This window comes from Caretta caretta, chromosome 5 (genome assembly GCF_965140235.1).
Source record: "Caretta caretta isolate rCarCar2 chromosome 5, rCarCar1.hap1, whole genome shotgun sequence".
Lineage (NCBI taxonomy): Eukaryota > Metazoa > Chordata > Testudines > Cheloniidae > Caretta > Caretta caretta.
In genome coordinates, this window is record NC_134210.1 from 89,046,733 (window position 1) to 89,110,780 (window position 64,048).

Below are 64,048 nucleotides of genomic sequence, written 5' to 3' on the forward strand. Positions count from 1 at the left end.
CTCTCAAACATAAAAGGCCAATTCCAGAAAGGCATGCTGGGGGAAAAAACTTCCCTTGGAGAAAGTAAGTAAGGGCTAGGAAATCATCAGAAAGGCTGCTTTGGTGTTGTGCCAATCACACATATTGTAAAAACATGTTTAAGTCAATGTTAAGCAGAGTGTTGTGTTCCAAGGGATGTCAAGGTTCCAACCTGGAACAGGCTGGCAGGGAACTGCTCATTGTGAGTCCCGTATGGCAGGCCAGTTGCACCTCCCTAAGAAGCAAACATTGTGGGCACTTAGGCAGGAAAAAAAGGTAATGAGATGCAGGTGCTATTGAGGACTGGGTTCCTCAAAATCACTGGGATACTTTTTTTCCTTTCTGGGGTACACTGGCCATCAAAGAAGTGCAGTCCAAAGAAGGTTCAAGGCAAAGCAATCTGTAGAAGAAAGAAGAGATCTAAACAGGGATGTTAAGGAAGCATCAGGAGGAGATAATGTAAATGACTATTTTACTCTCTTTGCTCTAGAGTTCTGGTCAGTTTCTCAAGCAAGTGATTCTGTGCATCTATATTCCCTTCTGCTCAAAATCCAACATAGCTGTTTTTTGTAAGTATTTTTCTGAAGCAGTTGGATGAATAATTTTCAGACTCTGGGCTGCTCACCACCTGCTTGCTTTCATTATTTCATGTCCATGTTCTGTGAGTGGTTTCCTTAGTCACAGTTCTTTAACACATACAGCATACTCCCCTTTCCTTCACCAGATGGCCAGCTGTACTAGCTAATACAGAGGTGGGCAAACTACTGCCCGCAGGCTACATCCAGCCCGTGGGATTGTCCTGCCTGGCCCCTGAGCTCCTGGCCCGGGAGGCTAGCCCCCGGCCCTTCCCCCGCTCTTCCCCCTCCCCCGCAGCCTCCGCTCACTGTGCCACCGGCGCCATGCTCTGGGCGGCAGGGCGGCGAGCTCCAGAGCCCGGTGCTCTGTGCTGCACGGCGCGGCTGCCTGTCCTGGTTAGGGGCAGGGAGCCCAGGGCTGGTCAGGGGACAGAGAGCAGGAGGGGTGGATGGGGTAGGGGTCCCTGGGGAGCCATCAGGGAACAGGGTGGGTCGGATGGGGCAGGAGTCCCGGCGGGGCTGTCAAGGGGCGAGAAGCAGGGGAGGTCAGATTGAGGGTGGGGGCCAGGCCATGCCTGGCTGTTTGTGGGGCACAGCCTCCCCTAACCGGCCCTCCGTACAATTTCAGAAACTCGATGCAGCCCTCAGGCTAAAAAGTTTGCCCACCCCTGAGCTAGTATGTAGGGTGGAGGGATGAAGCTATGGTTCTGCTTAACCTCTGCCCTTAGTCTTCATTCCAATGAGTTTCGCCCAGAGGAGCAGCATGGAAGTAGCCCCTGTGGCCCTCCTAATACAGGGGCCGTGATTGTGGGCAGCCTTTACATGTCCATAAAAGGGGGAAAGCTCATTACTCCCTCCCTTGTGGGGCCACACAATCCAGCCTGAAATTATTAATCTGCAAATCAGGTTAATACTGACAACTATTGTTATAGTCCACACAATACTTCACAATTAGTGGACATTTCATATGTATCCTAATCTCTGCATGTTAACTGCACTGCCAAAGCTCAGTTACTTAATGTCAGATAACTTGCTTGGTGGAATGGCACACTAAGAGTTGTATTTTAGGGTAACCAATAATAGCTGTAACAGAGATGCTCGCTAGTGTGAGTAAGATAGCAATTAAGTTTATGAAATGTGTAAAGTACCCAATACATTTTATCACAAAAGGCATGGAGAAAGATAACTTTTATTACTCTGTAGTTCTCTAACTGGTCCATCAATTATACTTTTTGAATATTGTTGAGGGATAAATCACCATGTACCAGGGAAAGCCTTCATGGCATTTTTATTGTGAATTTATTATCATGAATGATTAAACATGGAAAATTATTTTGGCTTTATCTCCTGCCTGTACTTTCTCAGGTTCCGTACCACTCTGCATTCAGTGAAATGCTGGGCCAGATCCTGGCCCCCTCCCTTTTCTGCTACTCTGGTAATGATGGACAGATGCCCTAACAGGGCAGCCAGGGATTCCTCTAATGTAGGGGAAATCCCCAGCTGGAATAACACCAGTGTAGTTGGCTCTATGCCTCATCTTGGATATAGCTGGGTTGGCTCTTGCGTCCCTGAAGGACTGTTCTCTGTGCCATAACTTAGAACAGCATCTACAAGCACTCCTGAGTTACATCAGGGGCTGAATCAGCCCCTAGTCTGGCCAACGATGAGAAGAGTGGAAAGTTGGTTTAGAGCCACACCAGGTTTTTTGCCAAGCACAGCTCAGTTGAATCAGTGGAGCTGGTCCACTGTGTATAGACTGGTTGTGAGGGAACAGTGTACTCCATAATAAACTGAAGTACTCCTGAACAGGGAAGTGCATGCATATAAGATGCAGTTATTTACCTTTCTTCCTCTACTTTGTGTAGAGGGGATATGTGTTACTCTGCTGGCAACCAACAGTGAATTTATCAAAAAGGTAATGCAACTCATGTGGGCTCTTAACAGAGTTTCCCCATAAAATACCAGGTCAAACTTCAGGACTAGACCCTCATTTTCCAAACTGTACAAGGGACAGGCCCAAATTACTTGAGGTACGATTGTCCTCTTTTCGATCATGAGCTCCAATGACTGAAAGCATAGAACTGTCACCCTGAAGGATAAGATTTTTAAGTGTAAGAAACAGAGCTTTGTAGTGACTGGTCCATCAGTCTGGAACTCACCCCAGGAAGAGCTCAACCCTTCCCCCTACCCCCTTAATTCCTTTGGATTGAACGGAGTTTCTGAAGTTGTGAACCAATCCAGACCAGACCACTAAGTAGTTTCAGGTTCTGATCAGGCTATAGGCTAATATTGGGACCAGTGCTTCCTTATCTTCCCCAATCAATTCACTCCTCCCTAACTGTAACCTCAACTGTTGTTTCGGTTCAGGTCCTATGTATGTGTAAAATTACCTGTCACTCACATGTATACAATGTATTCATCCTCAGAAGCACCTGTGCTGTTATGCCAAAGAAAATGAGCTATCGAATGTGTCCTATAGACTAAGTGTGGGAAAGGCTCTGCCCAGTCCTTGCACAAGTGTGCAAGGAGGAGGCGCTGCCTGGCAGTTAGTCACAAAAGGCATTCTCTGTGTTTCTCTAAGCAACAGCTGAGCTCCCGTTTAGTGCTGAAGTGCTGTATCTTCACCATCACGCTAGCCGGGCAAGTAGTGAGGCATGCATGCAGCACCTAGTGCATGCATAGCACTCTGGGAGCAGAGCGTGTGTAATTCATGGACATACAATGCCTCTTGCATCTCCATTACAGCAGTTCTCAGCCCTCTGCACCACTCAGCTCTACCTCCTACTGATGCCTCCTTTTGTATTGACACAATTTAATCCTATACAAACTAAAACTGTCCAGTGATGTCTTATTTTTCTTGTATATTTTAATTTAACTGTGAGTAAAATTATGTATTTTATTTATTTAGAGGCTGATCGCAGTTACACAGCCATAAAGCTGGAGTTCTCCACAAGGGGTAAGTTGATTTCCCACCGAGATCAGAATCTGGCTCACTTTTAAAAAGTCATTGTCAATCCAATACCGTAGGACTCCCAATTACCTGCACAGTATTGGGGACATGAATTTTACTTGAATAAACCGGAGCTTGGGTAATCAAGAGGGCAGCAGTCATTCAGCAGCCGGGTGGCCTGCCCCATGGCCAGGGGCTTCTCCTCCTCTCTGCAGTCCTGGCTAGGCATCTCTGCTGTGCTCCACTCACTCACTCCGTTGACAGTGAGGCTGCTTCTTGTGCTGCTGCAGGAGCCACACAGTAGCAGGGTGTCTTCTCCTCTGCCTGGGGCTTGTCCTTCTCCTCACAGCCCGGCTGAGATCTCTGCTAGACTATCCAAACCGCCACATTATCTGAATCCCTTACACATCCTCTGCACCTTATATCTCACACTGGGGGACAAGGCAGGGATTTGGCTAGCCCGGCGGTACGGATAGGAGAGTATCAGATAAATGGAAGTATATTCCACACCAAAATAAAAGTACAAATAATGTTTAGCTGGTAGGTGAGCAGAGAATGGGACAAATGTTAATTGTATACATAGGTCCCAGTTTAGGTTTTCATCTAACACGTGGGTTTTGACAGTCTTGCTAAGGGCAATAGCCTGCTTTTATTAAACGGGTTTGACAGTTGTCAAAACAGGATTTGAGATATCAGTGCTTCATGATGACTAAACCATGTGAAATGCAGAGCGACTTTGTCAGGTACAAAAGCAAATTGCTCTTTTTGAACTTCTTTATTGCTATGAACTTCAGAAGACAGTGACAAGAATTTGTAATTAATACCATGTCAGCCTATGCACCCTTTGGAAAGGGAGGAGTGTGAGCAACTAACACCCACCGATTCTGAACCAAAGATGTTTCTGGAAAAGAGAGGCTTTGCTGAAAAACACGATTCACAGTGACATGGCAACACATGGTACTCATACTGAGTACCCCAATTAAGGACTAAATTGCAATATTCATCCACAGTTGTGAAGGGGGTGGAGGGGCTCGGTATTAACACTTCTGACAAAGCTAGGTGCCTCAGAAGTGATGATGAGCCATAGCACCCCTCCTGGCTGCTGGCAGAACTATTTGCTATTGTAATTAAAGAGGTGTTGGAGAGGGAATCTCCCCTTCACTTGCCGGCACCGTGGAGATATTATGCATTTTAAAGGGTTAGAGCTCCAGCGGTGCAAGTCTTTCCCCTCCTCAGGAAGGCTTAGTGGTAGGAGAGGTATAATTGAGCCCTCACCATATTGCAAGCAAAATTTCATCTGGAATCTAATCCAAAGCCCATTGCAGTCAATAGAAAGAATCCCACTGATTTCAATGACACTTTAATCAGGGCGTCAGTGTCTTGAAAATTCTGCTGAAAAAACACTGAAAACCTTGTTTCTTTGCAATAAAAGAGTGGAAGAAGAGATAAATTGTAGGCAGAGATGTTTGGGGGGTCACAGTGTTGGCCCAGTTGTAATACCACCCGTGGCTGGTTTCCTAGTATCTCGGACAGCATGAGTAACAAGCCCTTGGAACTGAGGGACTCAACACACCAGGGAGTGGGGGCGAGGTGGAGGGAGCATATCTCAGTCATGTAGCAATAATTTCTCAGATTGATTAGAAAGCAGTTGAGTGACTTAAAACATAGAGACGGATGGAGCATTCATTTGTCAGAGCTTGGCAAAGGAAGAAGAGGATCGCACGTAAGGCAGGGAGGAAAAAAGAGAAGGTGGAATATTAGTAGACATGCATACATGAGCTTCAGTAAGAGGTAAATCAGTGTAATTTGAGATGAAATTGGTAAGGAGGAAGTAGTCTGGAGAATAATTTAATTCAGACCAAGAAAGAAAGGGTAGTCTCTGGCTGCATTGTAATTCTTTGGTCTAAGTTTAGTTGTGGGTTTAGTGTGTGGGTATTGGATGGTATTGGCATCCTGTGACATACAGGAGGGCGGACTAGGTGATCGGATGGTCCCTTCTGGCCTTAAACTCTAGACCGAAAGAAAAATATTACAGAAACAAAAAAGGAAGGTGTGCCTGATAGGGTAAAGAGAAGAGGATTGGGAATTGCATTTACAATCAACATACAGTGATGAACACCACACCAATGTGATCTCATCAGTCTGCCCTTCCTAACAGGAAGGTCACTGAATGTTAAACCATCCGTTGTTTCTGGGTGGCATTCCAGGTGAACCGAAAGTGGAATGCATTGCAGTTGTCTAGTATGAAGTAGCATGCACAGTTCACTGTTGCTAGGTCTACATCCCATAGATATAGGTAACTAAGGATGAAAGCTGACATGTCTGTCTACTGCTGCATCCTGGGCATCCATCAAAAAGGCTCAATTTCTTTCAATACCCCTTGCTCTCCTCTTTTCCATAGCTTTAATGACATATTGATAAGTTCTAATGCATCTTTCTGGACCAGGATTCCTCCATCTACCAATTCTTGCCTACTCCAGTATAAACATATAGCATTATTCCATGCTCTAGATGATATGCCGGTGTGTCAGATTAAAGCCCAAGGCCATATATGATATTTCCTGTGGAAGCACTAGAGTTGTCATAGGCTAAAAAGCTGGGGATCTAAAAGAAGAAATTAACACAAGGAGCCAGGCACCAGCCCATAAGTCAGGAATGGATGACAAGAATCATCTGAGAAACACAGGTTTACACTGAAAACAACATGACTGGAGTTTACTTTCCAAAGTCAGTCATATTCCCCTTTTTAAAAACCCTCTGGTTTGTATGTAAATCATATATCACAGGTCATATTACAAGTGCAAAAACTGTACTTGTGTAGTTTGGATGTTACCCCAGAAAAGTCTTTTCCCCTCATAGACCAGAAATGGAGTAATATGGAAGCATGGAGTTCCTATTTATGGAGGTTTGATAGCATCTCTGTTACCAGAGCATCCCATATTTTACCGAACCATGAAATAACAGTGGGGTGGAAAGGGGGGCTTTCTTCCTCTAAATTTCAACCAGAAAGCATCTGGAGGACACCAAAATATAGGATACTGAAGTTGTATATATCCCCGCAAAATACATTCCTCTCTAGCAGCCTCAGGAAAAGAAATAATGGGACTATTGTCAGTTTAGCTCCTGTAATCTCAAATCTGTTTCTTACATTAATCTGCATTTAACTTCTGGTTCCAGTTCATCACTTCTTTATCTGGTCCTGAGATTAAACCACTGTAAACTCTGGGGTTTTTTATAATTAACTGTTTCTACGCCTTCGAGTACCCTTTGGAAACCTTTCTTTATTCTTCCTCTCATGCATCACATGGAAGCAGGCAAATGACTCTTTATTTTTAAAATTCCCTTAGATTTTGTTTACAAAGGAATTTTAAAGAAAAATTCTCAATCCTTCAACAATGGTACTGTTGTCATTAGGGCTCCATAGGCCCAACCCTTCAGGAAGCTAAAGTTCATCCTAGAAAAAATAACCTGTGGAAGAGTGTGGTTTGGTACAGGACTTAAAATCCCAGAGGGTGGAGGGCAGGGGAAGAGGGAGTGTGAAACATTAAAACGATAAACCTCAAATCAGTGCATGTGATGTACTAAAATGAGAGGAATACCTACCTCTCCACAGCCACACTATAATGCTCCAAAATGCCTCCACTTTTTTTTTTTAAAGAAACCCCTCAAGAGAGACAGTGCAGGATTCTTTTGTGCTGTACCCCCTGTGCTTTATTGTAGATACTATAGAATTTTCCTAACGGTCCATATTACAAAAAAACAAAAAAATCACCATCACGACTACTAATTGGTGCCCTTGATGGCAGCATGAGCAGAGAAACTAAGGTTTAGGCATAGATCAGCGTTCATGTCGCACTTCCTGTCAGTACCTGGGAAGCTAATGATCCAGCCAGGGTACCAAATTTAGTGATGAATCCTGGTCACATGCCACCTGAGGCACGTTGCGCACACACTCAGAAGAAGATGAGCACAGAGGCCAATCCTCATCCATAGGGAAACTCTTCAAGTCTGGGTTGATGCATATTTATTGATCAGCATGGAGCAGTTTGCACTGCTAATGTTGTACTCCATGTAGGTTTCTCTCTCTTTTATGATCATTAGAGCCTGTCTGTACTGCTTCCTGAAAATAAAATCATGCCCCTGTTCACCTAAACAGTGCAGCTAAGAGGGGGTGTGGGAAACTTTCAGAAAAGTAAACATCTCGTCCCTATTTATACACATTATGAAGTCACTAGCAACTTTGCCACAAAGCAGATGGATTTTCTGTCTCTGTACAAGAAGGGCCACAGACTGGAGCATTAGTGAGAAGTCAGAGAGCAAGATTTGGTAGATCATGTGAAAAACTTTGCCCACCACCTGTGTGTACTAGGAGTCAGTGAAGTTTGTGATTTGAAAGAATTAAAAAGGTAAGAAGACCATGGTTTGTTATCTTAACTTTTACAAGGTGGGATCAGAGCTGCAAGTTGAACCTAGTGGGACCAATTTACCCAGGTTTGTGCAACCTGCACTCTACATTACATAGTGAAATGGCAGGCAGAAGTCTCTCTGTGGTCACACAGTAAGTGTCAAACAGCTGCTTTGAAGTCTAAGTGGGAGAATCTTTGCAGGCTTCTTCCTAAATTCCTCCAGTGTCATGTAGGGTGAATAGCCTTACTACCTGAGCTAGGAGCAATAAGCACCCTATTCTGCAAATCCTTAAGAAAAATGTTTTATTTTAAATAGACTATATTTACTTATCTTAAAGGGAATTAATAGCATAAACTTTACTAAGCCATAGTGCAAGCAGGTGCTGTTCAAACTTCCCAGGTATAATTTGCCACTACCAAATTCATCTCTCTCCTGGTTGGTAACAGGTCCCATCCTGAGCTTCTGCTGAGCATCCATAGGACTAACCAGCTGAGGAGGGTTTTTACCTTAGAGTAGATTAGTGAGATACTACAAATTCCCATCACACTGTAGCCACATTTCAACATTTCTATATCCTCAAGGTACATCTCCAATTACAAGGCCAATCATAATTTCTATGCTAACCATAATATAATTAATAAAATATTTCTCACTGTATAAAGCAAATGTTTTAATAAGCCTATTTTGCAACTCATTATCCAAAAATATTTAATGATTGCATCCCAATTATCTTCTGTATGAAATGGAGTCTGCAAGGAATTTTAAATAATGGCTTGTTCAATTGTCCTTCCACTCCCCCAAGCCCTCACATTAGAGTTGCTTTAAGCATAATTTTTATTATTAAGATATGTGTTGGAAAGTGCAAACAATTTTCTTGATTAGGCAGCTTTCAACTACATTAAGCTTCAATAGTTTAACATAACTTTTAATAACAAAGATGCTGCAACTCTAAATGGTTTGTTCTCTTAGCCTTCTCAGCCTTTAGCACAGGACTTTAAAAAACAATACTAAAGGAAGAATACTAAACAACACTTGCTCCACCTAGTGGTACTTTGCTCAAGAAAAAAAACAGCACTATATTAGTATTTTTGCATATGCTTCAGTGCATATGAAAAGAGGTCCTATATTATCATGAAAAACAGGAGTGCTTTCATTATGAGTATCTGCCCCATTTCTTCCTCTTCTCCCTCAACACATACGTATTTCAAAATAAAAGTGAGATAACATAAGCCCCCCCACAAAACAAAACCCACCTGTTTGCTTTGTATTGAGTATCATTGTGCTTATAAGCCAAACCCTTCACTTTTTAATTGTACAACATTTATTTTAATCACCTTTAACGTGCAGGTTAATGTCCTAACATACCTTGTTCCCTCAGTAAGATTCTTTACCTTTCTGATCCATCCAGCTCTAGTGGGACAGTGGTGTCTGTTTAGCTGGGCCTATCACCTGACAATAACCTTGCTTTTGGGAACACAGGAGAGAGGTTGTTCTTAAATTGGCTACAAGAGTTCAGGCTCTTCCGGCCCAGCTTTGTCTCCTGATACAGTATCTCAGTAAGCTGCTGCCAGCAGACGTGTAAATTATTTTTTGATGACACTAACAGAAGTGGTATTGATGGGTGATTAGGGTTTTATTAACCATAATAAAAAAAATTTAAAAAGAATTTTAATACTAACTATAAAATACACTATTCCTCAACCTCCAACTGCTCTGATTGTTTATAACATAGCCCTGTGTGTATATGTAAAATACTGGGTCATTGTAGGTACAACCATAAGCTCTAAATACTTTTTGAATGTTTTGTGTATCAACATCATCTAAAGAGATACAAGATCTGTATTAGCATATCAGTATTGCTCTCAGTTCATCCTCTCTTGCATTTCCCATCTTTGAAAGTCCTGATACACGTAGTCTAAGCACAGAGCTTGAAGGCTGGCACTCCCAAATTTTCATCTCTATTCAGATAGCAGGGCTAGTCACTTAAACTGCCTGCCTCTGTTTCCCCATCTGTAATACACAGATAATGCTTATTAACCATTGTGAGATTTAGTGTTTGTAAAGCACCTTGAAGATGCAAAGTGCTTCAATTTCGAGAACCTTATACTTAAAGTCAGACCAGCATGTTGGTATATGTCCGTTTTTCTGAACCAAAAGCTTTTCTTTTTTTAAAAAAAGGTGAAGAAAAGCAAGCTAATCCCATTCATTAACAGAAACAGTGTCTAACACTCTCGAGATCCCTCACTATGACATTAAGAAGTATTGTTCTGTTCTACTTGTTCATAAGCCACCTACGCCAAGAGGAAAAATTGCTTAGCTAAACAAACCAGATGTTCAGTATCGGTGGACATAGTAAGGCATAGTGATACACCCTTTTACCGACTTTACAGGTCAGTCTTCATATCTATGACCTTGCCTTTGTTTGCACAAAATATATTATATACAGAACTTTGTACAAATTGCAATGTACAGTAGATCAATGAGAGAATAAAAATTGCAAGGATGTGTTTCATTATATGCTTGAACAGCCAGCTCAGTTCAGATAGCAGAAGTGCCATTTAAAAAAAAAAAATCCAATTAAAAATAAATCCTTAAATATTGCCTTCCAATGTGCCCCTTCTAACAACTCTGGATAAGATATGCTGCTGCATCTAGTACTATGACATTTGTTAAAGTAAATGATTTTTAAGTGTAACCATCTTAAGTAACTGAACCTAGGTTAAGAAGGAAGCTCACAGAGCCTGACAATTTTACAGTTGGTTACCAAGGAGATGTCAGAATACATTCATGGATTCCTAGGAATTCCCGAGCCCTGTATCCACTACCAGCTCAAAAGTACCAACAATGAACCCAATCCTGATGTAAGCAGAGTCAGGATGAGCTCCACCTTGATATCTGGTGGTGAGGTGTGGCAAGTTGTGGAAAAGAACTTCAGGGGCCAATCTCATTTGCATAGGCATACCCACCCCGCCTAGAATGAGGCCATAGCTGCCCAAATGGTCACTTTGGCTGCTGTGGGATCCCCAGTGTCTCTGTTATTGGGGCAGGAAGAATAAATTATTACCCTGATTATGGGAATCAAGGACAGTGGAACTGTACTTGGCCTTTTGTTATGATGGAGGGACTCGCCGTCAACTAAGTAGCACTCGCTAGGCAAGGGACATGGGTTCCAAAACTCTGTGAATTGAGAGAGGTTGGGGACAGGTATTAATATTTGGTGGCATGGGCCCCCTGGTGAGGGCCTTCCATGCTAATTGCACTTCCTTCTCTCTCCACTGTGGAATATCAGAGCTAATTTTGATTCCATTAGGAGTCTAGTTACAGGCTGCTGAGCTGAATTCACTTTGGGCTAATGGTGCACCAGCACTGAGGCTCCCCTACTACAAGCTGAAATCACAAAAGAGCTAAACTTACCAAGAGCTGAAATCACTGAGTGTTGTGTTAAGTAGTGGGAGCCTGAAGATATATGGTGGAGCAGTTTGCAGGACAGCGAGCAGAGCGGCTTGTGGAGCGGAGCAGAGCAGAGCAGTTTGTCGGATGCCTAGAGCAGCTCACGGGGCGGCTGGCAAAGCGGAGCCCCATGGAGAGGTGGGGCCATCAGCTTTGTACCATGTAAGGTGCTCCTTAATACCGCCCCCCCATCTCCACCCAGGTTGGGAGGTAAAACTCTGCAGATAAACTTTCGAACTCTGGGGTTGCCCTGACCAGGGACAGAGACTTTTGGGTTTGGGGACTTTGGGTGATTTTGGGTTGCTGGACTCAAGAACCAAAGGGAAAGGACACGCCCCAAGTTGCTTCGGGTGGATTTTTTGCTCATGGTTTGTGTTATGAATCCTGTTGGTGGTGTTTCCCCAACATAATGCCACATTGTTTCTCTCTGTTATTAAAAGGCTTTTTGCTACACTCAGACTATGTGCTTGCGAGACGGAAAGTATTGTCTCTTGGAAGCACCCAGCGGGGGTGGTATATATTTGTCCCAGGTCACTGGGTGGGGGCTTGAGCCGGTTTTCCATTGTGTTATTGGAATGGAACCCCTAGATACTGAACCCGGCCCTTACTGCTGCCAACTCTGACAAGCAGAAGGGTTACACTTAGTTTAATTTTTAACTTCTATATCCAGTACAAGCTTATTTTTGAACTCACACCCTATTTATTTAGCAACTGAATTGCATAAAAAGCGTAGTACTACAGAAAGAGGAAGCAGCACAGACAGAAACTTATGACCCAATTTTAGGAGCCTGCATTTAGGTTGCTGAACCAATTTTGAAGCACCTAAACAAATGGCCTGATTTTCTTAAGTGCTGAACACTCACAACTGAGCTTAACTGGCGCTGCAAATGCTCAGCACCTTTGAGCAAGGATTAGGTAACTAAATTTACTTACCCAGCTTACTGGCCTAAATTAGAAATTTTAGCCTATATGACGCCAGTTTCCATTTTTAAAGACCAAAAAGCTATGGATTTGTGAAAGAAAAATCCAAAAATAAAGGAAGTTGAATGATTGCCTTAAATATAGAGCTGTCGATTAAGCGCAGTTAACGCACGTGATTAACTCAAAAAAATTAATTGCAATTAAAAAAATTAATTGCAAGTAATCACAATTTATTCACACTGTTAAATAATAGAATATGTATTAAATATTTTGGATGTTTTTCTACATTTGCATATATATTGTATTCTGTGTTGTAATTGAAATCAAAGTGTATATTTTTCATTACAAATATCTGCACTGTAAAAATTATGAAGAAATAGTATTTTTCAATTCACCTCAGACAAGTACTGTAGTGCAATCTTTTTGTCGTGAAAGTGCAACTTACAAATCTAGAATTTGTTACATAACTGCACTCAAAAACAAAAAAAATCAAGCTTCAGAGCCTACAAGTCCACTAAGTCCTACTTCTTGTTCAGCCAAACGCTAAGACAAACAAGTTTGTTTACATTTACACGAGATAATGCTGCCCTCTTCCTATTTACAATGTCACCAGAAAGTGAGAACAAGTATTTGCATGGCACTTTTGTAGCCGGCATTGCAAGGTATTTATGTGCCAGATATGCTAAACATTCGTATGCTCCTTCATGCTTTGGCCACCATTCCAGAGGTCATGTATCCATGCTGATGATGATCATTAAAAAAAAAAGTGTTAATTAAATTTGTGACTGAACTCCTTGGGGGAGAATTATATGTCCCCTGCTCTGTTCTACTCGCATTCTGCCATATGTGTCATGTTATAGCAGTCTTGGATGATGACCCAGTACATGTTGTTCATTTTAAGAACGCTTTCACCGCAGATATGACAAAACGCAAAGAAGATACCAATCTGAGATTTCTAAAGATACCTACAGCACTTGACCCAAAGTTTAAGAATCTGAAGTGCCTTCAAAAGTCTGAGAGGGATGAGGTGTGGTAAATGTTTTCAGAAGTCTTAAAAGAGCAACACTCCAATGCATAAACTAAAGAACCCAAACCATTAAAAAAGAAAATCCACCTTCTGCTGGTGGCATCTGACTCAGATAATGAAAATGAACATGAGTCCGTCTGCACTGCTTTGGATTGTTATAGAGCAGAACCTATCATCAGCATGGACATATGTCCCCTGAAATGGTGGTTGAAACATGAAGGGACATATGAATCTTTAGTGTATCGGGCACGTAATTTTTTTTTAAAATCACATGATTAATCACCATTAATTTTTAATCACTTGACAGCCCTACTTAAATGCCATATGATAAACAGCACAGCTACTTTATAGGAGAGAGAGAGAGATCTATCTATATAATCAAGATACTGAAAAGTTTAAACAACCATATTTCCTTATACTTTTTTTAGTTTAAAATATACTCCTCTTAGTTGTTCTACTTCAGTGAAACAACTGAGGAAAAATAACTACTTCTCATCCACAGTAAATTAAAGCTATGCATACTTGATTGTTTTAACAAGTAATGGGTTGTAGATTTATGATGTATGTTTAAACATAGTTTTTTCCCAAGCCAAATGGAGACAAGGATACTACATTTCCTCATTCACAATTACAGATTTCCTAATCTATAACTATTGTTTTCCCTATGTGCTTATACACACACACACACACATCCTAGACACATCTACTAGAATTCTTTGAGGGGGTCAATAAGCATGTGGACAAGGGGGATCCAGAGGATATAAGTGTACTTAGATTTTCAGAAAATCTTTGACAAGGTCCCTCACCAAAGGCTCTTAAGCATGGGATAAGAGGGATCCTCTCATTGTATCAGTAAGTGGGTAAAAGAAAGGAAACAAAGTGTAGAAATAAATGGTCAGCTTTCAGAATGGAGAGAGGTAAATAGTGGTGTCCCCCAGGTATCTGTACTGGGACCAGTACTGTTCAACATATTCACAAATGACTTGGAAAAGGGGGTAAACAGTGAGGTGGCAAAATGTGCAGATGATACAAAACTACTCAAGATAGTTAAGTCCCAGGCAAACTGTGAAGAGCTACAAAAGGATCTCATAAAACTGGGTGATCGGGCAACAAAATGGCAGATGAAATTCCGTGTTGATAAATGCAAAGTAATGCACATTGGAAAACAATCTCAACTGTACATATATAATAATGGGGTCTAAATTAGCTGTTACCACTCAAGAAAGATCTTGGAGTCATTGTGGATAGTTCTCTGAAAACATCAACTCAATGTGCACCAAGAGTCAAAAAAGCTAATAATGTTGGGAATCATTAGGAAAGGGATAGATAAGATATTTTCTATCATATTGCTTCTATACAATTCTATTGTTAGGCCATATCTTGAATACTGTGTGCAGATCTGGTTGCCCCATCTGAAAAAAAAATTGGAATTGGGGGAAAAAATATATTGAAATACAGAAAAGGGCAACAAAAATGATTAGGAGTATGGAACGACTTCCATATGAGGAGAAATTAACACTACTGGGACTTTTCAGCTTGGAAAGGAGATGACTAAGGGGGGATATGATAGACGTCTATAAAATCATGACTGGTATAGAGAAAGTAAATAAGGAAATGTTATTTACTCCTCATAACACAAGAACTAGGGGGTCACCAAGTGAAATTAATAGGCAGCAGGTTTAAAAAAACAAACAAAAGTAAGTATTTCTTCACACAAATGCACAGTCAACCTGTAAAACATTTTGCTAGAGGATGTTGTGGAGGGCAAGACTATAATAAGGTTAAAAAAAAACCTAGATAAATTCATGTAGGATAGGTCCATCAATAGCTACTAGCCAGGATGGGCAGGGATGCAAAACCATGTTGTTTGCCAGAAGCTGGGAATGGGCAAAAGGGGATGGATCACTTGATGATTACCTGTTCTGTTCATGCCCTCTGACGCACCAGGCGTTGGCTATGTCAGAAGACCAGATACTGGGGGTCACCCTCAGCTGAAAGGACTTCGTTAAGTCAGGGGCTCCAATGCCAGACCCCCTGTGAAAGTAAGTGGAGTGGGGATCCTCCTTGTGGCATTTTCCTTAATTAATTAATGTTGGGAGACTTCCCACCCTTCATTAAAAGTTTCTTTTCTACACTCAGACTCTGTGCTTGCGAGTGGCGAAAACCAGGAGTGGTGTGTAATTTTCCCAGGTTACAGGGTGGGGGCTTGAGCCAGTTCTGTGTTGTATTGTTGAAAAGGAACCCCTAGATATTGAACCCCGCCCTATCTGCTGCTGGTTCCACCAGGTCCTGTGTTGTTTAACAAATAAACTGAGCTGGAAAGGGGGATGAACAGTTAGGTAAAAAAAACTTTAAAAAAAAAAAAAAAAAAGAGGACACAGTTATTTAAAGTAGTCAGGACCAGAGCAGACTGTGAGGAACTTCAGAAAGAGATTTAAACAAGCTAGAGGGACAGGCATCATAACAGCAAACTATGCACATTTGCACAACACACGAATAATGCAACTGAAGGGGGGAAAAAAATCTGGTCTGATCCAGTACGAAAAATCCTAAATTTCCTATGCTGATTCTAGACTACCTTCAGTTTCCAACTGCTTTAAAGGCATAGGCCAATGTACAATGCATTACAGAACTACAACCTACAAGCAACTAAGCTTTCCATGGTTAAGATGTCTAAATGATATTCACATCAAATATGGCCAGTTTACAAGGTGGGGGGGAAGATGGTTTTCTGGCAGCAAATAAGGGATTTTTCTGAAGAGACACCAAGCCAAATTCTGTCCTCATTTACTATGCCCATCCCCTCGTCTTCATATTTTGCTCTTAGCTATGACTGTGTCACCCACCCCACTTTTATCAAGTGGGGTGGCAGTGTGCAGAGAGCAAAAATTTTGCCGGATAGTATTGATTTGGAAAATAGCCTCTGTTTGCTTTTAAGAAGAACAAAGTTAGGCAATTACAATCCAAAGAGTTCAAATATTTTATTCACAACATAATGTAAAACAAATATAAAATGTAACATTTTTATGCACACTTTTGACATGCTGCCAGACAGACAACACATTGAAACACAAGTTAGGCATCAAGTGACAGGTGAGGCACATTCCAAACCCTCAGTCAGTTCTTTGAGACATGCAAAATCCTCTCATATAAAATAACCCACAGAAGAAGAGATCAAGCAAAAAATACTGCAATTATGAATACCCCCCCAATTTTTCTGGATCCAAACATGAGATGCATTTGCAAGTTCCAGAAATGAAAGTATGGCATAGCATGGATAGTAATTAGGGTTAACAGAAACTAGTTCTACCCGCTGCTGCTCCCCACAACCCCATATATGGTCTACATGAAAAGTAAGTTTAGAAAAAGGTTAATGTTTATAATACTGACAAGAAAATAAAACTGCAGAGTTCCAGGTATTACATTTTAACATTGTTTTGAAGGTTACAGTAGAGCATCAATTTAGAGCAGATCTGTCTCACTTTAATAATCCAATGACCAATTTCATGTCTCCCAAAAAGTAGGCTATTGAATCAAAAGGAAAAAATTATCATAGATCAAAGCTATTGGAGTATCAACTGCAAACTATGCTTTCTCTTGAGACTGCAAATATTTATTCACAACAGATCAAGTTAGAACTGTCTGAAAATGGGAGGAGATACTGCAGTGATATCTGGATCATTTCTTAGAAATCAGGACAAGGACTCTACATGTTATAGAAGAAAAAGAAAAAAAAATAAGTGTGTGGGGGAAGGAGGGAAAATGACTTGTTGGAACATAGATGGGCAAATCCTTATCAGATGAAAGGCAGATCCTTTCACGGACATCTTGAATCTCTCACAAAATGGGTTGGTTGTATTGAGTTTCATATAAAATACAGATCTTGTAACATTTTGCCAATAGACCCCAGTTTTTAAACATTTTGAAAAAGGTGGATCCAATATGTTTGATTTAAAATGGTCTGGAGAACAAACGGTCAAATAAAGAACTGATATAAGTAAATGGAGTTGCACCCTCTGAGAGTCTATACCCACCCTAATCTATCAAAACTAACTATTTTTAGAATGGTACAGTACACAAATTTTCAGCATCTAGAATTCATTGAATCCGTTGTCTGTTACTAGAAATCTCTAAGTTTTGACAGTAAATGTTAGACACAAATATCTATTAAAAATAGAAATATTAGATAACTGTTGGACCCCAGTTATAAAATACATAATAAAATAGGCACTTTAACTTTGTAGTCTTTCCATAGATAACATAAAATGGATGTTTCAAAGTTTAAGAGTTTTTGTGCAAAAATTCTTAAATAGAATGCAGTTTTTTAAAAAATAAATAAATAAATAAATAAAATCCACAACAAAAACCCAGTCTTGCAGAAATAATTTCCCCCACAGAGAGAACAGTTATCAACAAAGGTCATCTTTAGTACGTCACAGAATAAATATTGCACACACATTGGAGTAGTCCTGCTGTAATTTGCCATTTTAAAAAAAAAGTTGTTCTTAGAAATTCACAATTTGAGGATTATGAAAAGCACTTCAAAGCACAAGGGAAAAAAACTGGTACATCCTGTAGTAATAAGGTGTGAACATACAAACAGCTCTAAGCACCAAAAGCACATGAAACAAATGCTTTCAGTCAGCTTGCACAGCTTTGTGTCTTTGAAGAGTCAATCAGCTATTGCTTTATATTAAACAAAATAAATCAAAAACATTATCTCATTTTAAAGACACAGATCTAGAAATGAAATCATTAGGTTTTTTAATAGCTGGCTTTACCTCCAGATCCTATTTTGGCAGTTTTAATGAGCACAGACTTTACAGAAAAAAATTACCAAGTCCAGACGGACTATAAAGTCAAATGTATGACAGTGTTGCTCAAGCACCTCTTTTTTCTTTTACATTAGACATGCTAAATCAGATGTATATATTTGATGCTACTTCCATTAACATGTGCACGCCTTTCTGTTTGCAACCCACTAAATAAAATTGGAACTTATGATGCAGGAAGTCTAGTCTGTTGCCCTGGGAAGTAAGCAGATATCACAGGTGGATTTCCTTGCTTGGGTAACATAGCTCTTGATAACACTGAAAAAATTTTAAAAAAAATTCAACCAGGTGTTGCACTCTTTGTAAGGTGGTTAAATGTATATACAAACAATTATTCATATTAAAATTGTTTTGAAAAGGTAGTTAAGTTCAGCATATAGTAAGCTTCCTCCCCTGCTATCCTCCCCCTCCCCTCAAAAAAAATCATTTGGTCTCTGATTCAACCACATACACAAGCAGATAATCAACTTTAAGTATGTGAGTAATCCCACTGAAGTCAACAGGGCTATTCACGTGCTTAAAAAGTTAGGTGCCTGCTTAAGTATTTTGCTGAATCAGGACCTCATACTACAAACTTTCAGATTTGGCCAATAATATACTTTAAACTGTTCTATTCTAATAACATAAATTTGCCGAAGAGTAGAAATGGGCCTGAACCAAAACTCCAAAATGCTGTTTCTATTCCTCTAGACTGAGGAAGTTCAGATCAGAACTTAGCAGTTCAGGTCCATCTCTAGAAGTAACTCCACCAGACATTCGTATTGTCTCCATTAAAATACTACTGTGTGTCAAACAGCGAAACCTGACCTACCTCAGTATTCCCCTACACATCGAACAGGAAACAACTGAGGTATCTTAAGATATCATGCTACATCAAATAGCGACTATATAAATGGTGACCACTGAAAAATAGGGTATTACTACTAAACATTTACATTATGGTAGCACCCAACAGCCCTGAACTGCTGGCTAATTGGGTCAAACAAACAAGTCATCTTTCAAACAGTTGCACTCAATCAGATCATTTACCTGTGTTTGCTACAGACAAAGGTTTTAGTCCTCTCAAAGGCAAGTTGCCATCTTTCTTCAAATATTTCATGTCTAAACCAAGTGGCTCACTGAAATATCAAAATGTGTTCAGGGGAAAAAGTTATTCAAAAGGGAGCAAGCTGCCTGTAATTAATATCCTTTTTAAATTATATGCTCTCTAATGCCACCCCTCCTCCTCCCCAGTTTTCTAGTTATTAGCCTTTATTCTTAAAATGTGCAGAAGTAATACACTACAATGTATTCCTGATAGCTGTATTTTTATTTATTTGGTTAGGAGAAGAGGCACAAAGTAAATGCACAGTTCAACCAACTTCAGTTGCAAAACAGTGGACTGTAAACAATAGGAGTTATACAGTTCATTACTTTCATTCTGCAGCTACTAAACATTGCATCTATTTGGATTCTGACTAGGAATCCTAAAAAGAATGATTTCTTAACCTAAAACAAACGGAGAGCTAACAGCACCCATCACCATTTACAGGCTATGGCTAGTAACACAAGGCTCACAGTCAGGATACCTTTGAAAATGACAAAATTCTGTTACTATGTACAAAGAGGTCATTGGCATTAATAATAAAATCAAATTATCTATCAATTTTAGATAAACAGTAAAGTTACTAAACAAAATTTATAAAAGAAGTAAATTGCTTGGGGATGGGGGGAAGCCGATTAAAAATCCAGAGCAGTTTTACCAAATACCTAACACACATTTAAATTTATTTCCATTGTCACAAGCTTGGATCATTCAGAATTTTTCCCTCACCCTCTAAAATACCATCTAACCACTCTTACCACACAAAAAACCACAACATATTTTTTCTGACAATTAAGACTTACGTTAGGGTGTGGTGGTAAAATGCACACCATCTTGATAGTCACAAAATGGGGAAATATTTGGAATTTACAGTACAGGTGGAAGTACTTTTTGCAGCAGAAAGGAGATAAATTTCCTGTGTCTGACTCTATGTCCAACAATCCTCATAGTGGAATATTATAGGCAATGAACTGAACTAATGAGCTAAAAATAAATGTAACGGATTCATGTAAAACTTGAGACATTTGTAACTGAGAAGGGGAAAAAATAAAAACTGAGGCACCCACACCATCCAGCACTTCACCACAAGATGAATCACTTGAAGCATTCAAAACCAGCCAACCAACACTGACGTAACCCTTCTGCCATTGAACTCAGTAGTAAAACTCCCACTGAGTTCAATGGGAACAGAATTAGGACAATGTCAAGTGCCTTTGAAAAATCCCACCCTGAATCTCTATTTTTGTAGAGCCTTGAAAATGTGCACACAGAGGATCAAGTTGGCTGCCTTATATGGCATGTACTCTTTCTGCAAAAGGTATCAGTGTTCCTCTATTTTAATGAGCTGTGATATGGTGCTGGAGTGAAAAGTGTTGCCATAAAACCTTCTATTATGCAAATTCTGATGAAGGAAGGAATTAATTTAAATATTTTCCCCCCTTTATACTGCAGGATAAGAGGAACAAAGAAAAAAATTACTTGGAAAAATTAGTGTAAAAGCTCTTCTCACATCCTCAAAGTGTCTCTCTCTCTCTCTCTCTTTGAAGCTTGGGTTTAGGTCAGAATAATGGCTATAATCTTTTGAAACCAAATGAAAAAAATCATTTACTGTGGAGATGAATATCAGCTCTATTCTTGCCTCACAAAAAGTACAATACTGGAGTTCAATAAATAATATACACTGCTAAAATATTCTGGCTGATGTTGCAGCCATTAGGTTCTTGCTTCCATTTTCTCTTCTCTTTCCAGAAAGCGTTTTTGTTTCGTTTTTCTTGGTAGAGTCTTCTATTTAGCTCCAAGGTCTTGCCACCATTAGAGGAGGTGGTGGAAACAGTGGACACTGAGCAGTTAGGTTCCACAGCCCACATCTCAGACAAGCAGCACAGTCCCCTATATCCTCCTCCTGTGGCTTAGCTGGGGATTTGGTTGGGCAACAGCAAGTGTGCTGGACTCTACCTTCACAGAACTATAAGGAGGCTTCACTTTACTTTGGAAATAGTGTGCTATCTGCCTCCAAGCCAGACAATTAACTTTCTTGAAAAGTGTTTCTAGAGGCAAAATACTTTCTAACCTTATCTTTACTTTCTTTGCTCTTGACAGTTATATTTCCATTCATGAAGTTGTGGTGGTGTGTGAATGGGAATCCTGACTCCAAGGACAACAAACAAGCTCAGGTCAGATTAGAACTGCCCACATACCAAATCATTCTGAAGAGAATTAGAAGTTATTTGGAGAAGTGCCCAAGTAAAATCTAATTAGCAGGCAACCTTTTGAATTTAAAAAAGGCACACAGTTCCATGAGGGGTTCTCAGTGGGAGTTCCTAAATGCCAGTGTGCTTGGCCTCCCAGTAGATATCAGAGAGAAAATCCACTGCCAGGATTGTTGGACCTGAAGAGGGGGGTTAAACAAAAACAAACAAAAAAGATGAGAGACTTCTCTGCAGAGTTTAATTCTTTTCCCAGATCTTCCCTGGCACTTTTGAACATTCTCCTGGCAAACAAATGGGATGTCTCATGGATTCCTTGAAGGAAAGAATCAAGCCGCAGCCAGTATAGTGCTGCCTGAAATTTCAGACTGATGTTACTTATAACACAGGAACAATTTGACATTGGCCAAATGTGTGATTTTTTCATAAAAGCCTTTTTCCTCACACACAAAGTTAAAAGTGAAAAAGGACTTGTGTAATCTCTCTGTCTTTAGAAGTTACCATAAAATGATGTAGTTTGTTATATCACTCAGCAAAAAAACAAAAGGAAAAAAAGAAAAAAAAACAAAAAACAAAAAACCCACAACTTACACATGGCCTGAGTTTGGGGGCACTAAAGGAGTGGAGGTTGGTGGACAAGGTCTTGTCTCATGTAATGGAGTGCTGGTGGAATTTTCTGATAAGTTGATGCAAACCTATACAATTTAGAGAGTGAAAAACAAAAACATTGGAGAAGACTTGTGTGTTTAATACGGCTCCCATCACCATAGACAGCACACATTTTTCCTCTCCCAAATATAACACAATCATCATTGTACCATTAAACCATATGCTGTGATTTTTGAAGTCCCTTATTTTTTAAAAGGTCACTTGGGTAACTGCTCAGGGACATCAGGCCTAGATCTCTGCTGTACTACACTTGTTTTACGCTTGCATGACTCCATTGTCTTCCATGAAAGTACATGCCTCAAACTGATGTAGTGCAGTGAAAAGTCATGTCCACTGGCTTCTGGAGTCAGATTCTGCTTCTACTGAAGCCAATGACAAAACACTCATTGAATCCAACAGGAGCACGAGAAGGCCCCTAGTTTGTGTTCTTCAAAGGAAACTGCATCGGTGAGGGAATGCCTGAGGTACCCATTTTGGAAGAGTATAATATCTGTATTATTGAATTTATTGCTGTAAATGCAACTAGAGGCTTGGGCAATGGGCTAATTTTAATACCTCTAAAAATAAATACATTATATGAATAATTAATCTCAAGGTAACCTAAGAGTTGGGGAGATAAAGCTTTACTACGACAAGTTGGAGATCACTGCATTTTTTGAATGTTGCCTCACAATTGTCAATAGATGCTTCAAATTAAACACACATTTACATATTTTTCTTATGCTACTTTTTTTTAAAAACAGTTAAAGCTAAATTTATTGTTTTCATACTCTCCACCTATAAAGCTAATTTTTTTAAAAAAAATTCTGTTTTTCATATCCTCCAACTATGTACTAAAAGAATTTTGGCTTCAAGTCTAACTCTCCAAATGGGAGGTAGATCAAATGATACATTTTACAACTTAAAAAATAGACTACTACATGTCAAATGTTGCACTTGTAAGGCCCAATATACTGCAGCTGGCTGAGGCCAGGAACAGATTCTTTATACTATTACAAGATCTGAGATCCCAGTTCTTCTGTGGGCTATAGACATTTCTAGCTCTGATGAATTGTGAGCTACCAGACAAGAATGGATTTTGTCAGGCTTGAGCCACAGACTAGTGATAGTTTTGCTTGGGGAGGGATAGGGAGAACATTTCTTGTACCAGATTCCTTTTGTTAATTAAAAAAAAAGGCCGACTGCTTAAAAGCTGCCTAGAGATTTGGAATATAAGTAATAGTCCCTAGCAGAAATGGATTAGTGGGTAGAGTGTCGGGAGGCAGTGAAAGTTACAAGATAAAAGCCATTTATTGTACAGTTTTAGAAAAATGAAAATAATTCTTTTTCAGATATATAAATTGGGCTCATAGTTAATTTTTCCAGAGGAACAAATAAGCAAAAATAGTTAAGAAAAATGCTTCTTTTCCGTTTCCTCCAAAACAGTTTATCCAACTCTTCTCATGTAGTCTGTGGGCATAATCTGTCAAAAATGGTTAGTAATGTTTTCCTAACACATTTGTCATTGTGTTGTATTTATGACATAAGTCAAAACTGTTGGGCAGAGGGGAATACTTAGATAAGAGTATTGGCCATTTCTAAGTGTTCTATTTTTCAATATTTACATTAAGCACAGCTTCAGCTCTCTAATGCAGTTAGTGTCAAAACATTCCATGTTAACATTAGTGTTCTGCTGTGCTTTATCCAGAGGCAAATCACAATGGAGAATTAAGCTGTTAAAAGCTAGGACACTTCAGCAGAATACGTTATAGTGCAAAGGAGGTGAAAAATAAAAGTATATATGCCTGCCTGTGGATTATATCTTGCAGCACTGGTGACCGCACATGGGATATTCATTCGCAGAGGAACAGAGCCTTCACAGTTATTAGAAAGGGAAGCAGTGCTAATTGGTGGAGGCATCACAGGGACAGAGAAAGGACTGTTATAAAGTAGAAGCTGAGGCTGTAAGGGAAACAAACAAAAATAAGTGGAAGAAAAGACTGTTTAAAAGTAAAATATGACAAAAGGAAACAAGCCTCCCAAATACGCGTAAGTTGTCTTGATATTTTTGTGATAGAACTCCTTCAAAAATCTGAAGTATAGTAGGGCAGAAAGGTCAGTTTTACCCCAAACAAAAAAGAACAAACCCAAACCCTTCATCCACATACTTTTTTTAATGTTTAAGTATGTGCTAGGCAAGAAACATATTATAGGTCCACAGTACACGCTTTGTTGCCAAGCTAAATAGAAAAAGGAACACTAAGCAAATAGAAAAAAAAAAAAGTGTGACAAATGCCCATCTTTTCCCCTTACCTAAAAAAAAAAGGTGCCCACCCTTTATTAAGGTTTTCAAGGTGGAAAAGCCCCTTCCACTGTGCATTTTTTCCCCAATGGAGAGAACCAAAAGTTTTAGAAAAAAAGAGTCCCCTTCATAGTAAAATGAAAGCATGGGCCTCTTCAGATATAATGTTACGAGAGGTCAACTGAGCTTGAAAGTAGTTCCAGGACAGGGTATTTTTGAGGCCAGATAAAGGAAATGTCAGTGACCTCTCTTTTTTTAATAAAGACAATCTTGTCATTTGTAAGTTTAGTCCCAGCCTTTCACCATAACACTTTTTTCCAAGTGCTCCTTAGGTCATACTTTCACTTCTTTCAGAAGATAAAGGTGTTCAGATAGCTTTCTCTTTTGTGGTTGGTTTTCAATTAAAAATGTTTGTTAGTTAAGGAGCTTGTGTCAATCTACAGAACTTCACATTTGCTTTTATGAAATCTGGCACGCCCCTTTCCATAACTGTGTTAAGAGATTCCCATCCTACTTTTATCCCAAAAAGTAAGGGCTTCGTCTGTGTCAGAATTAAAAAGCTTTTGAAATTGATTTAGTTTCATTAGTGCAACTTTTCACTAAGAGAAGCTGCTCTGTTCAGACTTTACACCTTTGGCGCTTACATAATTTATAAGGAAGGCAACGTATCCCCTCCAACCCAAGATAGCTACAGGGCCCTTATACAGCAGAGACCCCCAATCATGCAGTACTTTGGCTGATCAGGGAATGAGCAGAAAGAAGCCCCAATTGCGGATGGAGAACACTGAATTTATTGGGTGAAAAATGGGGTGGGGGGGAGAAGAGAGAAGGTGTCAGTAATTTAAGCAACAATGTTAGCTGGAGTGAGAATGAAGGAAGAAAATTTGAAATGGGAATAAGGGGACAAAAGAATACAGATCTCTCATTCAAAAAACTTTACATTTAGTGAAAGGTTTTGCATCACCCTCCCAATAAAGAAAAGCATCTTTTAGTTGGGGGGAGAGGGACAAACACAATGAGCATTAATCAGAACCAAATGGATTAAAAATCAACTTCCTGAGTTTTAGTAGGAGAACTTTCCATCATCAGTACCACATAGGATTGTGGTAGCTTTGTTTCAGTAGTGCCAAGCTTACTACTTTGCCTAACTATATTGCATAACCCTAGCTATGCATGGAATTTTAAAGCTTACTGTTCTCTGCTGTCCTTCTTTCATGCTGCCACTTTTGCAGGTTTGGGCTCTATTCCCTCAGCTGAGAAAACGTAACTAAACACTTTCCTTCAGTTGCTCTAATGATGAATTAATAGATTGTTTCATAATTCATATTTTCCACAATAGCTCAAAATTACAATATATAAAATTCACAACAGCTCTGATGTCATGGAGCCAGACAGTAGTTTTTCCTACTTTTTTCAAAACACTACTTGGGATGAATAAATAGGGTAAGCAGGTGATTCTACATTGCTATTGTGGATTATTAAACATGGTTATCAATGAATTTCCTCTTTCTGGTCTTATTTGCTAGTATTCAGATTATCCATCCAAAACATTTAAAACACAGGCATGCCATCTCTCCATTTTCTCATATCATACCATCAAATGCACAAGCATCATGTAATCTTCTAACTCTACTGCCTAAATCAGCATGGCATTAACACAGCACAGCTTCAGCTCTACTGCAAGTGGTTTTTCCACTATCTCCATGGTGTTTGCCCACTACATATGATCAACCACCTCTGAAAAAATTAGAGGCAATTTGTCAATCTCCAAAGCTCTTTATCCAATCAGTCTTGCAGTGCAACGGGAATTTTTGAGTAGTACGTAACATGGGATTTATAGGAGGTTCACCTCAAGATTAGTACCCTCCCAGGAAACTTCCATTAAATATATATCTTTGTATTCTATCATTACATCTTGTAACTTAGCAGGTGGTAAATGCCACTGGAACTTGGAAGTGTTTTGTCCATCTTTAAAAACACAAAACAAAACACACACACACAATCTGACCAATTTAAGATCAGGCATGTTCGGAGACCAAGCACTGATTGTAAAGCTGAGTGCATGTTTTAGTTATTTGCATTTTCCCTGTACTTATATGTTATGCTGAAAAATAAACAAACTTCTATTGGCTTATCTCAAATATGAAACAATATCTGGATGAAAGGTATGAAGAGTAAGAGCTTCAATTGTTCACAGATGCTTTTCGGGTATTACATGGTGAGGCATTTTCCGGTCTCCTTTTATATATGGGCCAAAAATCTTCAAGTTTGGGTGAGGCACACATATCTATATACAGGACACCTAAATATCATGATTTTCAGAGGTGCTGAACAATGGGAGTTTCCAGCGGACTTCAACTGAGAGTTCTGGATGCTCAGCAACTCTGAAAATTCAAGCCACTGACAAATGTCCATATGTGAATTTAGGGATCCAAGTTTGAAAATGTTAGTCATAAATTTTAACTGGACTTCAGCCTTTTCTTGTGTTCTAATACTGTCTAATCTTTATTCAGCTTCCTGATTTACCAGCTTTTCACAACTTTTAGTGAATCAGTCACAAACATTATCCTTTCCCAAATCACTCTATTCATATCAGTAATTTCTCTGCCCTTAGCCAAGAACTTTAACTCTGTCTCAGATTACTCTATGGATTCAGCTGGAACCTGTGTTTAGTTTTAAAAATGTAGGGAATATTATACTAACAATGGGTTAGCTTTTACAAAGTTTCAAAACCTATTGTAATATGCCCTTAGCTTTCTTTTCTCTTCAGCAGATACATCTATCCAAGTATTATAAACATCTCTACCTCCTCTTCTTCCCCAAAGAATTAGATAACAGCATTTTTGCTCCTCAGCTTTGAATTTTAGGAGACCCTTGAGAAGAAGCTCCACTGGCTGTTTAAATTTTTTCCTCTCCCTAAGAATATTCATACTTTTCCAGTTTAGTCTAGTCAGCCTTACCTCACCGGTTTTGTTTGTTTTGTTTTAGTTTATTTGTTTGTTTTTTTTAAGGATGCACTGTTCTTACAGGTTTTCTGAAACTATGAAGTTAGACAACTTGAGTAAAATTTTGAAAAAAAAGAGCTTACGCTCTGTTAGGAGCCAAAATTCCATTTTCAAAAGTGGGGTTTTGCTCTTAAGTTCCTTAAGCGCTCTTGAAAATTCTACCTTGTTTAAGGAACTGGTTTGCTTTCATGACATAGGTAAGAGCTGATGCCTACAGACTAACAAGTTATTTCTGTACAAGATTTAGGAAGCAAATCAAATCAGGTTTTTATAACAAACTAAAACTCCACACACTGAACAGTGTGATCCCCTGCCCCCCGCCCCCCCGCCCCCAAGACCCAAAAAGTCCTACACAGTCAAACATGACTTGTTAGACTATCATAGCATCATCTGGTGTCTCCCAACACCATCATGGAAATCTTTTGGAATTTTACTCGTCGCTAGGTTATTTTTATAGATAACTGCCAATTAAGAAAATATTTATATCACTTATTTTCAGAGGCATCATAGCGCACACACATCCTGCAAAGCATCTTAACCCATTTAGCACCATGTAGCCTAATTTTCAAGAAAGTAAATTCTTCTCAGCCAAAAAATGTTAAGTGGATAAAAGATAATTGAGCCATACAGCTGTATCTATCATCAAGAGAACAGATTGAAGAGTTTTACCCAAATCATTTTCCTGCAAATATTTTGACAGTAGTGATCTAGCTAGAGAGGTACACAGATTCATAAATTACAATTTAATTTCTTCAATTCAGACCCAGGGTGATTGTAATATTGAAATCCTTAGTAAAAAGAACCCATTATGACAACTCCTGCATAGGTTGTTCGACAAAAAATTAGCTCGCTTGGCTCCTGGCCAATGAAAACCCCAGACATTTTCTTGGGTTCTGCAGCAGTGCAGTCAGTTCACTATTCCTAAAGGGATAACATAATCCCACTCTGACAGCTGTAAAATACCAAATTAAGTATGGATCTCTGTATATGGCAATCTATAGGGACTCAGTAAATTCAGAGAATCCCTAGAGTTGGGTCCCTTCACCTCCCATCTGACTGTCAGCAAGCTGCGGATGGAGAAGAATTTTAAAATGTCAGCAGAGCAAAAGAATCTGTCTCTCACTACTCTGGAAATGGAGGGGTCATGCAGATTTTAAATCCCCACTTCCTCAGAACAAATCAACAAATGAAAAAGCCAAAAAGCACTGAGGAAAATGGGGGCAACGCCTTCAAGACAGATGACCGTTGGGGCAGCTCCTAAAGGGTTTTGTTATAAATTAGAGTGATAATATTTGAGGAAGTCTCCCCAGCCACAGATTTTATTTATTTATTTATTTTTAAACAGACTCAAAAACCCTAAACCAACCAATCAACCAAACTGTCCCTTTACTAGAATTGTAAGGTGAAAACACTCTTCTGAACAGTCTGACATTAGCTAGTGGTGGGCAAAGGATATGCAGGAGAAGTTTCAGACTCGCTTGGGTGTTTGAGAAACAGACAGAGTTGGAAATTAAAATAACTCGCTCTTAGTAAAAAAAAAAAAAAAAAAAAGTGGTTGCACACAGCTGGACCACGGCTGGACACAATTTCTTTCTACAATCTGGCTCTACTGTATTGCATTTATAACAGCCACAATATTACCTTTGCCATTTAAAAGAACATTTTATTCTTCACGAATTATGTTCACGCTGAACTCTAGAGGCAACGGTTTTTAAATGTACACATTATTTCTGAGGCAATTTAAAAGTTGGAGCCAAACTTATGTCAGCCATCTAACAAAGCACAGTGCCTCTACTATTTCAGCTGTGTACTACTCACTCATTAATGGATTTGTCAGTTGGCTGCAGAGACTGAGTAAGGGTAACCAGCCCTTAGAATTAACAAGCATATTGATTTTCTTTTTTACATTTGTAAGAAGCCATCTCCCGGATGGTCCTGAAAGAAGTGAAATGCTTGTTAACGTCCTCCTGGTCTAATTTTCCATAGTACACCACTCTATTTCATCACTGAGCCACTGGGATGCATTTTCACCTCTGTACCACCTGTCAATATCATTTTAAGATTTTTTTTCTTCTGCTTTGAATATCATCCACAGCTTCAGTTTAGTACCATCTGTTATACACCTCAAAATTCCTGAACAGCAGCTCTTTTCTTCAGACAAGTATCATTTGGATATATACACGAACACAGTAGGGGGATTTATACTTTGGAAAGCACTACACAACCTCAGACTTCATTTAACGTTTCTCCATTGACTATTTTACTTACAATTTTTAATCCTTTCTTGTTTGCATTATGAGCCAAAATGTACTGGATAGAGGCTACATATCTTTTCCTGCTGATTCTGAAGTGATAAAACATCACGAAGAAACTGCATGAAGATAACACGCTAAATTTTCTGCACTGCTGACAATTCCATTGTCCAGATGTATACCAGTAATGGACACCTTTCTGGAAAACTCCTCCTACGTCCAGCAGTATCTAAAGTTCAGCAGTCTCACAGACAGGATAATGTCTGTTTCCAATATGGCAGTACATCTGCTGAATGAAAAGGAGGCCAGCCACTTTATTATTTCCTCCTGTGTCTATTGAAGCGATATAAAAGCGTAACCATTGTATAGTTTTGATCACTTTGATAGGGGGTAACTGGTTCAGCCATATCCCTCAGGTTAAGTGTAGGAACTCGCTCTCACTCTACTAGAATCCTTCAAAATGGAAGAAATTTCACATGCGACCACTGCACATTTGGTTTTTCCTTCCCAGTCAGATCTCAACCAAAATTTCACATGCGACCACTGCACATTTGGTTTTTCCTTCCCAGTCAGATCTCAACCATCACCCATGCTCACCTGAACCCCAAGGGATAGATACTGAGCACAGCTGACAAAGGTAGGTATGTGGAAAGATAGGGAGCAGAGTGGGCATAAAGCTAATACAATGGGGGGGGGAGAGAGGGAAAATTAAAAAAAAGAGGCCAAGAAACAGCCCCCAGCATAGGTTAGCATAGTTTAAAAGCTGCTTTAAATGGCTGAAAATCAAAAGGAGCTCTATATACTCCACTCAACCCCAACAACTCCTCTTTGTGACTTAGAAGAAATCCTCAGCTGCTCCTCAGCCAGTTTACACTGGCTTTGTGCTGCTGAGACAATGCAAAACAAACAGCTACAGGCAAGGCCAAGAATCTTGCCCCAGGAGCGAGAGATGGGCATGTTTAGAACTGTGTGGCTTTGTTCAGTTTTCATTCAGATCTGACACTTACTGTAGTTTTGTGCGTATAAATAATCAAAAAGATTTCCCAACCACAGTTCAGTGTAGTACAGCACAAATACTTACCAGGCCATTCTGCAAGGCTGCTGAATTGGCGGCACTTCCAGCACATGGCATATCACTGGGACCTGATGCCCCATGCATAGATGCAATTTTATTCTCATTCAGTTGTTTATTTAGCCAGGAAATTACTACAAGGAAAAAAATGCATGAAATGAACATTCAGCTCTACATAAAATGTAACAGATTTCTGATTTGTCTCATACTCTAATATACTTGCCTGTATTTTTGTAACTGAGTACTAAAGATAGGACAATGAATTAATGCCTTAACTTTTAGGATGATGCAAGCAAAGCCAATTGAGCTAATTTCAATATACTGTAAATGGAATTGCACTACTTATACAGCATATGTATTTTCAGAAAGCCAACAGTAATCAAAATACATTGGTCACAACATCTATCATATTGTATATTAAACATGCACACAAGTTATTTACAATATTAAGTGCTGAAGTCAGGTTGACTGAAAGAAGTTGTCAGGGTTCCCTCCCCACTCTGAACTCTAGGGTACAGATGTGGGGACCCACATGAAAGACCCTCTAAGCTTATTAACTAAGCTTATTTCTACCAGCTTAGTTAAAAACTTCCCCAAGGCACAAATCCTTCTTTGTCCTTGGATGGGTACTGCTGCCACCACCAAGTGAGTTAGACAAAGATTCAGGAGAAGGACCACTTGGAGTTCCTGTTTCCCTAAAATATCCCCCCAAATCCCTTCACCCCCTTTCCTGGGGAGGCTTGAGAATAATATACCAACCAAATATGTAAACCAGAAAAAAAACAGAACTTTATAATAAAGAAAAAAAAAAGTAAAAGAAGCACCTCTATAAAATCAGGATGGAAGGTAATTTTACAGGGTAATCAGATTTAACACAGAGAGGATTAGGCAAAACTTTTTTTTTTTGGTAACTTTAAAAACACAGGGATAAATCTCCCTCTTAGCACAGGCAAAATTCACAAGCTAAAAACAAAAGATAATCTAACGTACCTTGCCTTGTTTACTTACTCTTCTTGCAATACTGAGACTCATTTTAGGAGAAAGTTTTCTGACCTGACGCTTCTCTGCTTCCCCAGAGAACACACAGACAAAGAGCACACACAAAGTCTTCCCTCCCGCCGCCCCCACCCCCCCCATTCCAGATTTGAAAGTATCTTCTTTCCCCATTGGAAAAGTGCCAACCAGGTTATTTGAGCTTCTTAACCCCTTACAGGTAAGGAGGAATTCTAGGCTACCCTTTGCTGTATGATTATGACAGAAGTCAATTAGATGAAGTTCTAGGGATTATCACCACATATAATGGGGACGCAACTGAACCCAGTCCTGCAGTGCTGAGCACTGAGTGTGAGGTGGCAAGCACCTTCAACTCCCATTGAAGTCAATGTTCTTTGTTTCCTGATACATAGGTCTTGGACGGGGTTGGAGTGGCAGAGTTGTTATTCAGCTATCATTAATGTGACTTTGACATATCTATATGATTTTTAATTGTAATACTCTCGGTTTCCCCTCCCACACAGTTATATACTGTACTACAGTATAGTCTTACAATAAAGATTTTGTACCAGATTCTGATCTCCGTTACTCTACTGACTTCAGTGGGGTTAATCCATTTTTATAGTACTTTAACAAATTAGAATTTGACTCATGCCTCAATATGCACACAGAGAAATTACATACCCACCTTTTCCAATTCAAAGATCAAACTTTGCCCTTAAAATTGGTTTCAGCTCATAACAGACTGGAGAAGTAGCAAAACTAAAATGCCCATGGAATATAAAATGTTTTGAATGAAAACCTGTGCCTTATTAGATAGTTTACATGATCATTCTAAAGGGTGCTTTTACTCTCCTTACCATTCTCATTAGTTTTCAGCAGCTGTTTGCTTTCTTCCAATTTCTGAACAGTGATGTCCAGCTGCTCTTGCAACTTCAAGACCTGGGAAGAGAATGAATTTATAGTAAATAATTCATTAATCTGAGCAATCTAGTCTTCAAAAGAAACATAAGAGAAAAAACTGTTGCCAAATGAAGAAGAATTAGACCAACACCAATAACAATGTTTCTATTCCTATATTTTCTCCCATAACAATCATGATGATACTAAGAACACACGCTGACATTTACAGGATGGGGGCGGGGAGTTAGGTTATCACTTTCTTTTTTTTTTTTTAATTTGCTTTCTGCCTTCCAGGTGATTGTGGTAAAGCTTGCATACTGTACGTAAACATTAAATATTGGCATTGCTCTGTACTTTTCCATGCAACATATATACACAGACATGGTATGATCTTTACCTCTTCCTCTTTTTGTTGAAGAACCCATTTCACATTATTAAGCTCCAATCTCTCCTTTTGAAGGGTTTGCTCTTTTTCTCCTAATATTTTTTCCTGTTGCAGTGTCACTGCATTTTTTAACTTCATCTTCTCCATTAGTTTCTTCATCTCTCCCTGGAGCTTTTTGATAATTTCATTAGCCTACCCACACCCCAAAAAAAAAAAAAAAAAAGTTTGGGTGAACAACAAACTTGCCCCATAGATTAAATTTAGCAAATGCTCCTAAGTGTCTTACTTTCAGAAGTTCCTCAGAAATAGACTTCACAGTGGTTTCAAATTTTCCAATTTGAAGCTGTTTCATCTCCAGAGATTCTTCCAACTTTTTCTGAAAGATAGTTTTGTATTCATGACAGGACAATGTCAACACAGCCAAATGCTGAGATGTTGTTTAGTGGGGTTGGTGACTGCAAGACTCCAGGGATTAGTAATGGGAGAGAGTGTGCATTTTATTTCTAGGTCACCAATTGACATTAGTCCTGTTCAGTGGCAACCTTTGACAGCCTACGAAGGAGATCTGGTTAACATAGGTGCCACTTCTGTGGGTGGTACAGGGCTGGAGCACCAACGGAAAAAAATAGTGGATGCTTAGCACGCACCGGCAGGTGCCACGGATCAGCTCCTCCCCAACCCGTCCAGCACCTCCCACCCACTGAGGATCAGCTGTTCAGCAGCGGGCAGGAGGTGCGAGGGGGAAAGAGAGGGGCAGGGGCAGGAAGTGGTGTGGGGGTGGGGCCTTGGAAGAAGGGTTGGAGTGGGGGGCGGGGCCTGGAGTGGAGGGCAGGGTCGAGCACCACCCAGAAAAATCAAAAAGTCGGTGCCTCTGCTGGTTAAAAAATAAAAAAAGTCAGCTGAAGACTGTCCTGATGGACAATTCTCCACTAGTCTTCTCTCAGAAAGCACCATCTCAATCGTCATCCTTGCTGGCAGACACAGAAAGAGACCAGAGGCTGCACTTGCAAGGAAGACCTGGTGAAGAAGGCTCACTTTAGAGTAGATCTTCCATCTCAATGTTAAATGTACGCGAGCAGGGCAGCATGGGGAAACGTACACTGCTGCTGCCCAGTCTGTAAATAGGACTTCAGTTTCCAAGGCTATCAATTATTTCATGAGCACTGAATTCATTAATGTATTTTCGTTTTAAAAAATAAAATTAGACAAACAAATTTGACTGTAGCCATATTGCATTGTTTCAAATTTAAAGGAAACTCTGTTTAAAAAGAAATTAATTGGTGGGAGCCGGGGGGGGGGGGGGGGGGGGGGCGGGGAGTATTATATCTCTCTCTATATAGGTACACACATACACAGTGGCCTGGTCTACACTAGAGCATTAGGTCAACATAAGGCAGCTTACATTGACCTGTTTATGTCTGTGTACACACTACAGCCTTGCTCCCACTGATGTAAATGCCCTACTACATCAACATAACAATTCCACCTCCAGAGAGGTATAGGATTTATACTGGTGTAGTTAGGGTGATGAAGTGTCCCTGTAGACACTGCGTTACTTACATCTATTGGCTATCATTCTTGTCAATTTCATGGCTCCCGCCCGGGAACACACCATCCACTCTGGTCATCCTGGCCCATGCCTCCCCACAGGGAGCACAGCTTCACTCAGTGGGGCGCTCCATGCCCAGAGTCTGGGTCGGTGAGAGCCCGGCTGCCCCCCACGTCCCTGGCTCCCCACTCTGGGAGCACACAGCCATGAAGCCTGACGCAGCTGCCCCACTCCCAATGGGGAGCCAAGAAGCCCAGTGGGAAGCAGGAGCCAAGTAGAGAGGGGAGCAGGGAGCCAGGCTACCAGTGGGGATCTGCATCCAGAGCAGAGAGCCCTGGCTCTTAGCCCCCACATTCACCGACTTAAGAGGGGCAAAGCGTTCCTACTGAGGATGTGTACCACTGACAGAAGAAGGGCGGTGTGGACATGAACCACTTCAGTAATTACTGCGGTAGCTGTAAGTTGACCTAACATAGGTCAGCTTACATTTATAGTGTAGACATGCCAACATACACACCCTGACAAAATAAGACTTTTTTGGTTTTAAGCCATAATCCTCACATTAACACTACATCATTTCAAAACTGGTTTACTTTCCAAAGGAATATTTAAACAAATCTTCAAGATATGGATGTTTTACACCTCTAGGGAACATCTTTCAAGCAATGAGTTTCTATTGCCAACCTTGTGTTCTTGTGCACTTTCACAGACATCTGTGCTTCTTATTACTACTTGCTCTTTATCCTTCACTTCTTGTTCCAGGACTGCAATGCGTGTTCTTAGCTGGTTTAGTAGTTTCTCGTTTTCATGGCACTCTGTGTCAAGAGTTGAATTTTCTCTTGCAAGGGACAGAACTTCTTGTTTTGCCCTCTGATACTCCTATCAAATGAAGGTTCAGAGGAAAAATAGAAGAAAAACAGTAAGTCTTTACATTAAAGTGTTATGGAAAAATTTTAGGATGAGCAGCCACGCAGTTCTCTGTGAGGACTGGAGAGCTGTAGACGAAAAACTAATGAAAAATTATAATGAGTTTGGTCAGCTCTATCCAAGGGATTAGCCTTTAGACAGACTCATCTTCATTATATTTCTATTCTTCTCTAGCCAAAATTTTCCTCATAGGCTATTAGCTTCTCTGCAAATCACTCTGGTCCAGTTGGGAACCTCATAAAAACCTCCTTACACTTTTATGATAACTTATAATCCAAGTGTAAATGTTTCTGAGGCAAGGACAGTGTTTTCTTGTATGTTTGTACAGCACTTGGCATGCTTTGGTGCTAGCCAATTAATACCAATAATTAAAAAAGTTATGCAGATGCATTAAGAATAAAGATGTAAGAATAATTTAACAATCCTCACCTAACTATATGATTTTGTCTTTGAAACTGAACACCTGAGTATCAGTGCTTGAAGCAAATTACAGTTACTATAGTACAGTTATTATATTTGTCAGTGGAATTTGTGATCATATTTTTCACAATAATAGAACTCAAAATGTCTCTAGTAGATTCTTAAGCAAACCTTTACAAAAGCCCCATTTGGCCTTGCCTCAAAAGCAATACTACCTAGCCCTTGCAACACCTCTGTGTGAACAAGTGACAAATAACTGTAGAATTCTATTCACAAGACAAGGAAAGAAACAAAATATCACACCGGCAACATACCAATATTGCTACTGTGCTAATGGAGACCATAGACATAGAGTAGAGGTCAGAGAAAATTGCACACAGTTGACAGCAGGAAAACACAAACAAAACTGCACTGTGACTACACTTTATTCTCAAAAAGCCCAATCATTTTTCCATTATTCTTCTTTTATTATGGAGTAACCTGTTCATTTTATTCAGTTATGCAAATAGGGCGGGGGGAAGTTTGTCTGTACTGATTTCAGAATAATTCTCATCTATCTTGTCATATGCCTTTGGTTAGGCAACCTCCTTCTACATGCAAATGTTTGTGAAAAGAAAAAAAAATCAAATCCTCTTACTAACTGCAAACAAGTGTGTGCATGTCTCCCTTTCTGGTCAATTAAATTTTAATTGAGGTGGAATAATTGTACATATGGCATGTATAATAACTAAAGAGACAACATCTTGTTCAATTCACTGTAATGGAAGCCTACCACCACTGCTAATGGTATATAACTATAGTACTACATTAAAAGAATTAGATTAAATAGCAGGTAAAAAGGGGTGCCTCAAACAGTGTCATGGAGCGTGAAAGTTGGTAGGTCAGAGGGTGAGGCTGAATATCTTTGTCAATGAAGGAGGAGGATTTCAGCAGAGAGGAAGGAGAATTGTTATGTTCTTTGAATTAATGGGGCCCCATCATCTTCTCCATAGTGATCCCTCTTATCTTAAAGGGTTCCAGAGCTTAACAACAGTGATGGGTTTCTGATTGTGCATATCTTTACCTCCAATACAGCATGGAGCACTCCAAAGCTTGGATCATGCAAGACTAAATCAGGTCTTATGAGGTTGGGTTTTTTTAAACCACCACCACGGTCAAAAAATGCAAATTTTTTGCAGGAAAGGGTCAGAGTGAAAACCAGAGAAACCCACCTCAGCCAATAGCCCAGGCTTGGGAAGTAAGGGGCAGGAAAAGAGACAGATAGACCAACCTTCCTCAGAATAGCCAATGGCCTTGTGGGGAGGGCACTCATTTGGGATGTGGGACACCCAGGTTGAAGTCCTTGCTCTGGCTGGCTCAGAATACAGTTTTTCATCCCATGTCACTTCAAAATCAGACAGAGCAGGGACTTGAACCCAGGTCTCCCACCCTAACCACTAGGCTACTGGCTATTCTAAAGTAGGTCTCTATATCTCTCACTTTTTTTCCCCCTTCTCTGCTTCCCCCCCACCCCAAAAAAAGGGGGGAAGGTCCCAACTTTGTCCTGATGTGCAAAAGGAAAAAATTCTGAAGTTGTGAAAATTTTCACAAAACAGGAAACATTTCCTGCTCAACTCTACTCATGAGCTCTAGGGACTGGAGGGCCACAGCCTCTCCAGTGACACACTATTCTATTTTGTGCTGCTGTTCAGCAACAACGCAGCTGGTCTCCAAGTTCTACTCTCACGGCTGAGTGTAGAGTGGAAGGGGCAACACCTATGCCATTGAAACAACATCATAACCTTAGAGTACCATTGATTACCCAGATATCTTGGGCACACATTATCAGAACTGTAATGACTTTTCATTATAATTAGAAGATGATGGTATGATCCAAAACTCTGTTATTGTAATAAAGAATAGCAGATTTAGACAATCGAGGTTGTACCATGTATGGTTTAGTGATCGAGCATGTTTTAATAAAGATTTGCAATTTAGACTTGAATAGACCATACCTATGCAAAAAATAATTATTGCTGAATAGAGTCAAAAATATTGGCCAGGCCTTAAAACAGAATCCCAATGGTAGCTGTTGAGAAGGTGGTCACACAAGCAGGTTTCTCTCTATTTCTTCCCCATCCATTTCAAATAGAAGTTTCTAGAAACAATGCCAGAGAAATGGGGAAATAAAAATAATAAAGATAAAACCCAATTTTCCTGCTCCTGCCTATAACTCAAGACACAGTGTCAATCTGAGTATCTTGCCTCTCAATATGGCTGACCAGGACACTGCCACATTAGAGGTAACACTGCATGCACACACTGGATTCAGTATTGTTTCAGAAATTTGCTAGGCACTTTACAGAACAAATCCAGTGACTGATCCCTGCACAAGAGCTTATAATCTAATTTTAAATAGTAGCAGTATAGATTCTATTTAGATTTTTAAAATGTTTTTGCCAAGGACTATGAGGCATGAAAGAAGTTGATTAGTTTCCCCCACCCCCTCATGTCTTGTTTTTTTGCGGGGCACCCAAATAATTTGCCAGGTTATATCTGAAAGTTTTGTTGAGAAGAACTAAAATTAAACTTTACGTCAGCTGGAGACCATCTCTTTTTACATCAGGGTACCAGAGATCATGCTCAGGGAAATTCCCATTTGCAAAGTTAGCAGTGACACCATCAGGGTCTGCAAAGTCCACAAAACATTAATGCCTGTTCATTCCCTTCCACCAAAAAACATTAACTAACTCTTATCTGCCATGCTCACATCTTACTATACATCAATATGAATGAACTACACAATTTCAGTTTATCAACAACGTAACCATATGTCACTGAAACAGGATTGTCCTACTTTCAGGACCTTTCCCAATGTTCTTGTCCTGTGTTACAAGAACACCATGTTTTCTCTAGCTTTTTTGTAAATGTCAGCAAAACAGCCAGCTGACAGGCCATTGACCAGCTCAGCTGGTGACAGAAAGCAGGTTGGGGTGCGCTTCAGGAACTATCTCCTCTCTCACATGACACTGATGCAGCCCTGCTCTACATGAAGCCTTTCAAGAACTAACCCTCAAACCAACCCTCACCTCATGCAAACTCAGATCCACAGAGTCCGAAGCCATGGGCATTACTTTATTAGGTGAGCCTACAAGCTCATTTCTGTAGGGTAGAAATCCTTACCCCTCTCTCAACAAAAGATTTTTGTCTTCCCTTTGGTACCCCACCGAGGGGTTTTTGTCACTGAAGTATATGCTCTGGCCCACGGTTATTACCAAGTTAACAGGCAACATCTTCAGATTTATTACTATTATTATTATTATTATTGTTGAATGAGCACCTCATTCTCACTACCTTTCTCGCTGGCTAGTGAATGCCTCTGAACTATCCATTTATATACACACATGGCAAGCATGACTCCTACAGCATAAGACCCTATCTCTCCCCCATGCCTCAATAAAGGTGTTAGAGAAATAGCTTATATGGCAATGCAGAAATCTTTGAACATTTTTATTTCTTAAATGGGTTTTATCATGCTAAAGTAATTATTTTCTAAAATCTATCAAGATGAAGATTACAAAAGACAAGTTGATTGATTTATAACCCAGTTCCAAAAGAGAAAGATTACTGTACTGTCTGATTTGCAAGAATGATACAAGTCATAAATTGTTCAAGCTTAAATTTTCATCCTGCTGATCGATAGATTAATGTTGAGGAACCAACTGTTGGGAAAGAGCCCCAGCAATCAGCTGTTTTTATAGGATGCGTGTGTCAAGTTTTCCATAAACTGGTGACATCCCTAGACTTTCCCCTGGATAAGACTGTCAGCTTCCTCAAGGTGGTCTCATGTATCTGGCTTTCTGATATTTTTCAGGGGTCAGACAAGCAGTCTCTAAACCACTGAATATTTTTTAAATTGCTAATGTAAATGGGACTTTTCACAAAACTGATGCTAAACTAAGGATGATGTGTTGTAGCAGAATCAGTCCCAGGATATATGAGACACAAGATGGGCAAGGTAGTATTTTTTCTGGGACCAGCTTCTGTTGGTAAGAGAGATAAGCTTTCCAGTTTACACAGAGCTCTTTTTCAGGTCACCTGAAGAAGGGAGGAAAGGGTTAGCCAGTACATAACTGAATTTTAAGAAGAAAGTTTTAAAACTGGCACTGATGTTGTGTTTCAAACATTAGATAATAATTTGTTTTCTGTATTAAGACATTTAACCAACTCCAAATTACAGATTTGATTTACTTTAATAAAATTCTTCTACTTTGGATTATTAACAGACAGCCACCTTCCTAGGGTCCTCTTTAGAATTTATAAGAGCTGATTATTTTGGTATTAAATTTGATGATCGAACCCAAATTTAATAGTACTACTAAAGGTTTTGATTTGACCTATTTTTAGTTGAATATTAGTAAGAATATATTAAATCAAATCAAGAGAACATATCACCAAAGTTAAGTATTTTAATATATAAAAAAACAAACAGTCACATTTCTTTCAATAAGCATTGTGGGTCCAGAACCTAAAAGCCTGAATCCTCTCTCCCTAATTAGCCTTTGGTTCCCACAAATACTTTATCTCCCTCCCTCCTTAATTAAGAGTGATCTCTTCCTTAAATTAAGTTGTATTTAATGTGTGGGGTTAGATGGAAGCAATAGCACAGAAAGAGGAGTAAATGTTTAGGCAAATGGGTTTGATACAGGTATAGGGATGGGGCATTCTGAGGGCAATAGCCAGTTACCATGGAGAGGTTTGGATAATTGCTATATGGTTATTCAGAAACAGCTATACAATGCTTATGCAAATAGATTTTCCTGAGCCAGAGTGCAAGGATTTGCATAATAGAAATAAACATACAATTATGGTCAATAATTATGCAGCAGCTACATGTTTGGGTTGGAGGAAACATTTCAGTACAGACTTTATTTAGAGTCAGAACTACTTCTGTAGCAATTTTACATGCTTTATTTATTCTCTCCACCTACTTTGGAGCAGGCTGTAACAATATATTAAGGTTTGGATATTCAAAGGGTCTAAAATCCCAGTCTAAGTGTATCAAAATAAGGGGCCAGATCCTTAGCTGATGTGAACTGACTAAAGCTGATCTATGCTGATTTATATCTGACACAAAAAGACTTTTAAGTTTACTGGAATTCATTAAGTGAATCAATTTTTAAAGGCAAAAATGTTACCAGTAACACAATTTTAATTCCCCAGTAAGTATACCATTTATTATACTAGTTTTACTATACCTCTTCAAGTCCTGCAAGTTTGGATTTCAGCTCCCTTATTGAAGATTCAGACCTGTATTTTCTCTCTGTGAGATCCTTATTAACAGTTTCCAATTCAGATACCCTGGTTTCTAAGTGATGTACTTTTCTGTTGCAAGTTGCTTCCATCTCTTTCTTTTGCTGTTCATGCTGAAGGTGGTATTGTGCTTGAATCTTAAGCAGGAAGAGAAGGATATTAGTGAAGTCATGTATATATACAGCATACAGACAAACATCTAATTTTACATACAGATATGTTAATTTAAAATTCAATTAAATACAGTTAAAAAAAACGCACACCAGGCTCACAAGAGATACAGACAATATTAAAACTCAACATTTACACATTTCCCCTTCACTGTAGAGTTCAGGGAGTCTCTTTTTTAGAAGAAGCTATTAGATGAGGGCCTATTTACTTCAACGGATTGCCAAAAAGTACTTTTGCATATCTATGCTATAGATATGCAGTATTCTGGTGCTACTCTACCTGAGACAAATGGCTATATTTCTACTTACCTGCAGCACTTTCTCCTTTTCTGCTGTGATTTCTTGGGAGTACCTATCAGTCAGTGAAGTGGTCTGTGATGCCCATTCATTTTGCAGTTTATCCAGTTCCTTACTTTTTTCTGCCAAAGCCTGAAAATATCACATGCTGATTTCTGTTTGTATAGCAGGTATATTTTTTAAAAAAAGTCAATTTGGTATAGATTTAGCACCACACTTTCAGGGTTTGGTTTGCTTTGCTTTATTAAAAATAAAGGCTGCTTCCTACCTGCTCTGTTACGGTTAGCCTTTTCGAAAGTCTCTCTTCTGATCTGTGTAGCTTATCTTCCAAGATACTGTTTTCCATCTATTAAAAAACACCGAACCCCCCACAAAACTATAATATAATCATTAAGCAGCCCACACTAAAATTACAGATTTTTACTTTATAATAAGAACCTTTACCAATATGTAAAATGACCATATTATTACTATCAGTGGTGACAGTATACAGTAAATTAGGAAGTCTCCTTCCAAACCACTAGCAAAATTAAATATTATATATATATATATATTACAATAAAAGTGTAATGAAAAATATATACGTTATAGGATTGGGGAAGACAGGAATGGAGGAAAGAAATTTGCTCACAATAGCGTAATAGATTTGATTTAAAAAGGAAGATCTCTAAAGCACTTAAATATTTTTTTATTTTCCATGCAAATTTGCTGGTCTTATGTATTTATTTCTCTGTTTCTTCTAGAAAGAAAAGAATTATGCCTAACTTCAAACCCACTTGTTCATCATAGTTTGAAAGTCAGACTTAGCTGTTATTGGAGTCACACTCCATTTAAGAGATTTTAAAATAGCAGATGGGTGGGGGAAAACATCCTTATGAAGCAAAGAGCATATATACCACCTGTAAGGGACCTACTTGCACCAACCTAGATTTGAAGAGGAGGGAATTCTTTCCCATAGCACAAACTTCCCTTTTGCTACAAATTATCCTCATAGGGAGTTGAGGGAGATTCATTAGTTTAAGATCCAGAAAGAAATCTGGAACTAATTAGAGGTTTAACACATTCAGCATCTCTAGTTTTTCCCTCTCGTAGTATAGTTTTCAAACCAATGCAGTCTAATTATACTAGGCAGGCCTATTGAATGGAAACTTTCTAATGTTACTGCTTATTAATTTTCAAGCATATTTATACAAGAAGATAAAAACTTGCATCTATATACATCTAAGACATTGGGCCCAATTTTCCATCTAATTTAAACTGGTAAAAAAAACAAAGACAACTCTCTTGAAGTCACCTGAGTTACACCTAATAAGATGAGAATCAGGCTAACTGTTTATACATATGGTATATGCACAGCACCAGCTTAGCAATAAGAGCTAGCCATGTACTAATCATACGCTTTAAATATCCTTCTAATTTGGCGCTTGACCTTGGAATTGGATTTGCATGTGTGGACCATTACCCCCACTGGGAAACCCATTCAGGTCAATGGGGCTCTACATGGAAGGATGGACCTTCATGGATCATACCAAGGTTCAAGACTTATCTTGTTCTATCTGATCTACAAGGGCTTTAATTGATAGTACTTGTGTTAATTCTTAATAAAAGAAAGACTTAAAGCTAACCTTTAAATTTTTAATGCAGATGGCAAGATATTTCTTGATGTCACTGTCACTTCCTGCCAAAAGCTTTAGAGACAAGTGAGTGAGATGTTTGAATGGATTGGTTTCCACTACATTTAAACATGCAGGCATGCAGTCCAATGCTGGAGAAGATGTTACAAGTTGAATTAAAAACCTATAAACACACCAAGAAAAGGCAAGTATTAAAACCAACAGTCTCTTGAATCAAGAAGGTTACAGCCATTTAAACCTCACAGACTCCCTGGGCTTCTCCCACCATTATTTTATAGATACACTGAGACATCTGCGAATTCAATCAAGAGCCACCTCTTGACCAGCTCTCAACAGGGTGGCCACCAGAGTGGACAATCCACATCAATTCAGAAAATTGTTTGAACAACAAGGTTGACTGTCTAGAGACAGGCAGCTAAATTATGTTCAAATCTGGTCTTGAGAAAGCCATTTTTAAACTATGTTTTCAAATGAGTTTTAGACCCAGCTTTCTCCATTACAGACAGGCCCTAGATGTGCTGCACTAGTCAAGGAGCAAGAAGTACAAAATTGTTCTATCTGCATGAGAAACAGACTAAAGGAAAAAAGTGTTTGGTTTTTTTCTAAATTGAGTTAGCTAACATGATTTGATGCAACACTTAACATCTAGCATACACAGTTTAACACAATAATAGTGCTGGGTGCCATGTTGTAGCCCCTCAGGATTTGTCTTCACTAGGAAAAAAGGTCTGTTGCATGGTTACTAACACATGGTAACAAGGTAAAATTATAGTAAAAACAAGACAATTGTAGTTTTTACATATGCTAGCAGGTCAAGGTGAACCCTAGGTTCTCCCTTTGTGTTTACCTCAACCTGCTAACACACATGAAGACTAAAAACCTTTACGCCTCATCTACACCACACGGTTAACTCGAGGAAGCTAATGTATTTGAAAAGGCTAGGATAGATACTCCCCAAACATCTTTTCCAAGATACAATGCACAAGGGCACCATGAAAGATGGCACTCAGGATATGTCTGCACTGCAACTGGGAAATGTGATTATAGCATTAAAGTTAGCTCAAGTACCAAAAGCAGCAGCAGCCCAGGCAGTGGCTACTTGAGTACTCACCTATGGACATGGGCAGGCAGGACTCGCTAATGCGCCTGCCTGTGCTGCCACACCTTCACTGCTATTGTTGTTGAACTAGCTTTGATGCTACAATCACACCTCCTGATTGCAGTGGAGACATACCCACAGATGCTTATGCATGAAGCCGAGAACAGGTGATCAAGGATGTCAGGTAACACAAATTGAGACAAGCTCAGATAATAAGTAAGAGAGGGCAGAGTTATGTAGAACTTTGAAGATGGTAACAAGATGCTTTAATCTGATGCAGTAGTGAATGGGGAAAAAGTGGAAGGGTTGAAAGTGGGCAGTAATGTGATCAAAACAAGAGGCAATGAAAATGGCCTTTGCTGCAATATCTTGCAGGGAGCAGAAAGAGAAAATGTGGATTTCAGGGATACCAGAGAGGAAGTTGTTGCAGTAGGCAAAGTGACATACAGTGAGGGCCTGAATGGGAGATTTGTTTGACAGGATGGAAAGAGAAATCTTGGAAAAGCTGAGGAAGAAGTGGCAAGATTTAGATATGGCCTGGATGTGTGAGGCGATGTAGGAATCAAGTCAACATCCACATTGCAGGCCTGAATGATGGGGAGAATAGTGGTGTTGACAAGGAAAGAGAATTTTAGTTTTTAAATTACCAGTAGGACTGCAAAGTGGTCTTCCTCTACCATTTTTTCTTAGCAGAGTTAAGGAACTTTGCAAATACTAAACCACATGAACAGCTCCCCTAGCTACCCCCATCTCTGGCACTTGTAAAGGCATTACTCATCATCACTACGATATCCAAGCACCCATACAACCAACTGTGAGAGTTGCACTGAAATGCTCCCTCAGGTAAGGATTTGCATTTATTGAAAGCTCCTTTCTAATCCAAATTCTATCAAAATAATGAAACTGCCCTTACCGAGGCACTTGTTTGCCTTGTTCCAAAATGCATTGTTCTAACAAATCAATGAATTTCTGGGGAAAAGCTGAAAAATCTATAAGCAGTCCTTGTTGGCTCTTTAAACTGCGAAGGAAACAAAAGGATGGCAATGGTAAAGGATAACAGTCAAGGGAAAATAATCTTTATTCTTAAACATTATCAGCCTATAAAACAAATTAGCTTTTCTAAATGGGATCTGGGTGGTAGTGCTGTATTACTCAAACATCAATGTTTTTGTCATTAGCAGTTTCCCTTAGTTGGGCAGTTTTTCCTCTGTACTCTCTTATTAGGAGGTTTCAATTTCTTCCCTCCTATTAAAGTAGGATCTGGGTAGTAAATGAGACAGCCATATCTTTGAGAACACACACAAAGATAGTTACTACAAAACAGTTTAAGAGAAAAGAATCTTATTTCTTTTTTAATACCAACTCCCACCTATGTAAAAAAGCCACCAGACACGGACTTTAGTAAAGACAGCAATACTATATGCACCATAACTTCAGACACTATATGAACACAACCCAAAAGTTCACAAAATTAATTTTCAACAGCATAAACTAGAACTTTCAAAGAACCGAATTCATTCTGTTAGGCAGCATAACTAACACGGACAACTTTTTACTATGTTAACAGAAGTTTTACATTATTTATTAATACAATACTTTAAAGAAGGATCATCATCTCATTTCCTATACTTATACTCCTCTATGATACAAAGAAATCTTTCAGAACAGAATCTGCTTCCAAACTCAAGTGCTGACACCTACACCAGTAATTAAATTATATTAAAATGACAACACAATGCAGGGGGTATGTAAACTTCAAAGATTTTGTAGTAACAGTAAATGAAGTAAGAAACACAGAACACTGTACATATTTGTTCTTAAAACAACATTCACAGTTAATGATAGCAAGTTCCATTGTTTCTCAGAGAAAAGCAGCAAGATAGCAATTACCTCTGAAAATCTTCCTCTCCTATAGCAAGAGAATACAAGAATAATGGATCTGCATCATCTGTAATACGTACTGTAAGTTCCTGTCAAAGTTGGGGTAGAATTGTATTAACATTATTTGTTGAACATTAACAGTGTGCCTCTTGGCACCATAAAGTATACAGGAGACATGACACGTAAAAAGTTTACATTTACAAAAAAGACAAATGAACTACAATTAAGATACAAAGTACAAGGTGACTAAAGTGGTATTTTTAATCACACCTTTGGTTCAGACTTTTTTTATTTTGGTAAATAATAGCAGATCATTAGTGGTGACTCACATTGACAAGTGTAGTCAAGTTTATCTACAATGTGTATTTTAAATCATCAGAATAATATTTTGTATGATCCCTAAACTCATCACAGTACGCTTAAACAAGATTATATGGTTATACAGAGATTTACAAAAAAGCAACTCATAGAATCTCACAGCAACTCATAGAAACTTAAGCAATGCAAAAAGCCTGTGTCACTGCATCAAGGCAGTTTACATTCTATTTTAGCACACAAAAGATAGCAGACATACAAGAAAATCTTTTGATTCAGAACATACCTTCTTACGGATAGGACTGGATGATGTACAAGTTTCAACAGTTAGCCTTACATCAGCCCTCCTACAATATAAACAGAGAATCTCACACTCAACAAGAGACATTTCATGAAAAGGTCTACATTAACATCTGAACTCATGCTTTCTACAAATGTATTGTAACATGGTGTTAAAAAAACAAAACAAAAAGAAAAACGGTACTACAGTTCCATTCCTGCTAGGAATAAAATTATGTATGGCTGGACAACTTGATTAACGTTTGACTGAAGTTGCAAATGCCTAACCAGTCAATAGGTTCAGTAATCAAAACACCTACTCAATATTTAATGAAGACTGACGTCTCTCAGTGCACAAAGTTAAGCACATGCAATGAGTCTTCTCAGAATTGTTGCCCTATTTTCTACCATTGTTACCAGCACAACTTAATCCTCTGTTTTGTTTCTACCTACAGACACTCTTTCAGATCTAATACTTTTAGATTTCAGCATATTAGATTTCCGCAATATTAACTAACTGTTTCTTGTTTTCATTTTGGGTGTTTTAATACTGGCTAGTGTTGTAGTCATGACTCCATGGACTGAAGAGATTCTTCAACCATTACAACTTTTTCCTTAAGTTCAGAAATAAATGGAACAAAGTTTCAACTTTTTATCAATACTTTCTTCTAATGACTTAGTAGCCTATAAAACTACTTGGCATGAACTCTCAGAAGTTACATTTTTTATTTATTTTTTTTAAAATCTTCCTTAGCAATGAGTATTCACACTCTCAGAGGAATGGGGAGCCTCTACAGGAAAGGGTCTGCGCATTATCCAGCCACCAGAAACAGCAGTGGCAGATCTCTAGCAGACAAGACCTTAAATTCCCCAGGCCTTTCCATACTGTGGTTAGTTCACCTTGAGAGACACGATGAACACTAAACCATGAATAAAAACTACAGTACTAGCTACATCCTCTATTTTCAATGCTGAGAGCCAAATTTTCAGAAGAGCTCAGGACCTACTCAGGGGTCAGCTCCCATTTATGTACCTAAATACGTGCTAGAGTTTCAAAACAACTCAGCGTCAAATGTGGTGATAATTTCTGAAAATCTGGCCAGTTATTTTGATTCCTAAATGGGAGCTGAGCTCTTCTGAAAAATGCAATTTTAGCAATCAGTCTGCCCTAAATTAAAGCTAATTAAAAGCTAAAGTAAAATATTTTCCCTGTCTCAACTGTGTTATATCACTCCCATAAAATGTTATCAAGAATGCAATAGCATACTGGCAATTAGGAGCCAGGAGTACAAGATTTGAAAGGCTCCAGACTGGCGACATCAGTGGGGCCACCATGACAGATCATATTAATCCAAGTCAGACAGCGCTACAGGAGCGAATACAGTGAGTATAAAGGGATGCAGGCAAGATTGAACAGTTTAATTATTTTTAATAAAGTTTAAAAAAAATGGTACTGTTGTGACAGGAAATTTTATATAATTGGAGAATAAACATTTAATTATATCCTACATGAAATTATAGTATGGTAATTAGCATCTTGTGGTCCCCTGCCTTGCTACAACCGCACCATAAATTCCTCAAAGTGGCATATACTGATGGTTAAATTTCAGAACTAACAGTCTCAGCTTTGGACTTAAGAAGTCAGAATGTTCCAGTTATCCTGTGGAAGCAAAGCCTCAAGAATTCCTCCATTTCTTTAGACAAGGTGGTTCTACCGTTAGACAATATCATAGATTTCTCAGAAAGTTTTGTAAGCATGCTAAGTTGTATAAACATGTTGTATTTTACAGAATGTTTTGTACTCATGCCACACTTTATTGTGGAAACTTATTAGCAAGTAAACTGTACGTAATCTGTTTGTGTATGCAGAATCTGTCAGAAGTATTGTCAAAAATAAGCAGTGTGCTAGAAGCAGCTTGTTATCTTCTAGGGATAATTGTTACAGAGGTCTGTGTGAACTTCAAAATATGTAGAAAACTAGATAAGAAAAGGGATGAAAGGTTTGTGGTAATACAGTAAAATCACTCTCTGTTGTAAACAAGTGAGGCAGAACTATGAGCAAAATTGAGCTAATAGTTTTGGAACAGTGAAGATATAAACTGCATGCCTGTTCTCCAGATTGGGTAAAGTATTAACCCTTTCTGTATAGTGCTGATCTATCTATCTGATTGAGAGTCATCAGAATTGAACCCATCAACACTGCTAAGGATCCTGTGGAATTTAGAATCGCTGAAGGACCAAATACATGAAGCCTAGACATGCAAGAGGAAATGGGAGGTGATGCATTTACAAGGTGGTGTTTTGCACTTGTGATGGAGAAATTTCACCTTTGTCTCAGGAAATATGGCAGATTACTAATTCCCCTGAAGTCTACATGAGGCCTAAAGGGTATGTTTATGCTTAAAACACGGCAATGGCGTGGCTCCCATCAGTGTAGATAATCCACCTCCTCGAGAAGCAATAGCTAGGTTGACGGAAGAAATCTTCCATCGACCTAGCACCGTCTATGCCAGGGGTTAGGTTGGTATAGCTGTGTATTCCATGGCTGTAGATTTTTTCACCCCCTTGAGAATCGTACCTATATCAATGTAAATTCCTAGTGTAGATCTGGTCTCAGAGACATGAGGAGTCCACAACACATTTAGAATACTTGTAGCTCCTTGTGAGCACAAAAGGAGTCATATACCAGTAAGTATAAGTGTATTAAACCAAGTTACGAGAAGAGGAGAGGATAGTCATGCTGGAGGGAAGGTACAGTACTTGAGCAACAGAGTAAAAGCCCATCAGAACTTTTCAGAGGTTTTCAAAGTCCATCACATCATTTGCACACTAGATAAATACAAAATACCTGTGGGGCAATGCACATCTGATTTTCTCAAACTCCCTTATCTCAGAAATTACTTCTGATTTTCCCAAATTTAGCTAAAAAAAAGTACACACATATGCCAGGTACAGATTTGAAATTGAAAGACCATTTCATAGAGGGGGACCTATTTTAGACATAAACAGAAGGCGGTCTACAATCTTAAATGTGAATAGTCTCTTTCAATTAGTCCCTATAATGCCATGGTATATACATTGGAGCTCCCCCTACTGCCCTTGTCCATGAGTATTCTGTGTTAGGCTATGCTAGAAGCACTCTTGCGATCAGTCATATGCTCCTCGCTCAGCCCAAGTCCTTGAGGCAGGGCTACAGTGATGAAATGGTGATAAGTGTCATGGAAGTGCTGCTCTCAGATAAGCAGGTTATAGGGCTACAATGGAATCCCTTTTGGCAAGAGCAATTTTCAAGTCTTGCATACATGTAAGCCACTGCTACAGTAAAATACAATGGAGCTCTCTTACCCTTAAAGATGCCTCCTGTCATAAATATAAAGGGAATGGTAAACACCTTTAAATCCCTCCTGCCAGAGGAAAAACCCTTTCACCTCTAAAGGGTTAAGAAGCTAGGATAACCTCGCTGGCACCTGACCAAAATGACCAATGAGGAGACAAGATACTTTCAAAAGCTGGAGGGAGGGAGAAACAAAGAGTCTGTCTGTGTGATGCTTTTGCCGGGGACAGAACAGGAATGGAGTCTTAGAACTTAGTAAGTAGTCTAGCTAGATATGCGTTAGATTATGATTTCTTTAAATGGCTGAGAAATTAAGCGGTGCTGAATAGAATGGATATTCCTGTCTGTGTGTCTTTTTGTAACTTAAGGTTTTGCCTAGAGGAATTCTCTATGTTTTGAATCTAATTACCCTGTAAGGTATTTACCATCCTGATTTTACAGAGATGATTCTTTTTTACCGTTTCTTCTATTAAAATTCTTCTTGTAAGAACTGAATGCTTTTTTCATTGTTCTTAAGATCAAAGGGTTTGGGTCTGTGGTCACCTATGCAAATTGGTGAGGATTTTTATGAAACCTTCCCCAGGAAGCGGGGTGCAAGGGTTGGGAGGATTTTGGGGGGAAAAAGATGTTTCCAAACGGGCTCTTTCCTAATAAAATAAACCCGCTCAAACGTTTGGTGGTGGCAGTGGAAGTCCAAGGGCAAAAGGTAAAATAGTTTGTACCCTGGGGAAGTTTTAACCTAAGCTGGTAAAAGTAAGCTTTGGAGGTTTTCATGCAGGTCCCCACATCTGTACCCTAGAGTTCAGAGTGGGAAAGGAACCTTGACACCTCCCACCCCTGTTTCAGGGTTGAGACATGTTGGTAGGGCAGTATGGGGAAGTTTGTATTGCTGCTGCCCAGTATTTGTTTTGTTAATTAAATAAAAGAATTTAGTGTCCAAAATTTAGTTAATTTCGAACTAAATCCACTAAAATTAAAGAAAAAATGGTATCCCATGACAAAAACATTTGAAGTGACAATTAGCACAGCTGACTTGGGGGAATTTGAATATGTGCTTCTTTACTTATACAGTATTTAGAAGTCAAAAGTTATAATTACTGTGTCCTATAGTGTTTGAGGGGTCATCATTCAGATGGTTAGTACATCTCGAGTTAGCAGATGCTGGGTTTGTTAACCTACAGCTTGAGCATCGACACATATCTGTAACCCCAGATTAAGAACTGTTGAACCCTGAGTCCCAACCTGGGATTCTAGAGTTGTAGCCAGACAGCCAGCCCCCCCCCCCCCCCCCCTCAGACCAGCATTGCTGGAAACACAGGAGGAAGCAGGAACAGGGCACTTAACATATATTCCAGCACAGCCTTTGAAGCACAGGTGTGCTGCTACAATGTGCCTCTGGGAACAGATACGACGATTAAGCTCACAGCAGGCAGAGGCCCTGTGACAGACATGGCTCTTAGCCCCTACTAAGTAGCGTGATGCACACACACCAACATCCTAGGTGGGAAAATATTTACCCTGATAAAAGAAATGTCCAGTAGTCGAAACTTATTGTTTCTCTCCCTTGCAAGTGTAAACTACTCTTGCAAAAGCTGGCGTCACCCCGACAGACCAGCCTCAATTTGGCATAAGAAAGGAGAAAGAGAATAAAGGAGTACAGAGGTATAAGTAGGGGACCTACAGCACCATGATTTTTGAGTGCTTTTCACTATCTATCTGCTGGTCAGATAAGTGACAGCCTCCCAAGGCTTCTGCAACTAAGAGGGTCCCTACGCCTTGTCCCTTATTCGTCTTTCCGCGGAATTGAGTGACCGATCCTGGCTTGGCACCGCTGGAATCGAGAGATGCAAGGAGGGTAAGAAGCACCCACACCTGATCTCCTATCTTTAGTGTACACATATTTTGAAATAGAGCTCTATACTTTGTTTTCTTTCTTTGGGATTGTGGCTTCAGTTTTGTAACTTGTTTGTGTGTGTGTGTAACATCTCTACATTTAAATAAGTAGGCACTAGCAATTTTGTAACCACATGATTAGAATCTAGCTTAATAAATTTTGGTAACCATTTATGCATAAGCCTGACTTGTTTTCTCTGGTTTACTGTAAAGCAGCCATCACAATTAAAGAACCTCAGCCGTTTTGGCTCTAAAGCCTGGCCATTAGGTGAGAGTACTAAGAGCCTAGCGTTGAGTTGTGCCGCCTCCACGGGGCAAACTCTTGGGGCACCTGTCAGTCAATCCTGGCTGCCCGCTGCGAAGGAGCTCTGAGCTCTAGCAGTTAAAGTCACGGGTGTGGAGAGGCTCTTAGTGCTGCCATTGGGGCACCTGTCAGTCAGTATTGACTGCCCGCTGCGAAGGAGCTCTGAGCTCTAGCAGTTAAAGTCACGGGTGGTTAGGACCTTGGGGCATCCGTCAGCCTAGCCCGGGCTGCCCGCCGCGAAGGGACAGTGCGTCCTAGCGGTTAAAGTCACGGATGGTATAAACGGGCATAGCTGGCACCTCACCAAACATCCTTGGCCGTCGGCTAACAAGAGTCTACACTACATTATGTGAGACTGAGTCCAACCACCCGTATCCCAAACTTCCTATTGCCCTCCCAAAATGTGGCCACTCTAGTCCTTCGTTCGTGGTGCAGCGTGGGAAAATTTTACTGTCCACAAACTAGAGTGTCCTGAGAACAGTCAGCCCATGGGATCATGGAATACTTTTGGTGCACTCCCAGAGCAAAAGCCCAGTGCAGATGAATCTACACTGCAAAGCAATAGAGCTGTGTATGATATTTTCTTACAGTGCTAGCCGACTGAAAGCTATAACATCCAAGGATATGTCTACACTGCAATAAAACACCCACGGCTGGTTCATGTCAGCTGACTCAGGATTGCAGGGCTCCAGCTATGGGGCTATGAAATTGCAGTGTAGATGGGGGCTATGAAATTGCAGTGTACCCCAAGGGAGCCCGAACACGTACACTGCAATTTTATAGCCCCCCCCCCAGCCTGAACCCCGTTACCTTGCGTCAGCTACACGGGCCAGCCATGGTTTTATTGCAGTGTAGACATACCCAAGTGTACCACCTTCCCTAGTAATCTTTCTAGGCTCTTACTGCCCTGCTAGCGCTCCTCATGAGACTGTTTCTCTCATGTATAGGGCTCCAAACATTTATCATACACCTTCTGAGTCCAGGATGATAGCAAAGATGATGTTTCAGTGGGGTCCTGAACTTCCCACCAGAGCACTTTTCCTGAATTCATGGGAGGGGAGCAGAGACTGTGCTAAACTTGCCATCCAAGTGCTTGATCTGAGTCATGCACTGCAGGCAAGAGCAGTGCAAACTTTCTCACCCAGCAATAGTATGATGCACTTCAATCCAGTCCTGAAACATTCCTACAAGATGCATCATGACACAGCTACAGCAACAATCTGGTTGCAGCATTACCTTACCACATCATTCTGTCTAAATCAGTGATATTATTAAAGAAATCCTGAAGTTTGTAAGACAATACTGCAGTTGGTTAATACAAAACAACGTAGGATAGTCAGGAAAACAACTATCAGAGGAGACAAGAGGAATGTCATGCCTAGAGTAAGATTTTTACATTTCTCATTTTCTCCTTCCAACTCTTCTAGGCTGCTCTTTGGCAGTCTGCAAGTCATGCTGATTAATGTGGTGGGTTTGTAATACGTGCAAATGGAGACTAGGAAGAATCTAAGATAATTGACACTTGTGCCTTAAGATGTGATTTCAGTCCAGGTCCACCCCACCATGTAGGAACATTTACTCAGTTCTCCCATGCTAGGTCAGCACATGGAATAACTAAATCCTGAGAGACCCAGAGTTGGTAACTCAGAAGGTGACACTCCTCCATCTGACTTAATACTGAACCAGCACCCAACATGGTCCTAGGGGGCATTGGGTCCTGCAGACGCCATCCTTTAGATGAAATTTAAAGAACTTGGCCATATGTGGAAAATAAGGTTCCATAACACCTTTGAGGGGATCTTGCAAAGAAACCTTCAAGAGCTCAGTATAGAAAGCAAAAAGCTCCATTGCTATCTAGTTTGCAGCAAGAAGCACATTTGATGGGAAAATATCTGAAACAGAACAATATATACTGGGCTTAAGGCAATACTGATGGTCCCAGTGCAGAAGAAATTGAGGAGCAAAGTGTAAATGATGGAAGTCCTATTATTAAGTCATTAGCAGATTTACCTGATAATAAGGAATGGAAATGTGAGGAAAGCGATGGAGAATCATGCAGTTTTCCTAGCAGCATAAAGGAGACTCATGATAAAGAAGAATGTGGAAAGGAGAGCAGAGACAAAGAAAAATCTGGTTTACATGACGAAAACCAACAGAGAAGAATCAGCCTTGCACGATGTCAAAAACAGTGAAAAAAAATTCCATGCCACAAATCAGTACATCAGATCCTGCTTTATGGCTGGTGATCCTAAGCTCTGCTGATATTGTTTGCACAATTTTGAACTAACTTCAAATTTCTGACCTCAACTGTGCTTTGGCACCATAGGCGCCAATTTCTGCTGGCGCCAGTGGGTGCTTGACCCCCTCTGCCCTGGCCCAACTCCACCCCTGCCCTGTCTGCCCCCATTCCAACTCCTTCCCCAAATCTCCGCCCTGGCCCTGCCTCCTCCCCTGAGCACACCGCATTCCCGCTCCTTCCCCCTCCCTCCCGAAGCTTGTTACGCCATGAAACAGCTATTTTGCGGCGGCAAGCACTGGGAGGAGAAGCAGGGACACGGCGCGTTCAGGGGAGGAGGCGGAGGTAAGCTGAGGCACAGGGGCAGGGAGGGGAGCTTGGCTCTGCACCCACGGATTTTTCCCCGTGGGTGCTCCAGCCCTGGAGCACCCACAGAGTCTGTGCCTATGTTTGGCACGATACCCTGTTCCAAGTAAATGTTGTAACCAAGGCATTACAAACTCAGTCGATGGACATCGTGACTGCTACTGCTTTTGATGAGATGCTGCCTTGATTTCATTGTGGCTTGTAGAGACAACAGATCTGAAGATCCATCGCTGCTGCCAAAGAAATGGCAGAAAACTTAGAAGTTGAGCCTGTCTTCAAGGAAACTCATATTCACTGGAAGAGGAGATAGTTTGTTTACAAGGGCAGGGATGAAGTGATGGGAAGCTTGGAAGACAAATTAAAGACGGAGATTTTTTGCCTGCTCATTGACCCTGCTTGAGTGTCCATTGAAGAAAGGTTCAGACAAAGGGAGGGGGAGAAGTTTGTGTTTCCTAAAGCCCCCCCAGTCAGTAGTTAGATGAAAATGTTAACTTTTATTTAAAAAAAAAAAAAGTTTCTAGTCCTCCTGGTTGTGGGGAAGACTTGAAAATGGGACTCCCCCACAGGCTCAAAAAACACAAAAAGCAAGATAAAAAGAATGCAAAAGTTACCATTTAAGAACAAAATCATTTTTAACCCAAACTCATGAGTCCTGAATGTGTACAGTTGACAGCTCTGAACTATTCCATGTGTTTGTTACAAGGCTTTAAGGCGTCAATATCTTGTGCAAATATATTTATAAAGCTAGGGGGTTATTAGAAGAGGAAGGCAGGAGAGTTTTTTAATACTACAAATAAAGTGTTCTGAGTTTGTCAGCTTGGGTGAGGCTGGGGCTAGTGACCCCAATTAGCAATATTGCCTGTCCCAATATTTCTGAGGACAAAATGCGAGAGGCTTGGGGCAGGTTTCCAACGAAGGTCCATGAGCCTGTACTCCTAAACCCCTTGGGTGCTTTGGAAAGCCTTCTCTGGGCTGTGACTGAGCGCACACAAATCCCTTTGCCAGCGCTCACACCCTGCTCTGCGCACCACAAAGCGGGAAAACAAGTTCGGGGGGGCCGAGCGAGGCGGGCCCAGGCTGCCGCTGCGGCCCACTGCACGGAGACAGCACGGGCGAGCGTGGGCAGCTCATTGCCCCGGCTCGCCCGGGAGCCGCCCGTTCCCGCACTTCCTCCACACCCCTTCTTTGCACCTGGCTTCCCTTTGCAGGCTCTGCCGAGCCCCCCTCGCGCCCAGGCGGCGGCGGCAAACAACGACCCTAGGGCCCCGCTCTGCCAGGGGGGCAGCCGGACTCGCCCCCGGAGCGGCACTCACCTCTCCTCGCAGCCCGCGCAGCTGATCACCGCGGACACCCCCTTACAGAAGAGCCGCTCTGCCATGCTGCCGGGAGCCCGCGCGTCCCCGCGCCCCTACCTAGCCCTAGCGCCGGGCGCATTAGCGGCCTGCCCGCACCTGCGGCAGCGCGGGGATTTCCCCCAGCCGCCGCGCCCTGCTGTGCTCGCTTCCCCCTCCCGCCCGCCGGGCGCCTCCCCGGGGCTTTGGCGCCGGCTTCCCGCCGCTGGGGAGAGCGCGCCGGGCGGAGCCACGGAAGGGGGGACGCACCCCCGCTGCTCAACCCCTGGGCGCTGGGGCTGCCTAAGGCCGCGGGAGCCCTTGCGGTGCCCGGTGCGTTGTTAATCCCTGTATCCGCCTGAGCCGCAAGCGGAGCTCGGGAAGAAACACGCAGCCACAGAGCCGCTCCAGCATTGCCAACGGGGCTGGGGTCCTCCCAGCTCATGAGTCAGCCCCCGCAACATCATGGGCTTGGCTTAAAAGCTGTGAGAGTCTTTTAAAAATAACGGGGGGGGCTGGTGGCTCTTTGTCTTTTGCTTCTTGAACCTGCAGGATAACCTAGGGCGAGAACGTCCAGCCGGTCTCTGCAGGCGGGAGGGTTAGGAACGATCGAAGATGAAAAGTGAGGGTCTCACCGAATTTGGGGGGTGTCACTTCCTAGCAGTGGCCATATTAACAACATTTGCTTAATAGCAACATGCCCGGAAATGATCCCCGCCCATTGACTGGAATGTGAATGGGATTCGGATAGTAGCAACAGGCGTGCTGCTCAGAAACAACTTTTTTGAAAGAACGGCTCCGGCTGCAGGCAGGTTGGCAGGGGTGGAGGGAAGGAGGTGCTGGGATATGCCGCGCCCAAACGTCAGGGCAGGGAGACCACAGGGAGAAGTACCATCCATCTCCACAGGCCTCCAGCTCCCCTTGGAAACCCCTGCATCAGGCCCTGAGCCCGCTGTTGTCCTGGTTCCATGCTCCCTTCCCAGCCCACAGCACCGGGACTCTGGCAGAGGCTCCCCCATGGGGTGGTGATGTGGGTGCTCTAGTCACATGACACTTGTGGGGCACATGCGTCCCTGGCCACAGGCAGGTTTGTAGTCCCCAGTCACTAAAGGCACATCCCAGCACTTTCTTCCCTGATTGAAGCCCCACTGTCATAAATATAAAGGGAAGGGTAAACCCCTTTGAAATCCCTCCTGGCCAGGGGAAAGCTCCTCTCACCTGTAAAGGGTTAAGAAGCTAAAGGTAACCTCGCTGGCACCTGACCAAAATGACCAATGAGGAGACAAGATACTTTCAAAAGCTGGGACGAGGGAGAGGAACAAAGGGTCTGTGTCTGTCTGTATGCTGCTCTTTGCTAGGGACAGACCAGGAATGGAGTCTTAGAACTTTTAGTAAGTAATCTAGCTAGGTATGTGTTAGATTATGATTTCTTTAAATGGCTGAGAAAAGCATTGTGCTGAATAGAATAACTATTTCTGTCTGTGTATCTTTTTTGTAACTTAAGCTTTTGCCTAGAGGGGTTCTCTATGTTTTTGAATCTAATTACCCTGTAAGATATCTACCATCCTGATTTTACAGGGGGGATTTCTTTATTTCTATTTACTTCTATTTTTTATTAAAAGTCTTCTTGTAAAAAACTGACTGCTTTTTCATTGTTCTTAGATCCAAGGGTTTGGGTCTGTGGTCACCTATGCAAATTGGTGAGGCTTTTTATCCAACATTTCCCAGGAAAGGGGGGGTGCAAGTGTTGGGAGGATTGTTCATTGTTCTTAAGATCCAAGGGTCTGGGTCTGTAGTCACCTAGGCAAATTGGTGACGCTTTTTACCAAACCTTGTCCAGGAAGTGGGGTGCAAGGTTTTGGGAAGTATTTTGGGGGGGCAGACGCGTCCAAACAGCTCTTCCCCAGTAACCAGTAATTGTTTGGTGGTGGTAGCGGCCATTCCAAGGATAACGGGTGTAATATTTTGTACCTTGGGGAAGTTTTGACCTAAGCTGGTAAAGATAAGCTTAGGGGGTTTTTCATGCAGGTCCCCACATCTGTACCCTAGAGTTCAGAGTGGGGGAGGAACCTTGACACCCACAAACCTGCCTTTCACTTATTTTATGCTCTGTTGTTGTAGCTGTGTTGGTCCAAGGATATAAAACGCTTGTCTCTCTTTCACCAACAGAAACAGGTCACTACTACCTCATCCTACTACTACTTTGTCTTTCACTTACTGGCAACTCTTGGATAAGAGCAATGTTTTTCTGGGAGCCAAGAGGTTGTTAATAAGCAGAATCCTCTGTACTTGACTCCAAGAGCTGGGGCTTTAAGGAAAAATGCCAAGTAGTATGAGTAAGGCCCTGGGGCCAGCTGCTGCAACTGCGGAAGTCATGGAGGGCCCGGAAAGTCACAGAACCCGTGACTTCTGTGAAAGACTTACAGGCTTAATTATGAGCTAGCAACAGTGAATGCTGCCCTCAATTACACTGGGATAAATCTAGAGTAACTCCAAGGTAAAAACAGAATCCTGTCTAATTTTGGCCCCAATTGCGCCACGAGTATAGAGAATGACTGACTGAATCTCCAGACCCTTTGCATCTCCGAGCATGAGCACTGCACCAAATACATAAAGAACAAGTGTAGTCACTTTGCTTGCACCAAAAAATCCAGACCCTTTTTTAAACTGAAAAAAGAAAAGGAGTACTTGTGGCGCCTTAGAGACTAACCAATTTATTTGAGCATGAGCTTTCGTGAACTACAGCTCACTTCATCAGATGCATACTGTGGAAACTGCAGAAGACATTATATACACGCAGACCATGAAACAATACCTCCTCCCACCCCACTCTCCTGCTGGTAATAGCTTATCTAAAGTGATCATCAAGTTGGGCCATTTCCAGCAGAAATCCAGGTTTTCTCACCCTCCGCCCCCCCCCCCTCCCCACACACTCACAAACTCACTAACTCACTCTCCTGCTGGTAATAGCCCATCCAAAGTGACTACTCTCTTTAAAATGACAGGTTTCAGAGGAACAGCCATGTTAGTCTGTATTCACAAAAAGAAAAGGAGTACTTGTGGCACCTTAGAGACTAACCAATTTATTTGAGCATGAGCTTTCGTGAGCTACAGCTCACTTCATCAGATGTTATACCGTGGAAACTGCAGCAGACTTTATATACACACAGAGAATATGAAACAATACCTCCTCCCACCCCACTGTCCTGCTGGTAATAGCTTATCTAAAGTGATCAACAGGTGGGCCATTTCCAGCACAAATCCAGGTTTTCTCACCCTCCACCCCCCCCACACAAATTCACTCTCCTGCTGGTGCTAGCCTATCCAAAGTGACAACTCTTTACATAATCAAGTCAGGCTATTTCCTGCATAGATCCAGGTTTTCTCACATCACCCCCACCCCCATACACACACAAACTCACTCTCCTGCTGGTAATAGCTCATCTAAACTGACCACTCTCCAAGTTTAAATCCAAGTTAAACCAGAACATCTGGGGGGGGGGGTAGGAAAAAACAAGAGGAAACAGGCTACCTTGCATAATGACTTAGCCACTCCCAGTCTCTATTTAAGCCTAAATTAATAGTATCCAATTTGCAAATGAATTCCAATTCAGCAGTTTCTCGCTGGAGTCTGGATTTGAAGTTTTTTTGTTTTAAGATAGCGACCTTCATGTCTGTGATTGCGTGACCAGAGAGATTGAAGTGTTCTCCGACTGGTTTATGAATGTTATAATTCTTGACATCTGATTTGTGTCCATTTATTCTTTTACGTAGAGACTGTCCAGTTTGACCAATGTACATGGCAGAGGGGCATTGCTGGCACATGATGGCATATATCACATTGGTGGATGTGCAGGTGAACGAGCCTCTGATAGTGTGGCTGATGTTATTAGGCCCTGTGATGGTGTCCCCTGAATAGATATGTGGGCACAATTGGCAACGGGCTTTGTTGCAAGGATAAGTTCCTGGGTTAGTGGTTCTGTTGTGTGGTATGTGGTTGTTGGTGAGTATTTGCTTCAGGTTGCGGGGCTGTCTGTAGGCAAGGACTGGCCTGTCTCCCAAGACTTGTGAGAGTGTTGGGTCATCCTTTAGGATAGGTTGTAGATCCTTAATAATGCGTTGGAGGGGTTTTAGTTGGGGGCTGAAGGTGACCGCTAGTGGCGTTCTGTTATTTTCTTTGTTAGGCCTGTCCTGTAGTAGGTAACTTCTGGGAACTCTTCTGGCTCTATCAATCTGTTTCTTTACTTCTGCAGGTGGGTATTGCAGTTGTAAGAAAACTTGACAGAGATCTTGTAGGTGTTTGTCTCTGTCTGAGGGGTTGGAGCAAATGCGGTTGTATCGCAGAGCTTGGCTGTAGACGATGGATCGTGTGGTGTGGTCGGGGTGAAAGCTGGAGGCATGCAGGTAGGAATAGCGGTCAGCAGGTTTCCGGTATAGGGTGGTGTTTATGTGGCCATTGTTTATTAGCACTGTAGTGTCCAGGAAGTGGATCCCTTGTGTGGACTGGACCAGGCTGAGGTTGGTGGTGGGATGGAAATTGTTGAAATCATGGTGGAATTCCTCAAGGGCTTCTTTTCCATGGGTCCAGATGATGAAGATGTCATCAATATAGCGCAAGTAGAGTAGGGGCTTTAGGGGACGAGAGCTGAGGAAGCGTTGTTCTAAATCAGCCATAAAAATGTTGGCATACTGTGGGGCCATGCGGGTACCCATAGCAGTGCCGCTGATCTGAAGGTATACATTGTCCCCAAATGTGAAATAGTTATGGGTAAGGACAAAGTCACAAAGTTCAGCCACCAGGTTAGCCGTGACATTATCGGGGATAGTGTTCTTGACGGCTTGTAGTCCATCTTTGTGTGGAATGTTGGTGTAGAGGGCTTCTACATCCATAGTAGCCAGGATGGTGTTATCAGGAAGATCACCGATGGATTGAAGTTTCCTCAGGAAGTCAGTGGTGTCTCGAAGGTAGCTGGGAGTGCTGGTAGCGTAGGGCCTGAGGAGGGAGTCTACATAGCCAGACAATCCTGCTGTCAGGGTGCCAATGCCTGAGATGATGGAGCGCCCAGGATTTCCAGGTTTATGGATCTTGGGTAGTAGATAGAATATCCCAGGTCGGGGTTCCAGGGGTGTGTCTGTGCGGATTTGATCTTGTGCTTTTTCAGAAAGTTTCTTGAGCAAATGCTGTAGTTGCTTTTGGTAACTCTCAGTGGGATCATAGGGTAGTGGCTTGTTATAACATTCATAAACCAGTCGGAGAACACTTCAATCTCTCTGGTCACGCAATCACAGACATGAAGGTCGCTATCTTAAAACAAAAAAACTTCAAATCCAGACTCCAGCGAGAAACTGCTAAATTGGAATTCATTTGCAAATTGGATACTATTAATTTAGGCTTAAATAGAGACTGGGAGTGGCTAAGTCATTATGCAAGGTAGCCTGTTTCCTCTTGTTTTTTCCTACCCCCCCCCCCCCCCCCCAGATGTTCTGGTTTAACTTGGATTTAAACTTGGAGAGTGGTCAGTTTAGATGAGCTATTACCAGCAGGAGAGTGAGTTTGTGTGTGTATGGGGGTGGGGGGGATGTGAGAAAACCTGGATCTATGCAGGAAATAGCCCGACTTGATTATGTAAAGAGTTGTCACTTTGGATGGGCTAGCACCGGCAGGAGAGTGAATTTGTGTGGGGGGGTGGAGGGTGAGAAAACCTGGATTTGTGCTGGAAATGGCCCACCTGTTGATCACTTTAGATAAGCTATTACCAGCAGGACAGTGGGATGGGAGGAGGTATTGTTTCATATTCTCTGTGTGTATATAAAGTCTGCTGCAGTTTCCACGGTATAACATCTGATGAAGTGAGCTGTAGCTCACGAAAGCTCATGCTCAAATAAATTGGTTAGTCTCTAAGGTGCCACAAGTACTCCTTTTCTTTTCTCTTTAAAATGCGTATGATAATCAAGGTGGGCCATTTCCAGGGGGTGAGAAAACCTGGATTTGTGCTGGAAATGGCCCACCTTGATTATCATACGCATTTTAAAGAGAGTGGTCACTTTGGATGAGCTATTGCCAGCAGGAGAGTGAGTTTGTGTGTGTATGGGGGTGGGGGGTGAGAAAACCTGGATTTGTGCTGGAAATGGCCCACCTTGATTTTCATACACATTGTGAGGAGAGTGGTCACTTTGGATAAGCTGTTACCAGCAGGAGAGTGAGTTTGCGTATGTGGTTTTTGGAGGGGGGTGGGGGGGTGAGAAAACCTGGATTTCTGCTGGAAATGGCCCAACTTGATGATCACTTTAGATAAGCTATTACCAGCAGGAGAGTGGGGTGGGAGGAGGTATTGTTTCATGGTCTCTGTGTATATAATAAAAAGAAAAGGAGTACTTGTGGCACCTTAGAGACTAACCAATTTATTTGAGCATGAGCTTTCGTGAGCTACAGCTCACTTCATCGGATGCATACTGTGGAAACTGCAGAAGACATTATGGTCTCTGTGTATATAATGTCGTCTGCAGTTTCCACAGTATGCATCCGATGAAGTGAGCTGTAGCTCACGAAAGCTCATGCTCAAATAAATTGGTTAGTCTCTAAGGTGCCACAAGTACTCCTTTTCTTTTTGCGAATACAGACTAACACGGCTGTTACTCTGAAACCTTTTTTAAACTGGAATAGCAGCAGCACAAAAGTGTATATTTGACAAGTAGGTCAGCTCTGAAGAATGTAAAAGATATACTCTTGATACTACAAGCAACCATGGGAGTCTCAGCTGCCAAGAATTGGGACAGTTTAACTTTATTATTGCTACTTGGGAAAGCTGTAAACAGTAGCGGAGGCAGGCACAGGAGTTATTCACTAGCTTGGAGGAGGACTCAAAAAATTAGAAGGTCCAGGGGGGAGTAGAATAGCAATACTTCTCTCACCTCTCACAGCAGTCAGGAAGCTCTGGGTGAGGCGAAAAAGACAGAAAGCCCCTAGCAGCTAGAAGGGGCGGAACATCACATTTACAAAACACTTGCTATCCACTGCTGATGTGAAAGATACAGGACCCAAGTAGGGACCAAAATCCCACTCTTTTTCCCATTACCAATAGCTGATAGCCAGGGAATGGTGCACCTGACTTGTGTGTTACCAGTCGATCTGGCCCAAGTCTAATAGGGTTAGTCCTCAATCCAGATGGTGTGTGGTAAATTTTTTAAGTCTTCATAAAACACATAAATATATAAAACCTCTAAGGCACTGTTACCTAGCGTTTGTTAGAAGATCAGTAAGATGATCCCAGTTTTAAAAGTAATCCCATACATGATTTTATTTACTGTGCTTTATAACAACATGTAAGAGAATAATTGTATCACCTAAGTCTTTAAACCTGAAAATAAATTGATTTAAAATACTCTGTTTAGCAAAAGCCATAATAAGGGTACAAGCAACAAAAATATGTATTTGCTGAAAACTGGCATTCCACAATTGCTGTTTACACAAAATCAGTAACCAAAGGAGAGAAACTCAAATAATATTGATGTATTCTATGACTTTCCATGCCATAAAGTATTAATTAAATACAGTCTGCCTTTTCTCCCTTTCTAATGTCATGCAGTAACTTTCGTATCCCTTATATCATTTTAGTGGTATGATCTATGTACTCATGTGTGATGCAAATGAGTAGTCATACGGTTATATAGTTAATGTTGAGCATGTTG

General features: G+C 40.8%; 1 protein-coding gene across 5 annotated transcripts; it reads right to left on the bottom strand.

Annotated features, from left to right (window-relative positions):
- Positions 1-16,313: 16,313 nt before the first annotated feature.
- Positions 16,314-56,720, bottom strand: LOC125637054 (spindle assembly abnormal protein 6 homolog). Of its 5 annotated transcripts, XM_048851095.2 has the most exons (17): positions 56,342-56,720; positions 46,903-46,963; positions 46,311-46,390; positions 45,334-45,438; positions 43,313-43,484; positions 41,956-42,033; positions 41,700-41,819; positions 41,166-41,357; positions 35,266-35,460; positions 33,319-33,408; positions 33,045-33,224; positions 32,605-32,686; positions 30,761-30,885; positions 23,930-24,082; positions 22,064-22,167; positions 19,211-19,299; positions 16,314-18,439 (listed from the first exon to the last, which is right to left on the bottom strand). In XM_048851095.2, exons 1-17 carry the CDS (start codon positions 56,404-56,406, stop codon positions 18,348-18,350), a joined length of 1,983 nt encoding a protein of 660 aa, XP_048707052.1. In that variant the 5' UTR covers positions 56,407-56,720; the 3' UTR covers positions 16,314-18,347. The 5 variants fall into 5 exon arrangements, with proteins under 5 accessions (XP_048707052.1, XP_048707055.1, XP_048707054.1 ...); XM_048851098.2 differs by lacking the exon at positions 23,930-24,082; XM_048851097.2 differs by lacking the exons at positions 16,314-18,439; positions 19,211-19,299 and adding an exon at positions 19,308-21,654.
- Between the last annotated feature and the right edge of the window lie 7,328 nt (positions 56,721-64,048).

Bases quoted from the DNA above. Each gene is read 5' to 3' on its own strand.
- LOC125637054 (XM_048851095.2), bottom strand. From the start codon at position 56,406: ATGGCAGAGCGGCTCTTCTGTAAGGGGGTGTCCGCGGTGATCAGCTGC. The intron at 19,300-22,063 runs GTAAGTTGTGGG...TTGATATTTCAG, and splicing joins CCCCCAAACTCAGGCCATGT to TGAGCCACTTGGTTTAGACA. The intron at 18,440-19,210 runs GTAAATGATCTG...AAATTTTTTCAG, and splicing joins TTTGTCTGTAGCAAACACAG to TGTTATCAAGAGCTATGTTA.